We start from the raw sequence: 56,250 nt of genomic DNA, 5'->3' as shown, positions 1-56,250 counted from the left end.
ATACAATTTTGCAGTGTTTCTTCAATCTACAGAATATGTTTATAGTAGAAAATGGAATTTGTTTGCTTAAATTGTAGTTGAAACAGTCTGGTCTCTTTATGCCTGATATGACTTACCTTTCTACATAATCTGATGTCTCTCTATTAGTGGATTAAAAGAAAACCCCAGACCCTGTGTCTAGCTGTCTTTTTTGACAGCTAAAATGAAACATGATTCTAATAGATTTAATTCTAAATACACTTCAAAACCTCGTTCTTGGACAAGATGGTGCTATAGTAAACTCAGTTGTCAAACTCCCTCCCAATGCTGTGGACTGAGCTCCTGGCATACCAAGGAAGTAAAAGGCAGAGTATTCTATGGGAAGCTTCCTGTCTTTTCCTGCCTATCTCTAACCTGGGATTAGCTGCTGAATCAATTAGACACTTCAAAGTAAATAATGACAAAAAAACTGCCACATGAACTAAATGAGGTTCCTAGATTTAAAAAGTAGAATCAATATACTCATTTCTATATTAATTGATAAGATAGAGGTAAGAATTCTAGTGAACAGTGGGAACCACTGAGAGATAGACAGCACCAGGGTATGTGTATTGAGGCATAATTACTAAATTTTTATTTGGGATGTGTATATTCTAACTTTGGTTGCCCTCCTCCTTTGCACTGACTGGGGTTCATAAAGGTAAAAATACGGGGAGGGGATGGGATTTGCACAGGGATGAAATGATTTATTGCAAGATGCTTGCTTTTGTTTTGTTTGTTCTTTTTTAAAATTATTGTTGAAAGTATTACAAATGTTCCCTTTGTTGTTTTTAGTTTGTTTGTTTTTTGGTTTTTTTTCTCCCCATTGACTTCCTCTGCCCCACACCCACCCCTCCCAAGCCTTCACCACACTATTGTCTGTGTCCCTGGGCTATACATATATGCATATAAATTCCCCAGTTAATTTCTCCTACCCCTACCCCCTACCCTGCCTTCCCTCTGAAATCTGTTAGTCTGTTCCATGGTTCTATATATGTCTCTGGATCTATTTTGTTCATCAGTTTATTTTATTCATCAGCTTCTACATGAGTGAGATCATGTAATACTTATATTTCTAATCTGGAGAGTATTATGCAAAAATGCTTGCTTTTGAATGCTTTGCTTGAGCCAACAGGGATGAGAGCCCCCTGGGCAATCCCTGAGGCTAACTTGTGGGAATCAGGTTTCAAAGCTTCCCACGGAACTCTGAATGGTTTGTGGCTCTAAGTGGATTCTTTAGGCTCCTGGGGGCATCCATGACCCACCTTTGCTTCACCCTGCCCTCTCCCTTCAAATGGGGATATTTTTTCCCTTATATATTAAAGCCTTGACTTTTTCTAAGTTAAAAGATTGATATTTAACCTCTGCCCTCTCTTGAAAGCTCACTAAAATAATGGTAGAAGAGACAAAATGGCAGTGGTATAGACAGATGTGTCCCGTGCCTTGTCCCGGAGCAGATAAGGTGAGCAGCTGAAACGAGTAATATCCACCCCGAATTGGCAGAGGAGATTCAGCTGGGAGATGGTTTGCAGCCAGGGAAGGCAGAGGACTCCTGGAGAAAGACACCCCTGCCAGGGACCTGCTACCTTGGTTGTGGTCCCATGGTCAACAAGTCTCCAGCCACCCTGGTGCAGGCTCCTGTGAATTCTGAAGTATGCTCCCCTCTGACTGGCCCAATGCCTTAGCCCAGGGCACTGCAACCACGCAAGCAGCAGACACTTGAGCAGCCCACTCCTGTCCAAGGAGCAGCAGCCCCGTGAGCAGCCTGCCCCAGGCCTAAGAGCAGAAGCCTCAGGTAGCCTGCCCCTGTCCAAGGAGCAGCAGCTGTCAGCTGTGTGCGCGGCCTACTCCCCCTTCTGAGGAGCAGCAACCACGTGAGCAATCTGCCCCGTCTGAGGAGCAGCAGCCACACGAGCAGCCTGCCCACAATTGAGGAGCGGCAGCCCCACACAGCCCGCCCCCATCTGAGGAGCAGCAGCTGCGCAGCCCACACCCTCCTCCTGTCTGAGGAACAGTAGGTGTGCAAGAAACCTGCCCCCATCCAAGAAGCAGCAACTGCACAAGCAGCCTGCCCCCATACGAGGAGCAGCAGCAGTGTGAGCAGCCCATACCTATACGAGGAACAGCATCGCCACAAGCAGCCCGCTCCCATTCAAGGAGCAGTAGCCGCCTGAGCAGCCTGCCCCAGTTGGAGGAGCAGCAGCCATACGAGCAGACCGCCTGGAGCAGCAGCCATACGAGCAGACCGCCCACGTCCGAGGAGCGGCAGCCCTGCACAGTCCACACTGGTCCGAGGAGCAGCAGACACATGCAGCCTACACCTGTCCCACGAGCAGCAGCTGGGTGAGCAGCCTGCCCCCATCTGAGGAGCAGCAGACACACGTGCAACTTGTTCCTGCCTAAAGAGAAGCAGCCCATCCCCTGTCCGAGGAGCAGCAGCCACGAGAGCAGACCGCCCCCATATGAGGAGCAGCAGCCGCAAGTGCAGCTCACTCCGGCCTGAGGAGCAGCAGCCACCCAAGCAGCTCGTCCCTATCTGAGGAGCAGCAGCCACATGAGCAGACCACCCACATCTGAGGAGCAGCAGCCCTGCGCAGCCCACATTGGTCCAAGAAGCAGCAGCCACACGCCGTCTGTACCTGTCCGACGAGCAGCAGCTGTGATCTCACGGTCAATGAGTCTCCAGCTACTGAGGAGCAGCAGCCACACTTGCAGCTCACTCCCGCCCGAGGAGCAGCAGCTATGCAAGCAGCCCGTCCCCCATCTGAGGAGTAGCAGCTGCACGAGCAGCCCACACCTGTACCAGGAGCAGTAGCCCTGTAAGCAACCTGCCCCTGTCCAAATAGCGGCAGCCTCACGAGCAGCCCGCCCCATCTGAGGAACAGCAGCAGTGTGCAGCCAACCTTGATCCAAGGAGCAGAAGCCACGTGAACAGCCCGCTACTGTCCAAGGAGCAGCAGCGGTGCTCAGCCCACCCCCACCTGAAGAGCAGCAGGCTTGTGATCAGCCCCGCCCGCCCCCCACCCCCCATCCAAGGAACAGCAGCTGTGCGAGCAGCCTCCCCTACCAGCCAGAGGAAACACCACTGCTGCAAACAGCACCCACCAGAGGAGCCAGTGCCAACTGAGGAATTGAAATTTTTTTTTAAGTAGAGAATTTATACATTTTTGACTATCAAAACTTTTTGATTAAATGATGAGACAGATAGCACCTCCTTCAAGTAGTACCTTAAGCCAGTTCCACAATTCTACAACATACCATTGTTTGCAGTATACTAGTAAATTCAGTCTGCCCACATATAGGGTTTCCCAAAAATGTATACACACACTTTGAATAATTATAATATTAGTGTTTATTAAAAAACATTTCATTTTTAAAATTGAGCTATCAGCTATTAAAGTGTGTATACATTTTTTGGGACACCCTGTATACACAAATTTTAAAATTTTCAAAGTAGCTATTTTAAAAATTTGCAAAGTCTTTGTGACAAAAGTTGAAATCCAAGGACAAAAAATATAAAATTTTTGTTGTATAGGAGAAAGAAATAATGTGTTTATGTTTCTACTAATGGCTAGCTTTCTGAATCAAGTAAGTTTGGAAGATAATTTAAAAGCTCACCAGAAATCAGTATAAACTATATAGTATAGTTAATAGTATTGTATCAATGTTAATTTCTTAATTTTGATAATTGTACTATGACTGTATATTATATTTACCCTGTGGGAATCTGGGTAAAAGGTGGTAGACAAGAATTATCTGTATTATTTTTGCAACTCTTCTTTAAGTCTAAATTTTTTTTCACATTTTAATAAGTTTAAAAAACTCATAGGAAGAAGAGCACTCTGGTATGTCTATACTTGTACATCAAAGAAAGTTTTCACCTATGAAAAACTACCTGGGTTTCACTGTTTATTTCTACAGGTTAGTTCAGTTTCCATGTTCTTTCTACTTCACTGTCTAAGGTTATTTTCAAAGATGGTTTAAATGAGTTTTCCTGGGATACCACTGAATTTTGGTAGAGGTGTTCAAAATGCCTGCAGATGAAGTTTTTTGAAATTGGTAACATTTCACTATTATTTTCCTATTCTGACAAATTTTATTTCTCAAACAGGTAATATATCTGCAAGATTAAAGTCAAAAAAAGTATAAAAGTACTTACAGTGGAGAGTCATCCTATTACTATTGTCTAACTGACACCTAATTACTGTATTCTCTCCAGATTCCACCAATGGTATTAAATTCTTCAATATCCTTCTGTTTTGTTAAGGCACAAGAAAGGAAATGGTGTCTATTTTACAGAAAATAAGAGCATACTTTAGTTTTCAACATCACTCATTCTTTTTTTTTAAACTTAATATATTTTGGAGGCATCATTTCCATATCCTATCTAATAAAAGAGAAACATGTAAATTGACCATAACCCTGACACCCTTCCCATTGGCTAATCAGCATATCCTTATGCAAATTAACTGCCAACCAAGATGGCGGCCAGCAGCCAGGCACTGAAGCAAACAGGAGGCTTGCTTGCTCCAGTGATGGAGGAAGCCAAGGCTCCCCGCCTGCTGCTGCTGGCCTCTGAGCTTGCACTCTAAGAAACAATGTTGCAATTATAGAAGCTAAACAAACTCCAGAAACCTGCTTTCAGCCAGCGGGGCTTCAGCCAGCAGGACCGCAACAGTGTTTCAATTATAGAACCCAAACAAACCCAGTACCTGCTTTCAGCAGCTGAGGTCTCAGAGCTGCAGCCAAGCCTCAGATCTAAAGCCGGCTCTAAGCTCCAATGACAGCCATAGAAGTAAATAAATCCCAGAATAAAAGAAAAAAAGGAGAGGTTGGGAGCTTCAGTCGCCCACCAGCCTGAAAACGGCCCTCAGCACCTCACCCAGACTGGCCAGGCACCCCAGTGGGGACCCCCTCCCTGAAGGGGGTGTGACCAGCTGCAAACAACCATCATCCTCTCATCCAGACTGGCCAGGCACCAAGCAGACCCCCACCCTGAAGGGGATGTGACCAGCTGCAAACAGCCATCATCCCCTCATCCAGACTGGCCAGGCACCCCAGTGGGGACCCCCCACCCTGAAGCAACAAGGTGGCAGCTAATTTGCATACTGAAGGCGGGCGGCAGTGGGCAAGGCTGTCGCGGTCCCGGGACCTGGATCTGTGACTCTGCCAGGCAGGGGGCAGCACTTGAGGCTGTCCAAGGTCTGGGACCCGGATCCGTGACCTGGGGTCAGGGGGCAGTGCTTGAGGCTTTCCGTGGTCCCAGGACCCGGATTTGTGACCCTGCCAGGTGGGGGGGTAGCGCTTGAGGCTGTCCGCGGTCCCGGGACCTGGATCCGTGACCCTTCCTAACAAGGCAGCAGCTCGCACAGGGGCAGATCGGCCAGGGTTGGGCAGGGCAGGACACCTGGCTTCCACCCAGCCCCAGTCACTCTGGGCAGGTGAGCAGTGCAGAGAGCCTCTGGACAGGGGAGGCAGGCCGCGGAGGGCGGCCTGTACTCCCCATATGGCAGTGGTGACAGCTGTGAGCATGCCAAGCGGAGCCTGCAGGCTGAGCTGAAGTAGCACCTGCAGGCCATCAGCACCCAGGAGTGGCTTTGCAAGATCTGCCTCCTGGATCTTGCAGGTGCAGGATCGCAGGGACAGCCACCGTGGCGGGCCAGACTGACATCCTCCTGGCCACACCATGGGAGTTTGTGGATCTGCAAAGCCAGAGGCCTCTGATGTGCACATCCCCCCCTGGCGTGCGAACATCCCCCAGCACACTGTCACCCTCCCGTGCCTGCAACAGTTGCAAACCAAGGCGTGCACAAGTTCCCCCCGCCACTCCGCCACACTTCCATCAACACAGCATGCCTAACACCCCCACAGGATGTGCACACATCCCCTCTGATGTGCTCACGTCCTTTGGAGAGTATCTGGGTGTTCTGGGTACTGAGGGTGGACGCCTGTGAGATGACAGTGAGAGGGCGGAGTGGTGATGCCCTGTTCCCACGGAGGCCAGTGCAGCTATGAGATCACCTATGGGGGGTTAATGCAGGTGCTGAGGGAGGAGCAGGTGCAGATAGGCACACCTGGTAGGCACGGGCGGCCCTCACTGAGGTGCCTTCGGTCAGCGTTCAAGATCAAGAACCCAGAGGTGGAGAGGAATTCCATCCTCTCAGTGAAACAGTGGGATAGTCGGGGCGACTGTAGAGGAGGAATGTGCACTTTGGGTGCCAGCACCCATGAGCGAAGGCTGCCCTGACTGAGCCTCGCTTGCTTGGGGCCTAGCGCACTCCTGCCGGGCAGCGAGTGACAGGACGTACTTTTCCGAATTAATGAGAGAAAATGTTGATTCTCCTGCTGCCCACGAAGGTGGAAAGTGAAGTCTGGAGACATGTGGGGAGTGAGCGAGGTTCCCTGTCTGGGGGTTCCAAATCTGCTGTTGGTTTCTTTCACCGCTGACTGGAGATATACAGGGTGTCCCCCCAAAATGTATACACACTTTGAATACCTACTAATTCCAATGGTTTTAAGTATAAGAAAGAAACAACAATGGAGCTGTTATCTGTTAAAAGTGTGGGCACAAACAGGTAGTTGGACATTCCCTGAGGGGTCTCAGATTGGAGAGGGTGAAGGCCAGACTGAGGGGCCCCTTCCCCCCCCACACACACACCCCAGTGCATGAATTTCGTGCACCGGGCTACTAGTCTGTATAATAAGCTTCCTGATCCTTTCTTAGTGCTGCATTGTATTCCATTGCATGGATGTGCACAGTTCATTTCACTGACCCCTTCAATGGAGATTTAGATACTTTCCATCTTTTGCTACTACACACATCACTCTATGAACAGCTTTGCAATTTGGGAGAGTGTTGTTTTATTATACTCACTTTTTGATAAACAATAATACACCCTGTACAAAATGCAACAGAGCATGAGGGTCAATGGTGCAAAAGAAGTCTTCCTCATAGCCCCTTCCTTCCAGCTCCTCTCCCCAGAGGTAACCACTGCTACTTGATTCTTTGCTATGAGTACTATTTCAAGCCACTTTTATCCAATTTTTTAAAAACCCTTGGCTACTGGATTGGTCTTTCCTTCCTTGTTACCTCCCTCCTCCCCTGCCTTGTTCTACTCCTTTTCTCTTTCTCCTTCTCCTCCTTTTTCTTCTTTAAGATTTCTACTTTGACATTTCATTTAGCAGGGCCTTTAAACAAAATTCTTTTACTATCTGTCCTGTAAAGTGTATACCAACATTGTTAACAGACAAGGGTATTCCAAACCTGGGGGTCCATTGCCGTTTAGAAGTCTTCTGTGGATAGCCATTGTGCCCACCCATTCTAACAGGTGCTCACAAGAGTGTGCTCATATGAGCCACTCTTCACTTAGTTCCTAGGAGGGGAGGTGTGCTCCTCTTAGCCTTAACATGGTTTTCAACATTGAGGGGCTCACAAGAAAGGGCAGCTTTTACAGGAAAGAAGAGCAGTCCTGGGAAAATGCTACAGCATACAAGTCATGCCTGTTCACTCTTGGTCTCCCCTCCTAGTTGGTGAGTGCTGAGCTGGACAAGGTGAGGGAGCCAATCTTTGTTATTCTGGGGAGCAGCAAAGACCATTGGAGTGAAAGTAACAACCTGTAAATGTCCAAAGTTACCGAATTTGCAGTCAATTTGTAGAAATGAATAACATATGAAAAAGTAGGCCTAAGAGACTGGACAGTTGATAAACAGTAGTAGCAAAGGTGGCTGAAAATGACAAATGGATATTTGATACTGGCTACACAGAGGTAACAGTGGAAATTGTCATTCTTTCAGCAGTTGGAAACTGCATTATTTTACACTCCTGTTCAATCATGAAATACTCAGAAGCATCACAAGGATTCATATAAACTTGACACATTTGTGAAAAGTGAGAGTACACACCCAGAAGGGTGACAAAAATTTTGCTACCATGTCAGAATAGAATTTAAGCAAAGAACTTTTATCTGCTTCATGTTGACAACAGATTATATACCTTGAGACATACCGTGTTTCTTTTCTCAAACTACAAGTCATCTCTCCTTGATTATATGTAATTAAACAATGTTATTGGCCTAATGTAGCTTTAATATGTACATATGTACTTAGATAGTCATATTAGTTTGAATAACAATACTTAAAACTTTAAAACACTAGCTTTTGTCTGGCTGGCATGGCCCAGTGGTTGAGCACTGACCTATGAACCAGGAGGTCACAGTTTGATTCCCGGTCAGGGCACATGCCTGGGTTGTGGGCTCAATCCCCATTGAATGGCCTGCAGGAGGCAGCCAATCAATGATTCTCTCTCATCTTTCAAAATTTCTCTCTGCCTCTCCATACCTCTCTGAAATCAATAAAAAGAAAATTTAAAAAATAAAAAAACGGTAGCTTTAACCAACTTTATCAAGTCCAGAGGGGTCAAAAGTAGGTTTACAATTGTGAGTATATGAAATAGAGTTTATTTCTATATTACTATTTATTAATTATTGTTTTAATTTCCATACAAACAAGTGTAAATCTACTTTTTGCCCCACTCTGTATATCATAATTGTATGTTTCTATTTAATACATCTCAATTTGAGTTTTCTGAAGGTAAAAGTGTTCGTGCATAAAGATACATACATAAAAACATGCAAGATGTTGTGTAGGAACTATGCATTTTATTTTTTATTTTTCTCTGTATTGTAAGACATTTCTTTATGAGTTTCTGTATGACTCTACACATTTAAGAGCAGAGGCAATGTCTAACTTTGTTCTGGACTCTCTTTCAAAGCTGTTTGTACAAAGAACAGCCCCAGGAGATAAGAGACTGTGACTCCGTACAGAGCAAAGGGAAATTTTACTTATTGTCCTTTATAATAATGTCTCCTTCTAGCACAAGGGTCATGCTGTCTTAGTGCTCATCCTATATAATAACAGGGTAATATGCTAAGTAGACCAGACATCCTGCCAGATGTCCTTCCTGATGAAGCCAGGGCCAGAGGGAAGCCAACCCAGGTCCTAGATGCCTGTGGGCAGCCCTAGGGAAGCCAGCCCGAGTCCCAGGTGCCAGAGGGAAGCCGGTGCCTGTAGCCGGGGGAAGGAAGGCTTATTCTTGCATAAATTTTTGTGCATAGGGCCTCTAGTCTATACTAATAAAAGTGTAAAGCCATGGTGGCTGGGGTTGAGGCAGATGTGTTTAGGGGTGATCATGAAGGCAGGGGAGCAGTTAGGGGTGATAAGACTGGCAGGGGAGGGCAGTTAGGGGCAATCAGGCAGGCAGGCAGAGCGGTTAAGAGCAAGCGGTTGGATTGCTAGAGGGATATCTGGCAGTGAGACATCCCTGAGGGCTCCTGGATTGGAGAGTGTGCAGGCCAGGCTGAGTGAACCTCCTCCCATGTACAGATTTTGTGCACCGGGCCTCCAGTTATAATATATTAGTGTTCTTTAAACTCGGGGTTCCTCTCCTGTAATGCAATCCCCTGTGTGTACCATGCAGATATCATCTGACTTTCTTTCGGTCATCTTGTGGACGTTGGGACTTTCAGACTGTAAAATGCTGGGGTTGCTGAGAGTAAAATTATCTCTGACCCAGGAGTCTTGTGTCTTCTGTAAGTGTCCATGAAACTATGGAAGACTACTTTGTTAGAAATTAGACTAAAATATTTGACTTTTCATAGTTCTTGGCACAATTTAAAGATTTTTAAAAGTCCTTGCTTAAATATTGGTTTTTAACTAAGTATCTCAATAATCAATTAGTCCAAAATTCCAAAGACAATTTGGGATTTTAGAAAAATATACTAAGTGAGCTAAGGTTCAATATAATACTGTTTTAAAACTTTTACTAAAGAGAGATCACATGACATAAATTTGCATATAAAGGGTAAGTGGAGGAACTCTACAGTTTCTCATAAATTCTAATACTGCCTGAGGTTTTGGAGACCAGTTTCTAATGACACCAGTCATTCAAATAAAAACTCAATCTAGTTGTGTGTTCCTACTTACTAGTATGTTTTCATACTTTAAAATATAGTGCAAGTAATAATAATTTGTAAGGTAAGTGTTTTAAATTTTAGAACTTTAATTTAGCATTTTGTAAAATGCTAAATTTCTCACATGAAAAAAAATATTTTTATTGCATTTTTATTTCTCACATGTGAAAACCAGGAGATATATAACTATATTTCACATAAAGAATATATTAAATAATTTTATCAAGTATTTGAGTAGTATTAAATAAACTGCTTATATATTATATCTTTTTTAAATATACATTTTTATTGATTTCAAAGAGGAAGGGAGAGGAAGCGAGAGAGAGAAACATCAATGATAAAAGAGAATCATTCATTGGCTGCCTCCTGCTTGCCCCACACTGGGCATCAAACCTGCAACCCAGGCATGTGCCCCAACCTAGAATTGAATCTGTGACCGCCTGATTCATTGGTCGACGCTCAACCACTGAGCCACGCCAGTTGGGCTGCCTATATCTACTTTTAATTTTATAATTAAGAGGGATACCAGGTCATTAAAACAATAGACATACTGTTTAATAGTTTATTAATAATTTCGTTACCTTTATATCATAATGTATGTTTTCAGTTTTGTTTTGGATGGATATAGTTTTAACTGTCATCTAAACTATTTAAATTTCTTTTACCTGGAAGTCACCTATTCCTAGAAAAAAAAAAACTTTTATGTTTCAGTCTTCTGAAGACTAACTTTAAGCTAGTTGATACATTTCTATGAGCCCAGAGAGTGTAGTTTTGTCGCTGGGCCCTTACCGCCAGGCTGACAGCAGAGCACTGACCTTCCCTCCCAGCATGGAGGATTTTTCTTCAGCTCTAATGTCACACTTTTCTTGAGAAGCTTCATGATTCTTTCTCTTAGATTCATACGAAGTCTTAGTGGTCTTTTGAATCCACTTATAGGAGCCCTATTAAATTTGAGATACTTAGTTTGACTTTATTTTCTAATTTTCTTCATGGGTGAGTTATCTATATATTTAAAAGCCTAAGCGACCATTCAACCATTCAACGAGCAGCTATGATGCCCACTGACCACCAGGGGGAAGACGCTCAACACACAGGCATGGAAACATGGAACAGACTGATGAACCTCAGAGGGGAAGGAAGAGGCAGAAGGGCTGGAAGAGATTAACCAAAGATCTTATATGCATACTAGAGGCCTGGTGCACAGATTTGTGCACCAGTGGGGTCCCTCAGCCTGGCCTGTGGGGATTGAGCTGAAACCAGCAGTCGAACATCCCCTGAGGGGGTCCCAGTTTGCGAGAGGGCACAGGCCAGGCTGATGGACCCCACCAGTGTATGAATCCATGCACCGGGCCTCTAGTCCTATATAATTTGAAGGTCTCTCAAGGGATGCCCCTGTCATCTGTCATTCTACACCAGGCCCCCAAGAACAGAAAGCTTTTACTGCTAAAGACTTCAGAGGTACAAGAGTGCCTTTTAGGGTCCTACATCCTCCTGGGTATATGGAATTTCACATAGAAAAAAAAAAATCACAGCTAGTTTACAAAAGGAATTAGTAATTAGACAGTAGGTCAGACAGGGAAAAGAAAGATGGAAACATATTCATTAAGGAGAGAACTCATTTTCTCCCAGGGGCCTTGTTACCTGTGAACACCTTTGCCTCTGGGGGGCAGCATCTCCTTGCGAAGGAGGAGAGATCCTTGGGAAAGGAGTTTGCTTCTTTGCAGTCACTCATTCCATTTCTCATTTTACTAGCAATAAGGGAAAACTTGTTCTCACTAGGGTTGGACTCTCACAATGAAGCCTCCCAGCCTGAATAAGATTAAATATTTCAGCTGAATCACCTCTCAACTATAGAAACACATTGAGAAAGTAAAGACTGTTGGCTGTCCTCTGAGTCAACCACTCAAATATGGGTCTGCACCTACTTGTGGATCCACCTTTTATAATATCAGCCACAGTAATAGCAACAAAAAATGCCATATTCAAAAAGAAAAGAAAAGAAATGCCATATTCACTGAATTTTCTTACCCACTATGGTTTTCCAGCAACATATCATTGCTAATAGGTGTTAATATACATATTTATTGTAATTAAGAAAGATTTAAGGGAATCAAATCTGACATTAAAAATGGTCATGATATTTTTCCTTCATTGACTGGCTTATTTCACTTAGCATAATGCTCTCCAGTTCCATCCATGCCGTTGCAAATGGTAAGAGTTCCTTCCTTTTTAGAGCAGCATAGTATTCCATCATGTAGATGTACCACAGTTTTCTAATCCATTCATCTACTGATGGGCACTTAGGCTGTTTCCAGATCTTAGCTATGGTGAATTGTGCTGCTATGAACATAGGGGTGCATATATCCTTTCTGATTGGTATCATTCATGGATAATAGAGACCATTATAAACTTTTGAACAATAATAGATACAGAGGCAGAGCTGCCTCAAACAGATTGTCAAACTGCAGTGGGAAGGCTGGGGAGGGTTGGGGGGCAGGAGGTAGGGGGGTAAGAGATCAACCAAAGGACTTGTATGCATGCATATAAGCATAACCAATGGACATAAGACACTGGGGGATAGGGGAGGCTAGGGGACTGTCTAGGGCGGGGGGAAAAAATGGACACATATGTAATACCCTTTGTAATACTTTAAGCAATAAAAAAAAAGAAAAAAAAAGAAAAATGGTCGTGATATATGTTGTGTAAAAATAGAGGTTACATATTATAGTTACAGCAGGTTTCTTTTTTTGGAATACACATACCTATAGACATTTGAAAAAAGGAAAATATTTCTGGAAAGTTATAACCAAAATTTCAACAGTAGCTTCCTTTGGCTGGTGAAATTTCAATAGTTTTTATTTTCTGCTTTCTGTCCTTCTGTATTTTCTCAATTTTCCACATTATACACTTAAATGTATACTGGGTATACAATAGAACAATTAATAGAGAATTTCAACATTTAAGTGAATATTTAAATATGAAATGCCTCAATCTTAGTCCTACATTTGCCTGTCCTATGTTCTGGCTTTTATTGATTAACTAGAGGCCCGATGCATGAAAGTCAAGCAAGAGTAGGCCTTCACAGCCCCGGCTTCATCCGGAAGGTTGTCCAGAGGTCATCCGGACGGTTGCTCCACTGTCCAACCCTTGGGTCGATTTGTATATTAAGCTTTATTATTATATGTATTTATCTGGCACATATAACTAGCAGAAAGTTGTTTGGGGGTAGATAAGATGTCAGAACCAAGCATTAGTGGATGTTCAAACCACAGAGACTAGATACAGGAAAGAGGTATCTGCTCATTAATTTTCAGGGCAACTCTGAGCAGGTCACTGCCTGTATCTTTCTCCTTCTCTTGGTCCATCTCCTTCTCCTCTTGGTTTCCATCCCCTCATTATAGAATTCTAGACCCTTAGAGGAGGGTGAGCCACAGCTGTCCTCTTGTCCTGCCCTGCTACCCAGCAATCTGTCTCAGAATGCCTTTGACTCACAGCCTCTACTTTGGCACCTCCAGAGATGGGGAGCTCAGTTTGGTGAACCACAGAGACATTGCAGGTTTGGTTCCAGACTACAGTAATACACTAAGTGGCCAGATTATTATGACCACCTGACATTTGTAGGCAAATTAGCTATAATTTCACGCTGAAGTTGCTAGAGGGTCAGACCATTATAAATAGGGAAGCAGGTTGTTTACCACGACAGTAGAAGTGATTTTTTTTCTGAAGGTATGCATAAAGAACACGATTTAACAGCCTTTGAACGTGGGATATATTTGAACGTGAGTGGCCAGATTATTATGACCACCTGAGGTTTGTAGGCAAATTAGCCATTCACTGCATTGTATGGGATATGGAAGCCGACAGCCTTTCTGTTCGAACACCTTTGCTGTCTGCAGTCACCAAGATAAAACATCTCCAATTCACACAGGAACACAAGGATTGGACAGTTGAGCACTGGAAAAAAGTCATGTGGTCCAATGAATCACATTTCCAGTTGCATTATGTAGATGGAAGAGTGAGGATTTGGCGGAAATAGCATGAAAGCATGCACCTCACATGCATGAGTACAACCCTTCAAGCTGGTGGAGTCAGTGTTATGGTTTGGGGCATGTTTTCCTGGCATGATTTGGGCCCTTTAATTTGTGTGCAACAATATCTGAATAGCACAACATACCTAAATATCATTTCTGATCAAGTTCATCCTATCATGTTGCTGGCATATCCCGATGGAGATGGCTTCTTCCAGCAAGACAATATGCCATGCCATGGTGCTTGTATTGTGCAGGAGTGGTTTCAAGAACATGAGGGAGACTTTACCTTGCTTAGGTGGCCCCCACAATCACCAGATCTCAATCCAATTGAGTATTTGTGGGACGAAGTGAAAAGAGCCATCAGGCAGCTGGTTCCATAACCATCAAATCTCACAGAACTGGACAGTGCTACTCATCAGGCATAGTGTCAGATTCCTCACATCATGTATCAACATCTCGTGGAGTCAATACCAAGAAGAATCACAGCAGTATTGAAGGCAAAAGGTGGCCCAACCAAGTACTGATGGGGTGGTCATAATAATCTGGCCACTCATGTTCAAATATAGCCCACGTTCAAATGCTGTTAAATCGTGTTCTTTACCCATACCTTCAGGAAAAAAAATCACTTCTACTGTCGTGGTAAACAACCTGCTTCCCTATTTATAATGGTCTGGCCCTCTAGCAACTTCAGCATGAAATTATAGCTAATTTGCCTACAAACGTCAGGTGATCATAATAATCTGGCCACTCAGTGTAGAGTGAGGTTTGCAATCTTTTTGCTGGTGGAGCGTTTTGCCTTCAATTTACATAAAATGCAACACCAGTGAAGTACAATAAAACAAAGTACAATGAAACAAAGTGTGCCTGTACTTTTGCCTGAAAAGTGTTTTCCTATTTGTCTACCTAGGAAAATTCTTAATATATAAATCAGTTGTGCTGTTTTAAATCAGGCCCCTGTGGCATAGGCATCTGTGGTTACATGAGTGGACTCCAGTCAGAGACCTGGGTTCCATCCTTCCTCTCCTAATGATACTTGCTAAGTGCTCTTGGTCAGCTGATCTCACTTCTCTGAGCCTCAGTTTTCTTACCTGTAAAATGGGGTATCCTGATGTGATAATGTGTATGGGATCTTCATATGGGGTCCGGCACACAGCAAGTAAGCAGTACATGGTATCTGCTACTATTCGTCACGTCAGTGGTTTTGACCCTGACCTGCACATTAAAATCAACTGCAGAACCTTTAAAACATGACTTAATAGGTATGGAGTGATTTCCCAGCAAGGTATTTTTTAAAAGTTGTCCCAGTGATTGAGAACTGTAACACCAGCAGTTCTACAATATGCCTTAGAGCAGCAGCACCAGCATCTCCTGGGAAATTGTTAGAAGCTCAAATTCAAGCCCCTCACCCCAGCCATATGGAAGGAGAAATTCTGGGAGTGGCCCCAGCAATCCAGGTTTTAGCAAGCCTTGCAGGAGATTTTTTTTAAAATATATTTTATTGATTTTTTACAGAGAAGAAGGGAGACAGAGAGTCAGAAACATCGATGAGAGAGAAACATCGACCAGCTGCTTCCTGCACATCCCCCACTGGGGATGTGCCCGCAACCAAGGTACATGCCCTCAACTGGAATCGAACCCGGGACCCTTCAGTCCTCAGGCCGACACTCCATCCACCGAGCAAAACCGGTTTTGGCCTTGCAGGAGATTTTGATGCGTGCTCAAGTCTGTGAACCACTGCACTAGATTGTTAGCTAAGTGAAGGCATGAACTAGCCGTGTTTGTCTTGTTCAGTGCCCTATTCCTAGGACTTACCACTGTGCATATGCAAATTCAGTTTACTTCAATTCAATTCAATTTTCTGTGAAGGCACTGTGCCTTGGCCAGTCCTTGCCCTCTCAGCTTGCTTACTGCCTCCCAGACTTGACTCTTTCTGCTCTCACTGCATCATAAGCACACCTCTACCTCCAGTTGTAACCTTTATATACGTTTTCATGTGTCTGTGTCCTCCACTCAACTGAACAGCCTTTACTCATTTTCTTAGGAGTTGCTCTAATGCAGTTGCATTGTGGGACCTGGTTCTGTATTTGAAAGCAATGGACTGTGTTTCCTGTTGTAAAATGATGGGGGCGGGGAGTCTGGTGTGTCAGTCAAGGTTTGATCAGAAAGCAGAAAAACACTATGAGTCTTAGGGTATAAGGATTTATCTTAGGAATTAGACCTTACACCGTTGTGGGAGGAGCTAGGGAAGTAAGATCCAGGGTAAAGAAGTAGGAGGATCAAAGTTACTAATCAGCCTTCCCCAGGCATTGGTGCTGTAGGACAAGTCAGAGATTTTAAGGAAATCTGGACAAGCACATCCAGCTGCCAGAGGAACTGTGAGGGGAGTTAGTGAAGAAACCCACAGAAGGCAGTTGCCCTAGAGCGCCTCCTGTGGCTGTAGGTCAACATGGCCAGCGGTGCGGGAGAGAGCTACTCTCCAAAGAAGGAAGGATGAGGCCAGGCCTGAGTTCTTGCCTCTGAGTCCTCACTCACTGCATCTCACTCTGTGACTTTTTCGAGAGACCTCGCTCTGCTTCTTTCCATCTTCTTGTTCACACACAAATGTCTCCTTTGAACAAATCTAACCCAGAACCATACAGAAAAGGGGCTTCTTGGACACAATTCCTGTTTAGTTAAGTTGACCAAAGCTCCCAGTTGGTAAATATTACTTACGTAAAAAAGCTGGTACTTTTATTTTTTCCAAGAGCTACTATTTTATCTGTTTTTAATAATAGTGGTATTTCCACACACTCAGAAATGCCATATAGAGAAGATAGGAGACAGAAAAGCTGCCATAATAAAAATATTTTGCTAGTGTCAGGCTTCTAATTCATCAGTCAAATAGAAGTTAAGATTACTTTCAGAAAATAATTTCTCTCCTTTCTGTTCTTTTTGATGGGAGGAGTCCTGTAATTGTAGTTTTCTCACTTGTTTTTCACAAGCTTAGTCCATGAGTATCTAATGGTACTTCCCTGTTAATATGGCAGGTGCCACAGATATTGCAGTAAATGAAATAATTTGAGGTGGGTCCTAGTAGTGTTTTTACATGCATTTGCATAATGATTTCATATGCTTATTCAGTTGTTGAAATATCTTAAATTATGTGCATTTGGGGTCAGTCTGGTTTTTAGAGTTACTACGAAGCACAGATCCGCTTTCAGTCTCCTTGTTTGTGTTAATGGCATTACTATTCCATTAGGCACCTAGACTGGAAAACGTTTGTCATCTTTGACTTATTCCTATCCTTCACTTCTCATATTCAGTAAATAATTTGTTTATAAGTCTTTGAAAAAGTAACATAGTTATGTTCCAGTAATGCAACAATAGCTATCCTTTACTGAATGGTAGTCATGTGCTAAGCATTATGGCAGTTAAGGAATTACCTCTTTTGCCAAAACTGGTTTGGCTCAGTGGATAGAGTGTCAGCCTGCGGACTGAGAGGTCCCGGGTTCGATTCCGGTCAAGGACATGTACCTGGGTTGCGGGCACATTCCCGGTGGGGGATGTGCAAGAGGCAGCTGATCGATGTTTCTCTCTCATCGATGTTTCTAACTCTCTCTATCTCTCTCCCTTCCTCTCTGTGAAAAATCAATAAAATATGTATTTTTTTTAAAAAAAAGGAATTACCTCTTTTAAGTCTCACCAGACATCTATGATGTGAGCATATAATTAACCTAATATTTCAGATGAGGACACAGTGATGTTGATAACTTAAGTAAATTTCCAGCTTTTGGATGCAGGCTGCCTAATAGCCAATGCCAGTGCTTGACTCTGTCATAGTTTACCCTGAGCAGTACTCAGAACAGCATCAGACACAATAAGATATTTAATGAGGGTATCTGTATTGAGATAATGATCATCTCAGATTCAGAAATGTGTTTTTGTAATGCCGACATTGATAATAATACCTCATGGTAACTTGGTGTAATGAAGTCCAAAAGGTCTGACTATGAATGTCATGTAGTATTTGTGTGACCCTGAGCAGGGAACTGGGAGCTAGTTTCCTCATTGTAAATGAAAGGTGGTCATGGGGACCTCAGAGTTGTTGTGAGGACTAAGTCACACACCAAACAGAAACTGTTTAGCATGGTAAATGGCTCCAATAGACACTCAGTAAATACCTATTATAGAAGATTAAATATCTCTTATCACTTTTGATTCTATTAGATTTCTACTTTTTACCATTATTTGAACCAGAAAGGTAATTTTAAATTTTCTTTAAACTTTTTTGAGGTTGATATTTTTTGCTAGTGAGAAGTTGGTTGGCATCCTATTAACAAAGAATTTTTTTGTTTTCTTTTTTGGTAATTATCTTGATCCTAAAAAAAATAAATAAATAACAAAACAAGACAAATCACTCTTAATGTTGGGCTGGCAATTAGGAGACAGGAAAAAATAGGAGAGAGAAGAAGAAGGGAAGGTAGAGAGATTCCTTAGATTACTGGTGGAAACATCACCCACAAACCCTTGATTTAGGGCCATGATGAGGTCCTGGTGGTAGGGAAGGCCCACTTAAGGGATCCCCGCCTGTTCCAGAGTTGCACTATGAGTCTCCATGGCAGAGCGTGCTCTCTGATCAACTGGACTTTGCTGCAGGATGGGTGTGACTGAAAGCAGACTACTGTGAATGAACCAGGAGTGTGAACATTAAGATCAAACTTTATTTCACCCAGAAACAGAATGATAAAATGGCATTCTTCTCTATTGACACTATCCCATCTTCTTGTCCTTGCATTCACGGCTGCTGACAGATTGCTGGGGCTATTGTCCCAGGCATGGAGATTCTGCCCACTGGTCAAGAGACCTCACTCTCAGATGTTGGCTGTGCCCCTGCCTCCCGAGGTCGGCCCTTGTACACGCAAGGCCTTAGTTGCTTCTGTAATTATAGTAAAATTCTGTTAATATGGTGTTATCATTCAACAAGAGAAGAGTGAAGCAACCAGTTGTCAAGGTGAGACTTGTTCCTGACATCATTGGTTCTTTATTAAAAAGTACAGATAATATTTGATATGGAATAAAAACTCAGAGGCTTAAATGCATCCAATAACTTGAAGTAGCAGTGACACATGCACAAAGGACTATAGCTGTTTAAAGCCCTGTCCTGTTTCACTAGCCAGAACACAGCAAGGATTATGAAATCCATGCTTTCCTCACATTAGAAGCAATTGAAGACAATCATATTGTTCTTTTTTTTTGTAAAAATCAGCACTCTTCAATGTCGTAGCAAAAAGATGAATCGATGATAAATTGTGGCTGGAGAGCCATTTCCTCATAAAATTTCTGAATAAATTTTGCATCACATCTTAAGATATTCCTTTGTCAATGATAAAAAAATATTTTCTTCTATGTCACTACTTCTGCTTTCCATTGTTATCATTAAACTCAGAGCTGCTGATAACTAAGGGTTGCTCATTCTAGCCTCAGCAACAAATACACAAACAGAACACTCCTATTTCAAAGCCTTGTTGCAAAGAGTAGTTAATGAGTTAATCGAATTTACTGACTTTTGGGAAACACTCTGACTCAGAAAGAGAATTATCAGAATAGTTTTGTGAAGTGGGAGTAACTATTTGACATGACTAGCCTGTTTTGGAAACAGAAAATCAATTAGTTTACTTCCTTCTGTCCCCCCTTTGGCCAGTCTCTTTCTTGTTGTCCCTCTTTGACCTCTAGTAGATTTTATTATTACTTTTGCCCTATAAAGAAGTTCAACATACGGTCTCTTGACTTTCCTTATTTTCACATGTTTTCATGGAACAGATGAAACAGTTTATTCAGAATGGCAAGAATCTTTGTATGAAAGTCGATGACATCCATTCTAAGATACATATTTGTTATTAGAAAAGCAAGTTGCAGTAGGCCACAGGCACATTTGTTTGTCCATTTTCTGTGTTAGTTAAGAAAACTCGTGAGGAAGACTCAGAAAGGATGTAGAATCCTGCACACAGTTTTGTGTTGTCCATAGAAATTGAATGTGTCCCCATTGGGAGTCTCACTTCTCTCTAGGCTGTTTGGAAACTTCATGGTTTTTGGTGCATTATATCAGGGTATGTGGAAAATGGTGAAAGGGGACGGTGAAGTGTTAAAGAAACACCCATGGCTGCATACATTAATATAAAGCATCAGAGAGATCGAAATCATGAAATTCTTTTGTTTCCACAGTTGGATTCATTCCATTAACTGGCTTCCAGGGGCGTCCAGGACACTTGGGGGAAGTTGTTTCTGGGAAATCAGGTATCAGGTTAAATGAAAGGCTATTGGGCTCTATCTGGATTTCAGGGATCCAAGAATCATCATTCTCTGTGGGAGTTGGTGGTATATTAGTCATCATAGCTGCAGTGAGATCTAAGTCCTGAAATTCAGGAAAGGCAACTGCTACACCTGACGGGGCTAGGGAGGGGAGGGATTTTGGCCTTTCTGTCTTCTCTGGTGTCTGTGCAGATGTAGTACTATCTTCAGAAGAACTTGTCCTCCAACCATTGTGCTTTCCATTCTGTTTTCCTTTATTTTTATGTTTTTCATGGCCATGACCATGCTCATGTTTATGTCTATGGGCTAGGCCATGTTCCCTTTGATGTCCATGGCCATGACCATGTCTCTTTTGGTGCCCATCGCTTTGGTCATGCTCATGTTTATGGCCATGGCCATGCCCATGTTTTATTTGCTTTTCATGGCCCCAGCCATGATCATGAGCGGGTCTTTGTTCATTGTCTGAATCCTGCTCTTCATCTTGTACAGATGCCATGGAAGTGTGGGGTGGACTTACAGTTGTTCCTTCTTTTGTTTCCGCCACTTGTACTGATCGGAAAGGTGAAAAACCTGGAGGTCTTTTCAGCAATGAGGTCTAAACAGGAAATATTAAGATGAATGGATTACTGTGGAAACCACACTCTCAATGAAGAACGAAGGGACTGAGACCTGGCAATGCTATCTTGGTTTACAATGGAGCAAGTCTTTAGCCAGGTTTTAATTGCTATGGTAATATTGCAAAAAACATGAGAATGAATATCTTTTCCTATTTTAATTGATTTTATAATTTGTGGATATTTCTTAATAATACTCCTCTAAACTGGAGAGGTTTTTCTTCATCTGGAAAAATTGGGAGGTTGTACTACATAATACCACGGCACATTATTTATTAATTGATACTGGTCCTATTAGCACAATTACAGTTTTTATACCAAAGACCTTAAATGGCTTTTTGGACTGAATATATATGCAGCATATGCCCTAAATTATTTTGTTGGGCTGAAACACATTGGGACATGTTTACAAGCTTGAAAAGCAGCCTTTGTATAATGTCTGTGTTAGACTACATATATACCTATACAAGGCAAAAGTCTAAATCAGAAAAAAAAGACAAGAGGCAACTCACATTCAAGATCTGTATGATTTCTATCTACATTTCACTACTGGTGAGAACAGGATGCTGGAGGCAGTGTTCAGTGGTGCAAAGAACATGGTCTTTGAAGTCACATAAGCCAGAGCCTAGTTGTTAGCATCATGTGAACATGGATGACTTTGATTTGACCTACACTTGCATCCGTGCACCACTAGCTTCACTTTTCTCATCTCTAAAATAGGAATAACAGCAGCACCTGCCTCAGAGAGTTGTCAAGAGAAAAATATGTGTGAAGCCCTCAGTACAGTGCCTGGGACAGAGCAAGCACTTGATCATGTTATTATCCACTTCAGGACCTCATCATCTTTGTAATTTTTAGTGTCTCATCCTTAACAATGGGAAAAGTCTTACTTACCTCCCAAGGTTCTCTTTAGAACTGGAAAACATGATAAAAACCAATGCTTCTCACACTTGAATGTGGGTATGAAACCCTGGGGACCATGTTAAAATGCAGATTTGGATATATCTATACTTGCAGATTTGGATATATCTATACTTGTACATCACAGAAAGTTTTTTATGGCCGTCTGTATTTCTCCCAAGTCCCATGGATGGAGGCAGATGCCAGTGAAGCATCTGAGGCACATCTTAAAGCCCCAGAGCTAGTATTAGCTCTGCACAGCAGGGGCTGCCCTTCATTAAGAAAGCCTCATGAAGGATGGGACACTGACAATGGGTGCGAAGTGATTAGGGGACTGACTGTTGTTTTCCTTTCTAGACATAAAAAAGAGAGGTCAGCATAGAAATGTGAGAGTTCTCTCCATTCTAAAAAGATAGTCCCCCAATTCATTTAAATAGTGGTTCATTTTCAACCCCAAATAGGACTTTGCAGAATGAGCAAAATTTACCCAAGCTGGCTAATTAGAAACATACCTTTCCTACTGATTGACATTTGACAGTAGGGTAAATTTTACTCTCCCAAGGTACCACATAAACATCAGCAGTGCATCTTAGAATTTCCTATCCATGAAAACAAAAGCCAAAATAGAGAACAGTGTTATTCATGAAATACTTAAACAAGTATAAAATATCAAGTAGATATCCAGGGAATAAGTAGAGAGTTGAATGACTACTCACTCCAAGTTTATTGATCTCACAACTTTCAGTCAACTCTTTATTACTTTCCTTGGAACATGTGGTTTCCCTGGCCGTGAACTCAACAAAATATTTTGTTCCAGCCACCACCTGAAAAATTAATTAGCACAAAGTAGAACCTTCATTAATATTATATAATAGATGATATGTTTTCGCTCTAAGGGATCTTAGGAGAGAATATTAAAATTTTAATTAAACACTGCTCAAATGAGAGGTATACAAATAAAGTACAAATGTTTGACAACTAAACTCTTAGTTTCTATGAGTGTGTAAAATATTTGACTCTTGGTTGGTCTTGTTTTCTTTTCTATAAAAAGGAACAAGGCCACAATTTTTATTTTTATACTTTTCTGATTTTTATTATTCAATAACATTCAAGCACTCAAGTTGTAATAGAATTTAAGAAGAGTAGGAAGAAAAACAAACATTTTCTTTAAGTATGACTTATTGTCATGCCAAGTGTTGAATCAGAGAAATACCGAGTTAGTGTCACTACAGAAATTGTGGGTTAAATTATGTGATTAGGAAAATTCTTTGGAATTTGTAGTTTGCCTCTCTTAATTGTCATATATTAAGAAACCATTTTAATCTCTACCAATAGTTTTTTAAAATGGTTTTTTAGAGGGAGAGGAAGGAAGAGGGAAAGAGAGAAACATCGATCAGCTGCCTCCTGCAAGCCCCTTTCTCGGGATCAAGCCCGCAATCTGGGCATGTGCCCTTACTGGAAATTGAATGCACAACCTTTTGGTGCTCAGAACGATGTTCAACCAACTGAGCCACACCAACCAGTACTCTAGCAACAGTTTTAATCTTTATACAATGCTGTGTCCAAAATGCATATTCTGTGGCCCAATTTATTTATTTATACTGTATAATAAAGAGCTAATATACAAATTGTCATCAAGCCCTCATACCCTCGCGCCAGAGCTGCTCAGACACTCAACACTGAGGAGAGAGGAATGGTGACCATCCAGGCACCAATGAGCTCGTGAGAGAGGAATGGGGATCTGCCAGGCATAAGTGAGGTCGCGAGAGAAGAATGGGGACTTGCCAGGCACAGATGAGCTCGTGGGAGAGGAATGTGGACCAGCCAGGCTGTGGCCCAGAAGAGGGACTAGCCGCCTGCCCCATGGTCCCAGGTGTCAGCAACTGCTCCTGTGCCTGTGGCCTAGGAGAGGGACAAGCCTCCCGCCCTACAGTCCCAGGCACCTGCGGCTGCAGCCCAGGAGAAGCCGCCCACCAATGGTCCCCTGTGGCTGCGGCCGGCCCATGTGAAGCCAACCCGGGTCCTGGGTGCCTGCGGCTGGCCAGAGGAAGGGAAGCCTGGGTCCCAGGTGCCTGCAACTGGCCAGAGGAGGGAATCCTGGGTCCCAGGTGTAGGGTGGGGCAGAGGTGGTTAGGGGTGATCAGGCAGGCTGGCAGGGGTGGTTAAAGGCGATCAGGCAGGCAGAGGTGGCTAGGGGTGATCAGGCAGGCAGGCAGAGGGGTTGAGCACAATCAGGCAGGCAGGCAGGTGAGTGGGTAGGAGCCAGCAGTCCAGGATTGTGATAGGCAGTCAGACATCCCCAAAGGGGTCCCAGATTGGAGAGGGTGCAGGCTGGGCCGAGGTACATCCTCTCCCCCCACCGTGCACGATTTTCGAGCACTAGGCCTCTAGTTTTTATATAAAAGAGTCACACTTTATTTATTTTAAAAAAAACTCATGCTTTTTAAAATGCACTTACTTCAATAAAATTGCACGTATAGCTTTTTAAAGGTCATTTTAAAAATGCCATATCTTACATCTGTTACACAAAAAAAATATACTTGGTAAAAATGACTTTAAATTGTATGTTAAAAAGTTAGTTGATATGGTGAATTTCTAGTCCAAGTTATTCAGTACTTAATTCTAGTATCTAAATATGTGTGTGTGTGTATGTGTGTGTGTGTGTGTGTGTAAAGAATACATGAATATATCAATTGACCTGGAGAGATGACTACTATTTTTTAAAAATATATTTTATTGATTTTTTTTACAGAGAGGAAGGTGAGAGGGATAGAGAGTTAGAAACATCGATGAGAGAGAAACATCGATCAGCTGCATCCTGCACACGCCCCCCCACTGGGGATGTGCCCGCAACCAATGTACATGTACTTGACCAGAATCAAACCTGGGACCCTTCAGTCCACAGGCCAACGCTCTATCCACTGAGCCAAACCAGTTCAGGCATGACTATTATTTTTAAAAATGAAGTTCCAGCCCTGGTTGGTGTGGCTCAGTTCGTTGAGTGTCATCCCAGGCACCAAAGGGTCCTGAGTGTGATTCTCAGTCAGGGCACACGCCTAAGTTGCGGGTTTAATCCCAGGTCGGGTGGGAGGGTATGAAGGAGACAGCAGATTGATGGTTCTGTCTCCTCCCTTCTTCTGTCTCTAAAATCAATAAAAGTGTATTAAGAAATAAAATAAATGAAGTTACAGGTGATAGAATAATCTCGTTTGAAAAAGCAAACCACAACAGTCTTCCCTATCTCTGTGTTTTTTAAAAGCATGGAAAACGTGTGGTGGGAGGAAGAGAGCAGAACAGAGTCATAGGAAGAGCTAAGCTCCCCTCTACTTTTTCTGGCATTGATCTGCTGGGTAAACATGGTTATATTTTTTAAGAAAAATTTGATACTTAACTTTTAAGACTCCAGGTGTAGATGTAAATGGGGATGAAGTTTCTAAGAGGGTTATAGGGTCTATATTTTGGTGATCATAAGTTTTCTTGCTCATTTCAGAATATATCTTAATACAATTTTCTGTAACAATAATGTTGATCAATGTACTGTTGCCTAAGAAACTTGACAATATGTGAAACAAACCACAACTGATGTCTCCACTCTATTCAAGATCAAGAAGAAGGAATTAAATAGATGTAAATCCTCCATTTGAGGGCCTCAGGATGGCATCTATATTGCCGTTATTATCACGTGTCATTCTTTTCAAAAGTCTTTCCTGCTCAAACCCATCCTGCTCAACCTTTGTTTTTAAAGTAGAGATAACCACATAGCAAAATAAATTTTGAATATGTTAACAATTTAAATTAAAGAAATAAACTCAAAAGATATAAATATGTATCCATTAGGTCTCAGGACGAAGAAGGCCTTTCTTTGGTGAAAAACAGAGGAAGAAAACCTAAATGGAGAAAAAATGTCTAAATTTTTCAGACAGAAAGGGCAACTGATTCTCAAACATCACAGCAAGCAAATAAAAAAATAAAATCTGGGGAAAATATGGTATAAGATTAATATTCTTATGTATATAAAGCCCAACATGAAAAAAATGAACAAAAGACATGAACAAGTATTTCAGAAAAGAAGTTAAAATGGTCATTAAGCCAGAAACAAATGACCATCTTCACTAATAACCAAAGACGACAAAAAAAACAACAACAATGCAACAGCATTTTTAATCTTCCATACGTTGGCAAAGATAAAAAACAGTGGTGATACCTGGTATTGGCCACGTGTGGGAAGCATGCAGCCTCAGTCACTGTTGGTAGGAATAGAACTCAAAGCAAGATGATCAAGGTCCTATAGCCAGGTGGTCTGAATGTAAATTGGCATAATTGCAAATAGTTTGGCAATTTGCATCAGAAGTCTTAGACATATACATATGCCTTGACATTTCTAGTACTTTGTTAAAGGAAAACTTCCTGAATGTGCACACACAGATCTTTGAAGTATATTCATCTGAGCAAAGGCAGGGAGGAATATGGATAACAGTGGGGACAGTGGCGGCAGAGGCAGGGCAAAATAAATGGCCTATGACAAAAATCACATCATTTACATGTGCAAATGGAAAATTTAAGAAATATTTGGCATCTAAAACCAGCTTGAAATGGACATGCATCCAAATAGGAATAATATGGAAAGCCAAGGCCAAGACCAAATCTGTAAAATAAATCTTTGGCAAAAGTTGGTCATTTGGCAAATTCATCACATGGTAAATGGATTTCGAGTAACTTTGCTGCTTCCAGCAGGGCTTCCTTGAATAATCATGTCAGAACAGCCAAATTGTTCTCTTTAAATGTAAAAACCAGTAAAGATTCATCTTTTGTAAGTAAGTTTGAGATTCTCACCATATTTCAAATTGACTTAGCAAGTGAAGGAATGTCAGTTCCCTTCAATTAACAGCATTACCTGTTGTTGTTCTCCTGGCATTCTTAGCATAAACAAATACACATCGTGCTAGAATGTTAATTCATTAATTTACAGATAACTGTAAGCACTATGGAGACAAGATAGTCATGTATAAAATGAGTGATTCTTTCCTGACGGCAAACCTCTGATATGCAATATATGGTGGAGTAGAGGGTATTCCTGCAACAAGAATAAGGGAGATTCACAAGAAAGCAGAAATATGAAGTGAGAAGAAAAGCTGACATACACAAGAATAGCATTTCGGGGGTGTGAATGGGTAAGAGAGCAACCAAGGGACTTGAATACATGCCTATAAGCATAACCCATGGACACAGACCCTAGCAGGGTGAGGGCATGTGCTGCGGGGTGGGGACAGGCAGGGAGAGGTCAATGGTGGGAATGGATACATATGTAATACTTTAGACAATAAAGAATTTAAATTTAAATAAAGAATAGCATGTATTGGTGTACCATGTGAGTACACCACTAACATGGGTCAATTGCCCGTGAAATGAGGGAGAAAGGTTGTGGTGTCAGGGGCAGGAATAACTGCCTGAGTAGGAGAGAGAGCACAGTGTCAGTTTTGACTTACTTTAATAACATTTGGTTAGGTTTCCCCTGCAGTAGTGAAACTAATACAGGATTTAGAAGATGAAAATAAACAGCCCATTGTGCCCTCACCTAAACCACCACTGTGAATAGTTGGAGGCATTTGTTTCCTTTCAGGATTGTTTTCTGTGCTTTTTATAACACACCTGATAACAGAATGTATAGTCAATTTTATGGCCTCTTTTTTCCCCACTGCATATTTTAGCACAAGGCATTTCCCACATCAAGAACTCCTCACAAAAATGCTTTAAAATTGCTCCTTGATACTCTATTTTAAGGATATGCCAGACATTATTTGATCATTTCTATATTATTGATTATTTTGACAGTTTGCCATATTTTCTTTTATAGTTAAAGCTACAATGAGTATCATTGTCTATAAAGACTCTATTTTAAATTTCTAGAAATTGAATTACTGAGCCAAAAGTATGAATTGTTATAATTGTAGTACCGCTCCTCCCCCCGCCCCCCAATCAGATTATGTTGGTTTGCTGAAACATTTTGGTTCTATTTTGATTACTTTTGTTGGTTCTATTTTGTTTACATTTAGGAAGGCCAGTTTTGAGGTTTATAATAGGAATCTGCCCATGAACAGATTACTCAGATGCTGTTAGAGATGGAATAAATTTGGGCTCTTCTCACCCAGCCATTCATTTTACAGATGGGGCACAAGACTGAGTGAGTCTAAATGACAGCCCAGGGTTACCCAGGGCATGAGGGCGGAGGCTCTGGTAGAACTGGGTCTCCTGACCCCACACTAGGGTGCTCCTTATCTATTGACAGGGCATGGAAGGAAAGATGAAGCCTTAGGTGTGCATTTGTGGGCTGGAAGGACACGTAGGCAGGGGGGGAGTGACATGGAGGGGAGACTGTGAAGAGAGTCTGGGTGATGATAGACACATGTTTCTGATCCCAAGGCACTAAGTGATGCTCCAACAAGAAATGATGCTAGAAAGGCAGAGAATAAGAGTAGCTTTCTCTTGACTTACATTTTATTAATTATATGATAGTTGCTAGAATTTATATAACACTTTAAAGTTAGAGAAGATAATATATTGACATATATTATATCTCTTTGTTTGTTCCATTTATTTATGAATTCACTGGTTGCTTCTTGTATGTGCTCTGACCGAGGATCAAACCTGCAACCTCAGCATATCGGGACAATGCTCTAACTAACTGAGCTACCGGCCAAGGCTTGACATAAATTATCTTATTTGAATCTCACCCCAATCCTTTACAGACATAAAATGTTCTAAATGACTTTTCCAAGATCACATAGCAAGCATGTAGTGAGGTTGAGACTTGACATTCAATTCCTTTTACCAGGTATACTATTTCCCCACCCAAGATCAGTGGCAATATTAGTAAGCAGTTTGCACATAGACTATAATATCACTATTTTTGTAGCTCAATTTACAGACCTGTGATGTTGCTTTGTGCACAATGTCAATCTTGAAATAGAAAGTTGCATTACTCTCTGCATTAAGTTTTGTCATGGAATGTGTCAGAGCCTCCTTCAGCCTTGGGCTGTCGACAGGAATCTCTTTGGGGCAGCCACGGCAATGTCTGGTAGGTGGTGGTACAAAATCCTCCCCTGAAAGAAGAATCAGACTTTTAGTCAGTGTGTGTACTGAAGGAGCTGTCTAGCTTGGTACCTCTCCTGCGCATTGGCCAGCACTCATTTATAGGGGGTCATGTGCAGCCTAAAGGCCAGTAGTGAGTGGGTAGAGGTTGTCTGTGTGACCTTCACCTTACTGCCTGCCCTCTTTTCCTCTCCTCAGAGTCAAGAGCATTTAGGGAAACCTTCCATCAGAAGGTGTTAGTTAGTACACCTTCAATATCAATGTGATGCACTGTTCCTAAGTTTTTGCATTTTTGAAAGAAAGTGTAAAAAAACAACACTTAATTTAAAGGAATGATTCTCTAGTGGGAAAATTTTAAGTCCTGATTCTGGTGAGCAGGGAGCTTCAGTGATGCTTCTCACTGTGGAATGTATGCAAATATCTTACTTCCAAGTATGAAAAAAGCCAACTCTTGGTATAAGAAACACTGGTGTGACCATAAACTTGCACTATCTCACTTTCCCCCCAGTATAACATGCAGGAGGAAAAAGGTATTTAATTGAAAGAACTTATTCTGAGTAATTAAATAGGAGATACAGCTTCCCCAATTTATAACACCTGATGTAGTGACATCTTATACACAAGGAAGACCAGCTGACATTGCATCTGGAGATCAGCTTTGCCCAAAGAATATTAACCTTTCCTTCTGTCACCATATTCCCTCTGGCCACTTGCAGAGCAGTCCTAATGGCATCAACTACAGCACAGCTGTGCAGAAATGGGGTACAGTTGTAAGGGTTACTGATTAAATCATGGGACCTAAAGCACAATTCCTATAAAAACACCTAGACAGTTGTCTGGGATGAACATGTACTACTAGAGGACAAGCATGTATTATCTCATACCTGGTAAAACCTCACACTTCTGTGTGAAGGAAGCAATTCTTAGCTGAGGATCCATGTATGCAAAATCTGTACATTCACCGGAATCCTAGTTTTAAAGACATAAATAAGTTAAAAATCTTTTTAAGAACTTTTAAAGTAAACAATTAATAATATTAAATATAGGATGTTGACTTTGCATAGAAAAAAAAACAAAAGCAAACTTAATCCCATTGCAAAAGAGAATAAGAAACAATTAGGTATTAGCATCAACAATGATAAAAGTATTTTCACAAACACATGCAAAAAGATGACCAGAATACCTAGCGTAGAAATAATAATTATATAGCCCAGGCCGCATGGCTCAGTGATTGAGCATCAACCTATGAACCAGGAGGTCAAAGTTTGATTCCTGGTCAGGGCATATGCCCAGGTTTCAGGCTTGATCCCTAGTGTGGGTTCTGCAGGAGACATCTGATCAATGGTTATCTCACTCATTGATGTTTCTATCTCTCTTGCCCTTTCCTTTCCTTTCTTAAATCAATAAAAATATTTTTTACAAATAACATATTTGAATGGGTAAAATTTCTCTTAGAAAGACAAAGAATTCCAGACCAGCCCGTGTGGCTCAGTGGTTGAGTGTCAACCCAGGAACCAAGAGGTCACATTTAGATTCCTGGTCAGGGCACATGCCTGGGTTTCCGGCTGGATCCCCAGATTTGGGTGTGTAGGAGGCAGCTGATCAATGATGTTCCTCTCTCATTGATATTTCTAACTCTCTATCACTCTCCCATCCTCTCTTTCTATAAATCAACAAAAACATTTTAAAAAAGAGAAAGGCAAAGACTTCCGTATTAAGTTAAAAACAAAATTAATGTATTACATTTTCAAGAATAATGTCTTGTACTATAAAAGATAAAGGTAGATTACACATAATGGATGATCAAAACTATATGAAGCAAATATAAACAGAAAAAGGATCTAGAGTATTAATATTGGACAAAGAAAAATTCAGGGTAACAAAAAATCTCATGATGGTAGTAAAGAAGATAATTTTATTTTTATAAAGATACTAGAGGCCCGGTGCACAAAAATTTGTGCACTGGCAGGGGGGGGTGTCCCTCAGCCCTACTTGTGCCCTCTCACAGTCTGGGACCCCTCAGGAGATAACGACCTGCTGGCTTAGGCCCGCTCCTGGGTGTCAGAGGGCAGGCCCAATCCCTAGTTGCAGCCCCTGGTCGGGTTCAGAGCAGGGCTGATTGGGGAGTTGGGGCACCGCCCCATGTCATGCACAGAGCAGGGCGGATCAGGAGGTTGCGATGCCACCCTCAGTCACGCTCAGGGTAGGGCCAATTGGGGGCTTGGGGTGCCGCCCCCTGTCACACTCAAGGCAGAGTCGATGAGGAGGTTGCGGCGCCCCTTGACAATGGGGCAGTGAGGCCTCGCTGCTCGCTGATCCCGGTGCTGGGAGGCCTCGCTGCTCTGCTGATCCCAGTGCTGGGAGGCATATTATCCATTTACTATATAGGATAGAGGCCTGGTGCACAGGGGGTGAGGGGGGGCAGCTGGTTTGCCCTGAAGGGTGTCCTGGATCAGGGTGGGGGTCCCGCTTGGGTGCCTGGTCAGCTTGGATGAGGGGATGATGGCTGTTTGCAGCTGGTTACAGCCCCTTCAGGGTGGGGGTCCCCACTAGGGTGCCTGGCCAGCCTGGATGAGGTGATGATGGCTGTTTGCAGCTGGTCACACACCCTTCAGGGTGGGGGTTCCCACTGGGGTGCCTCGCCAGTCTGGGTGAGGGGCTGAGGGCTGTTTTCAGGCTGGTGGGTGACTGAAGCTCCCAACCTCTCCTTTTTTTCTTTTCTGTTTTTTTATTCTGGGATTTATTTACCTTCTATGGCTGTCACTGGAGCTGAGAGCCGGCTTTAGCTCTGAGGCTTGGCTCCAGCTCTAGACCTTGGCTGCTGAAAGCAGGGATCTAGGCTTTGTTTAGCTTCTATAATTGAAACACTGTTGCAACTCCAGCTTGGCCAGCTGGCTGAATGCATGGGGATTGTTTAGCTTCTATAATTGCAACATAGTTGCTTAGAGTGCAAGCTCAGAGCCCAGCAGTGGCAGGCGGGGAACCTTGGCTTTCTCCTCCACTGGAGCAAGCAAGTCTCCTGTTCGCTTCAAGCTGCCTGGCTGCCGGCCGTCATTTGGTTGGCAATTAATTTGCATATCGTCCTGATTAGCCAATGGGAAGCGTGTGAGAGGTACGGTTAATTACCATGTTTGTCTATTATTAGATAGGATAGTCTAGAAGCATGAAGTTAAAATACATAAAGCAGAAATTACATATATATGTGCAGAAATAGATTAAAATAATGGTGGTGGAGAAATTTTATATACAACTATAAATTTAAGATAGACCAGACCTACTTTGGGAGGAAAAACCAAGATGGCGGCATAGGTAAACACCAGAGATTGCTGCTTAGCATAACCACTTCAAGAATACAACTAAAAGATGGAACAGACATCATCCAGAACCACAGGAAGGCTGGCTGAGTGGAAATCCTACAACTAGAAAGAAAGAGAAAAGCATACCGAGACTTAGAAGAGGTATGGTGCGGAAATAAAGTACAGAGGTACGGAGGCGCACGCGGAGAGGGCTGGCGGCTGAGGACATGGTTGTCTTTTTCAATCGGAAGGGAGTCTCATGCTCTGAGCTCCAGTTCCGGGCAAGTCTCTGGGGACCCAGCCTCATACGGGAGAAACTGGACTGTCTGGCATCGGTTGGAACTCGAGGGCAGCTTTCTCTCAGAGGTGCTTGCAGCGATTGCCAGGACACTGAGAAGCGGGGCCTCTGAGGGCAGCCATAGCTGCTTGCTCCACCCTGTTGATCCCCTGGGACCCCCACCCTGCTAAAGCTGTGCACCTGCTTTTGCATATGAAAGGCCTGGCCCTTTGTAATCTGAAAATTACCTAAGAAACTGCAGCTGGCCCAAGGCTCCATGGCAACTCGCATTGCTTCACAGCAGAGCTTCTGCTGGGTAGACTCAGGCAGAGGCTAGATTAGCACCTCCTTAGAGATCCAGGAGCCAGTGTGCCCGGTGGTCAGAGTGGGACCATCCAGATTGCAGCTCCTCGGATCCATAAAGGACACACTCAGGGGGCAGACTCAGTGAGCACCAAAGCCCCACTGAAGCAAGTCTTGCCCTGGAGGGGTGTCTCCAGCACAGAATTCTCCCACTGCAGACACAGCTGATTCTCACAGCCAATTGGCCTGGAGGTCAATTCTTCCCAGTGATACCTACAACAATCAAGGCCTAACTACAACAATACTGTGCACAAAGCCCACAAGGGGGTGCACCAAGAGTGTCCACCTCAGGTAATTGGGGAGGCTGAGCCACTGGGCCCTATAGGACACCTAGCACAGAAAGCCACTCTATCAACACAGGGAAGCATAAAAAAATGCGGAGACAAAGAAATAGGTCACAAATGACAGAAATGGAGGAAAGCAAACTACTGGATATAGACTTCAAAACCATATTTTTAAGGTTTTTCAAGAACTTTCAAGAAACCACAAGAAATTTAGTAAGACCCTCAAAAAGTCTGGTGAGACTGCCAATAAATGTAGTGAGACCCTCAAGAAATCTAGTGAGACCCTCGAGGTTATGAAAAAGGACCAACTAGAAATTAAGCATACACTGACTGAAATAAAGGATATTATGCAGAGTTCCAACAGCAGACTAGAGGATTGCAAGAATCCAGTCAAAGATTTGAAATACGAAGAAGCAAAAAAACACCCAACCAGAAAAGCAAAATGAAAAAACAATCCAAAAATACGAAGATAGCATAAGGAGCCTCTGGGACAGCTTCAAGTGTACCAACATCCAAGTTATTTGGGTGCCAGAAGAAGAGAGAGAGCAAGATATTGAAAACCTATTTGAAGAAATCATGACAGAAAACTTCCCCTACCTGGTGAAAGAAATAGACTTACAAGACCAGGAAGTGCAGAGAACCCCAAACAAAAGGAATCCAAGGAGGACCACACCAAGACACATCATAATTAAAATGCCAAGAGCAAAAGACAAAGAAAGACTCTTAAAAGCAGCAAGAGAAAAACAGTCAGTTACCTACAAGGGAGTACCCATATGAATGTCAGCTGATTTCTCAACAGATATTTTGCAGGCCAGAAGGGAGTGGCAAGAAATATTCAAAGTGATGAATGCCAAGAACCTACAACCAAGATTACTTTATCCAGCAAAGCTATTATTCAGAATTGAAGGTCAGATAAAGAGCTTCACAGATAAGGAAAAACTAAAGGAGTTCATCACCACCAAACCAGTATTATATGAAATGCTGAAAGGTATCCTTTAAGAAGAGGAAGAAGAAGAAAAAGGTAAAGATACAAATTATGAACAACAAATACACATCTATCAACAAGTGAATCTAAAAATCAAGTGAATAAATAATCTGATGAACAGAATAAACTGGTGAATATAATAGAATCAGGGACATAGAAAGGGAGTGGACTGACTATTCTTGGGGGGGAAAGGGGTGTGGGGGATGCGGGAAGAAACTGGACAAAATTGTGCACCTATGGATGAGGACAGTGCGGGGGCGGTTGAAGGCGGAGGGGGAACCGGATGGAGTGGAGCTATGGGGGGAAAAAAGAGGAAGAACTGTAATAATCTGAACAATAAAGATTTAATTTTTAAAAAAAGGGAAAAAAAAGATAGACCAAAGGGATAAAAAAGTAAATAAAATCATAGAAAATGAATAAAATAATAAAAATGTATTTAGATGGTATTTTCATATAATCCATATGACATAAATAATATTTTTATAAGTATGATATATATGTTTTAATTGCTTTTATATTAGATTACAAAAAGGCTCAATAAATTTTCAAATCAAAATAATACAGGCCATCTCCTTTGACCTAAGCACCAAAAGAAAACAATTTTAAAAATACATTTAAACAAACAAAAAAGTAACTACTTGGAAACCTAAACATATTTACCTAAATAGTCAGGGTCTTCTTTGAATAAGGAAAAATATAAAAAACAAAATAAGAAAACTGAGAATTTTACAGAATTGACAGAGAAGCATTTGGAATTAAACTCATGGCTTTATATGCTTTCATAATTTAAAAAGAGAGAGGCAAGAAACAAATGAAACAACCTCAAACTGAGCTGTTTACATCAGGAAGTTAGAAAAAGGAAAAAAATAATAAATAGCCTTAAGCAAAACAAAAAAGGAGGAAACAAAAAAGCAACACTGATGAACTAGAAAACAGAAAGCACTAGCATTAGTTAAATAATCCAAAAATAAATCCAAATGCTCATTCTTGGGATAAGGAAAAAATCAAATGCAAAAAAAAAAAAAAAGGCATCATAGCAAAGGAACAAAGAAGCTAAAAATATAAGAGAATAATTATGAACAAGTGTGTGCCACTTTAAATCCCAAAGAAATGGATACTTTTCTGGAAAACTATAAATAACCATTGCTGACTTAAACACAAGAACATATTTGAATGAACCAATAACTGAAGAGCAGAGAATGCTATCATTACTCTCAACTTCCATTCCATTTCTCACCTCCAAACTACATAGATGTTTTATAGATGAATAATTTTTAAAATTAAAGGAACATTTAGTTCCTTCCTATGTAAACTGTTTCTGAATATAGAAAATACAGGCAAACTACCCAAGTCAAAAAATAGTGGCTAACCACCTAACTGAAAAATAGAAGGCAGTAGGAAAAGAGGAAAACCAAATATGACATATGTTTTTCTTACAATCTTATTCTAAGGTTGGTTTTGAAGTTATAAACACTAGAATAATAAATCACAAATTTAAACCTACTATTAAAAGATGGCAGTACAAATATATTAGTAGAGAATAGGTTTTTCATAAGAAACTATTATGGAATTAAGGTTGTCACAAATTTATGTATAAAGGAAGAATGTTGAGGTATCTGGTTATCCTCTTGAAAAAAGCCTCAATTTAGAGACCTCAAAAGATACATTAAAATTAATTCCAGATAGTTTCAAAAGCTATATTTAAAAATACTGACTAGACAAACTAGGGAAAAAATATGAATACTGAGCAAATGGTGGAAGAACTCAAAAGAAACATGTTATTAGATTTGGTCATCAATAAACAAAATCTATTGGTAAGTCAGAATACCATAATGAAAACTAAAAAATGAACAACTGAGAAAATATGACAAAATACTGATACCTTTAATACAGAAACAGTTTTTTTTCAAATAATTAAGATTTATCCCAAAGAGAAATGGACAAAGGATATGGAAAACAATTCATAAATTCAATCCATAAATTTCTAACAAATTTCTATTTATGAAAATAAGAACATACCAAATACAGAAATAGCTTTATTCTCAAGAATGTTTGGTGAGTTATTAATGATAATAAAAATGGAAACAACTCAAATGTCTAACTATTTGAAAATCATTTAAAAAAAACAATCTATCATATCTTTACTAGGATATTATACATTTATTTAAAAGAAAGTTTATCAAGAGTTTTAATGAGGTAGGAAAATTCTTATGTGAAAAAAATGCAGCATGTAAGCCTGGACAGCATGGCTCAGTGTTGAGCGTTGACCTATGAACCAGGAGGTCACTGTTTGATTCCTGGTCAGGGCACATGCCTGGATTGTGGGCTCAATCCCCATTGTAGAGCATGTAATATTTCTATTTCTCTCTCCCTCTCCCTTTCTTTCTGAAATCAATAAAAATATTTTTTAAATGCAGCATGTAAAATAATGACAATTATTAACCAAAAAAATCACCAAATTGTCTATATCTCCTCCACTCTTCCACCCCCCAAAAAAAGATAAGAGGGAAATACACTAAGATATCTTTGTGTATTTGGGTATGTGGTTTAATATTATTATTGTTTTCTATGTTTCTGCATTGCCTTCTGCATTGGAAATGTTTATTTCCAATAAGGGGATATATATAATGTCATAGTTGTTAAAGATACAAGGAATACCACACTTATAATACCTTAATTTTTGTTGAGGAGATGGATACTGGAAGTAGCTCTGAGGTTCTCAATTCTATTAGCATATTTGATTCACCTAGAAGCTTTTAGGTTATCCTGACTCTAAAGACCCACCCAGACCTAATCAGAATGCCTGGGGAATGGCCTAGGAGTAGTTATTTTTAAAGCTGGCAATGTGATTCTAATATGCAGTATGGCCCAAGAACTATTTATGAAACTCTTTAATCGGTGCTTCCCCAACCTTAAAGTGCAAAGGACTCACCTGAGAATCTTGTTAACATGCAGATTCAATAGGTGTCGGGGGAACTCAAGATTTGGCTTTTCTAGCAAGCTCCCTGGTGATGCTGCTGCTGCTGCTTCAGGGACCAACTTGGAATAGCAAGGCCTTCAGTCTTACCAGTGGTAGGCAAAGAGTTCATGTATATTTTGTGTCCGTTAATTATTGTAACAACGCTGTGAGACCGGTGCTGTTATTCCTCACCATTTCACAGATGAGGAAGTGGAAGCTCAGGAAGTTATACCAGAAATCTGATTGGATTTGTGACTCCAATCAGCCCTGCATCTGTGTGAGTTGTGAAGCGGGAACTAAATTAAGGCTTACAAACAGATGCAGGGAGATTAAAGCCAGATAACACTTAAACCTATATAAAGAAACTAAGATGGCGGCATAGATAAACACCGGGAAATTGTCGCCTCACACAACAATTGAAGAATGCTGCAAGGGTCAGAGCAAACATCGTCCAGAACAACAGGAAGGCTGGCTGACTGTAATTTCTACAACTAGAAGAAAAGTGGGGCACGCTGAGAGCCAGCGGAGCTGCAGAGGTGAAGTGCAGAGGTATGGCGGCGGCTGCGCGCGCGGAAAGGGGGTGGCGCCTGAGGACGCGGCTGTCTTTTTGAATCACAAGCTCCCGACTGCTCTGAACTCCGGTTCCAGCGGGTCTCTGGGGTCCCAGGGCTCATACGGGGAGAGGCTGGTCTGTCAGGCGGCAGCGGGCGAACTTGAGGGCGGCTTTCCCTCAGAGGCGCTTGCAGCCGTTACCGGGACACTGAGACTCGCGACTCCGGGCGTGGAGAATCACCATAGCTGCTTTCACCACCCTTTGACTCCCTGAGACCCCGCCCCACCCAGGCTGCGGCAGAGGCTTTTGCATGTGAATGTACCTAACTACAGCCCAGCCAGGCAGACCCAGAACTTCCAAGAGAAGGCCCAAGGCCCCGCAGCGGCTTGCATTGCTTCACAGCTGAGCCTCTTCGTGGCTCCTGCTGTGTGGCCTCAGGCAGGGGCTGAATTAGCACCTCCTTAGATCCAGGAGCCATTCTACCCAGTGGTCAGAGAGGGACCATTCTCCCACTTCAGACACAGCTGATTCCCACAGCCAATTGGCCTGGAGGTCAATTCCTCCCAGTGATCCTACAACAACCAAGGCACCAAGAGTGCACCAAGAGTGTCTACCCCAGGTAACTGGGGAGGCTGAGCCACTGGGCCATACAGGACACCTGGCGCGCAGGGCCACTCTATCAACACAGGGAAGCAGCCAAAATGCGGAGACAAAGAAAAAGGTCACAAATGGCAGAAACGGAGGAAAGCAAACGACTGGATATAGAGTTCAAGGCCACGTTTATAAGGTTTTTCAAGAATTTTATGGAAACCGCCGATAAATTTAATGAATCCCTCAAGGAGTATAGTGAGACCATGGAGGACATGAAAAAGGACCAACTAGAAATTAAGCATACACTGACTGAAATAAAGAATAATTTACAGAGATCCAACAGCAGACAAGAGGATCCCAAGAATCAAGTCAAAGATTTGAAATACAAAGAAACAAAAAATACCCAACCGAAAAAGAAAAAAGAAAAGAGATTCAAAAAATATGAAGATAGTGTAAGGAACCTCTGGGACAACTTCAAGCGTACCAACATCAGAATTATAGGGGTACCAGAAGGAGAGAGAGGGCAAGATATTGAAAACCTTTTTGAAGAAATAATGACAGAAAACTTCCCCCACCTGGTGAAAGAAATGGACTTACAAGTCCAGGAAGCGCAGAGAACCCCAAACAAAAGGAATCCAAAGAGGACCACACCAAGACACATCATAATTAAAATGCCAAGAGCAAAAGATAAAGAGAGAATCTTAAAAGCAGCAAGAGAAAGACAGTCAGTTACCTACAAGGGAGTACCCATTCGACTGTCAGCTGATTTCTCAACAGAAACCATGCAGGCCAGAAGAGAGTGGCAAGAAATATTCAAAGAGATGAATAGCAAGAACCTGCAACCAAGATTACTTTATCCAGCAAAGCTATCATTCAGAATGGAAGGTCAGATAAAGAGCTTCACGGATAAGAAAAAGCTAAAGGAGTTCATCACCACCAAACCAGCATTATATGAAATGCTGTAAGGTATTCTTTAAGAAGAGGAAGAAGAAAAAGGAACTCTTACCATTTGCCACAGCATGGATGGAACTGGAGAGCAGATAAATACCACAGGATCTCACTCATTTGTGGAATATAATGAACAATATAAACTGGTGAACAAGGACTGACCCAGAGACGGAGAGGCATTGATTGGACTGTCGGGCCTTGGAGGGAAGGTAGGGGAGGGTGGGGGCAAGGGGGAAAGATCAACCAAAGGACTTATATGCAAGCATATAGGCCTAACCAATGGACACAGACAACGGGGGGGTGAGGGGATGAGCGGGGGGGGGGAGGGGGGGGTAGAGGGTACACATATGTAATATCTTAATCAATAAAAAATATTTAAAAAAAAAACAATAAAAAAAAAAACAAACCTATATAATCTCAAATGGCTAACTAAAGAACATAAAAAACAAAAGGTGTTAATAGATACTTTAAAGGCCAGATGACTAAAAATAACAAAGTTAAATAGTAGCTAGAGCATACATTTTTAGAGTCTCTCTCTGCCGGGAGCCGGTCCATCCTTGCTGTTTCAAGGGACCTGGCATATATGGCATACGGTTCTTAATATGTTTGCTCACCTTCTTGGCGCTGTGTTTTAACCAAGGTCACCTCTCCGAGAAAGGTTGAATCCCCAGGTAGGGATTTTCCCCTGAAGTTAGGGAGGGAATAAAACCCCTCAACTAAGTGCCAGGCAGGTAATTAATCCCTTTAACTACGAACAATCATGCTTAAACTACATAATCTTTTCTCCCTGGAATGGAGATAAGAAACGCCCTAACCTTTGTAATAGAGATTGATAGGATTGAATCAACTGGTATAAATACAGTTGTAACAAGACAGAAACACACAGAACTCAGAATACAGAACTAAGGACACAGGGCTTGGAAGACAGGACCAAGAGAGACAGAGCCTAGGCACAGAACCTACACAGAACGTTCTCTAGAGACAGAAGAACTTCGCTGGCGAGAGCATGCCAGAGGATCCTGGACAGGGACTGGCCTCAGAGCCTGGAGGCGGAGCCTGGCGAGAGAGCATGGCAGGAATCCTGGACTGAACCTGACTGCGGAGATTGGCAGGAGAGCCTGACTAGAACCTGGTGACTGAACCTGACTGGAGAACCTGAGCAGAACCTCTCTGGAGATCCAGACCAGAACTTGGCTGGAGATCCTGGCTGGAGATCCTGGCTAGGCTACTGATCAACTGAACGTTGTCTCCGTGTCATTCCTTCTTCGCCGACTCCGTCTACACCTTTGGGGACCCCTGGACCCGCTGGGGTTGGACCCCGGCATCTCTCTCTCTCTCTCTCTCTCTCTCTCTCTCTCTCTCTTCCTTTTTACTATTTTTTTTATTATTGTAAAAAAATATGTAACATAAAGTTTGCCATTTCAACCATTTTTAAGTATATAACTCAGTGATATTAATTACATTATTTAACCATCACTGCTATTTATTTCCAATAGTTTTCATCATTCCAAACACAAATTCTGTACCCATTAAGCAATAAATTTCCATTCTCCCTCCCCCTAGCCCATGATAAACTCGAATCTACTTTTGTTCCTATGCATGTGTTAGATATTTCATATATGTGGAATCATACAATATTTGTCTTTTTATGTCTGGCTTCTTTCACTTAGCATAATGTTTTCAAGGTTCATCTAAGTTGTAGATTGTGGCAGATTTCATTTCTCTCTATTGCTAAAGAACATTCCATTGTTTTATATATACCTCACATTTTGTTTTTCCACTCATCTATTGATGGACACTTGGGTTGTTCCCACTTTTTGTCTATTGTGAATAATGTTGCAACGAATCCTGGCTTGTAAGTATCTGTTTGACTCCCTGTTTTTTAATTCTTTTGGGTACATACCTAGGAGTGCCATTGCTGTGTCATATGGTAAGTCTATGTGTAACTTTTTGAGGAACTACCAAAGTGTTTTCCACAGTGGCTGCACCATTTACATTCTCATCAGCAATGGACAAAGGTTTCAGTTTTTCCACGTCTTCCCCAATACTAGTTATTTTCCAATTTTTAAAAAATTATAGCCATCTTTTAGGTGTGAAATGGCATCTCATTGTGATACTCTCTTGTAACATGTTTTACACACACACACACACACACACACACACCATCATAGCTAATTATGTTGAGCATCTTTTCATGTGTTTAATGACTATTTGCATATCTTCATTAGAGAAATGTTTATTTTAAAGTCCTTTGCCCATTTGAAAATTAGGTTGATTGTCTTTTTTTTGTTGTTTTATAGGAGTTATTTATATATTGCATACTTAATTTTTATTAGATATATGATGTAAATAATTTCTCCCATTTTCTGGGTTGTCTTTTCACTCTCTTAATAGTATCCTTTTAACTTTTCTCCCAATTATTAAATAAATACCTGCTTGATTAGAAACATTGGCAAGTACTAAAGAGTTCCAAAAAGTATAAAATCAAAAAAGGCACCCATAGTTCCAACTGAAAGTTTATTCTGTTTTATATTTTTGCATATTTTTTTTCATCACTTAAAATCCTATACTAATAAAAGAGAAAAATGGTAATTGGCGTACAACCGATACCTTTTTCATTGGCTAATCAGCGAGATATGCAAATTAACTGTCAGCCAAGATGGCGGCTGGCAGCCAGGCAGCTGAGAACAGGAGGCTTGGTTGCCCCAGCGATGGAGAAAGTCAAGGATCCCTGCAGCTGCGGGGCTCTGAGCTCCTGAAGCAACAACTCCAAAAGATACAATGTTTCAATTATAGAAGCTAAAAGATGGCGGTTAATTTGCATACTCTGGCTCCAAGCAGAGCGAAGCCAAACAGCCCTGAAGCAGCAGGGCAGAGAGGCCTCAGGGCCTGGGATCAGCGGAGCCGAGAGGCCTCCCGGCCCCAGTGATCAGCGGAGCCAAGAGGCCTCCCAGCCCGGGTGATCAGCGGAGTCGAGAGGCCTCCCAGCCCCGGTGATCAGCGGAGTCGAGAGGCCTCCCAGCCCCGGTGATCAGCGGATCCGAGAGGCCTCCCAGCCCCGGTGATCAGAGGAGCCGAGAGGCCTCCCGGCCCCGGTGATCAGCGGAGCCGAGAGGCCTCCCAGCCCCGGTGATCAGCGGAGCCGAGAGGCCTCCCGGCCCCGGTGATCAGCGGAGTCGGAGGCCCCACGATCAGCGGAGCCAAGAGGCCTCCCGCCCCGGTGATCAGCGGAGCCGAGAGGCCTCCCAGCCCCGGTGATCAGCGGAGTCCAGAGGCCTCCCGGCCCGGTGATCAGCCGAGACGCCTCCCAGCCCCGGTGATCAGCGGAGTCCAGAGGCCTCCCAGCCCTGGTGATCAGCGGAGTCCAGAGGCCTCCCGGCCAGGTGATCAGCGGAGTCCATAGGCCTCCCAGCCCCGGTGATCAGCGGAGTCCAGAGGCCTCCCGGCCCGGTGATCAGCCGAGAGGCCTCCCAGCCCCGGTGATCAGCCGAGAGGCCTCCCAGCCCCGGTGATCAGCGGAGTCCAGAGGCCTCCCAGCCCGGTGATCAGCGGAGTCCATAGGCCTCCCAGCCCCGGTGATCAGCGGAGTCCAGAGGCCTCCCAGCCCCGGTGATCAGCGGAGTCCATAGGCCTCCCAGCCCCGGTGATCAGCCGAGAGGCCTCCCAGCCCCGGTGATCAGCGGAGTCCAGAGGCCTCCCAGCCCCGGTGATCAGCGGAGTCCATAGGCCTCCCAGCCCCGGTGATCAGCCGAGAGGCCTCCCAGCCCCGGTGATCAGCAGAGTCCAGAGGCCTCCCAGCCCGGTGATCAGCGGAGTCCATAGGCCTCCCAGCCCCGGTAATCAGCCGAGAGGCCTCCCAGCCCCGGTGATCAGCGGAGTCCATAGGCCTCCCAGCCCCGGTGATCAGCCGAGAGGCCTCCCAGCCCCGGTGATCAGCGGAGTCGAGAGGCCTCCCAGCCCCGGTGATCAGGGGAGCCAAGAGGTGTCCTGGCCCTGGGATCAGCGGAGCAGCGAGGCTTCCCAGCACCGGGATCAGTGTGACAGGGTGCGGAGCCCCAACCCTCTGATCGGCCCTGCTCTGTGCATGACACGAGTGGCGCTGCAACCTCCCTATGGACCCTGCCTTGAGTGTGACAGGGGGTGGTGCCCCAACCCCCCAATCAGCCCTACCCTGAGCATGACTTAGGGTGGCATGGCAACCTCCCAATCCGCCCTGCTCTGTGCATGACAGGAGGCGGGGCCCCAACTCCCCAATGGGCCCTGCTCTGAGCCCGACCAGGGGTTACACCTAGGATTAGGCCTGCCCTCTGCCACCCGGGAGCAGGCCTAAACCAGCAGGTCCTTATCTCCTGATGGGTCCCAGACCGTGAGAGGGCACAGGCCAGGCTGAGGGACCTCCTCTCCCAACCCCGATTGCACAAATTTTTGTGCACCGGGCCTCTAGTTTTTTTAAGAGTTCCAATGGTCAGCAAACTGCGGCTCGCGAGCCACATGAGGCTCTTTGGCCTCTTGAGTGTGGCTCTTCCACAAAATATCGACTTCTGTGCATGGGCCAAGAAGTTTCAATGGCACAGCACGTGCGTGCCCACACGTGGTATTTTGTGGTATGTTAGGAAAACTAACATATGACAGGGAGCAAGATCTCAAATGCTCCCCTCCATCACTTATTTTGTTGTTGTTAATCCTCACCTGGAGATATTTTTCCATTGACTTTAGAGAGAGTGGAAAAGAAAGGGAAAGACAGAGAGAAACATCGATGTGAGAGAAACACATCAATAGGTTTCCTCCTGCACGTGCCCTGAACCAGGGCCTGGTCTGGGCTGGAAGGAGCTTGCAACCGAGTAATGTGCCCTTGACCAGAATTGAACCAGGGTCCCTTTGGTCCGCAGTTCGACGCTCTACCCACTGAACCAAACCACCCAGGGCTACCCTCCATCACTTTTGATATTTACATTTACTTTATATATTTAAGTAAATGTGTATCTAAAATTTTATATATTTTTTAACTTACCATATTATAACCATTTTACTAAGTCACTAAAAAATCTGTAAACATACTTTTAATGGCTGCACATATTTTACTGTGTGGATATACTGTAAGTTATTTAAACATTCCCTAATGTTGAAAACATTTCCAATGTTTTTCTATTAATAATAATGCTGAAATTAATATCTTACTGTCTGGCTTCCTCATTTTCTTCCCACGTAATAGAATTGTAGAAGTAGAACAACAGACTAAAGGGCGTGAAGCAATCCCTTGCTTAAAGTAGTTTTCTGCTAAAATGCAAATATCCCTGGGATGGTCACTGTGCCTTAGGCATCTGCACATGCACTAACTACTGCCACCTTGTGATCTTCTCTTGTAACATAATTTTGGTTCTGATAAAGTGGTGGAGGCTCAGGAAGTGTAACAAAAATAAAGGAGAGGTGAGGGGAGGGGGGGGGGGAAGCAAAGGCAAATTAGAAGGTAAGGAGTGTCCTGGGCAGGGCTCAAGAGCACCCGGGAAGGACCTTAAGCAGGTGGGAAGAAAGGGAGAGAGGAAAGTGTGAAGACATGAACAGACAAACTTGACATGGCATCATTTTATCTCAAGCCCGGTTATATCTGTAAATGCTTATTGCCAGATGTACAGATCTTTTGACCAGGTAGGTAAGGCAGCTTGACTAGTGACATGGAGAACGTGGCTGTGAATTCATGCATGCCATCTAAAATCTTAGTGGCCAAGTCTTCCGATGTAGCTGAGTATTCCCACACCTGTAAATACTGGACACCAAATGCTAATAACTTTATAATCATTTTTTGCCTACTTACACCATTGGGAAGGGCCTTGCAGTCTTGGGTTAAGAATTTAAAATTCTCCTTGGAACAATTAGTTTGCTGAATTAAGTAAGTAACTTCATAGTTCCATCCAGACACCACCTGAAACAATGTTGAATTGAATAAAGGGCAGTTCAAACATTATTCACTGTGTTATGAGGAACTTAGAATACTGCCTGGCATATTGCAAGTACTCAAAAATATAAACTCTTAGTACTAGGCAACAGTCATGACTGAATAAATATTGAGGACTTTATGACTCTCACACTCCTCAAAACACACACACACACACACACACACACACACACACACACTCTTACACATCTGAAAATAAAAAGCTATATTTAAGTGGAGTTACTGTATTTTCTTAAGAAAAACCTAGAAATATTTCCTCTGCCAGGCAACAGAAAAATAATGTCCCTTTGAATTTTGTGAAATATGAATAATACTCTTCTAGATGGTTAAAAACACTTTGGAACTAGAATGGCCTTTACTGGTAAGTTCTCAGGTTCCCAGACAGTCAGGTAGTAAGTTTTGTGCTGCTTTATCTTGGGCTAGTCTCACCCCGATAGCTGGCTATGAACATAGTTGAAGAGAACATGCATCTTGCATGAAGGGAAGTTGGACAGTCTATTAAAAGCAGGGAAGGTTACTGACTAAAGTAAGTCCCTCATAATTAGACACTGAAATACAAGGAACCCAGTCAACTGTCAGTAAAGACTTAATGAACTGGGTCAATGAAAAGGCCAGATTTCCAAGTATTTACTTTCTTTTAATGATATGAAAGCTATAATTTAGAGAGTGCTCAGAAAGCCGTGCCAACTGTTTGGGTACCATTTCATATTTTGGAGCCATGTTTGACTCATGATAGCTAAGTGATAATGTAATTTTCTTAAAACCTTAAGGCTAGAATGATCTTTTTATCTCACCATCTCTAAGAAAAACATGTATTTCTGACTACCCATTCATTAAAATCAGCCTCAGAGCTAGGGGTCTTATTAGCCACACTTTTGCCCTGTATATATTGCAGTATCTGAATCACTTCGCCTCAAGAGAAAGCTCTTTACCTCCTATGCCAGTTAGATGAGGATATAAAAGAGCTCCCTTACCACCACTCATGGAATCATAGGTTTTCTATTGACCAATGGTTTATTTTAGGTAATGAAACCCTAAACATAAATATCCAACAAATTTTAACAATACTGTGAGAAATGGAAACTAAAGCACAAACCTGTCTCTGTGCCTTTTTTACTTCCTTAAGAGCAAAGAGGTGGGGATGATTAGTGTGGTTGTTAAAATGCTGAATGGCATGTCTCAGAACAGGGTCCAAATCAGGGCTGGCAGTCGATATGGGGTGCACGCAGCCATAGCATTCATACTTGGAGGTCACCACAGGGCCCTCAGCTTGACAAAGAAAGAGTAGGCAAAAGGGCAGCGTTAATGAGCAAAACCCGCATTCAGATACATTGTCCTAAATAAATAAGATAATTTCAAAGACCCTGGTAAACAAACTTTCTAGTACATTCTAGTATGTATTAGAAAAAGAGAACACAGGACTGCTTTTTTGTCAGAAAGAAAAAAAACCTACCATTGACTTAGGAACATCTTATGTGCATACTATTGTGCATAATTATTTTAAATTTATTTAAAAATCATTGTAAATTATAGAAATAATACATTAATGTTTCCTCTTATAAAAAATTAAAACAGTACAGATATAGTAGTATTTATTTTTCAGTATTAATTAAAGCTCCTTGAAGCCTCTTTCAGCGTATAATATGTTTTGTATCAATTCATTTCAACAAACATGTACATTTTTTTAAATATATTTTTATTAATTCAGAGAGGAAGGGAGAGGGAGAAAAAGATTGAAACATCACTTATGAGAGAGAATCATTGATCAGCTCCCTCCTGCATGTCCCCTACTGAGGATCAAGCCCACAACCAGGCATATGCCCTTGACTGGAATCAAACCTGGGACCCTTCAGTCCTGCAGGCCAACGCTTTATCCACTGAGCCAAACCAGCTAGGGCAAATATATACATATTTTGCTCCTTCTGTAATATGTCAGGTGCTGAGCTAGAATGTGTGGTTACATTAACTTGTTAGTAATGGTTACTGTGGTGTTGGAGAGCATAAGAGACTTGGTTGGAAAGTTGTAAGGAGGACATTCTGATAAAAGGGAAGTGTGTGGAAGGCCACCTGCCCTGTTAATCAGAATTCCAACTTAGGAGAGACATAGGGGAGTGTCGAAGGTGGTGCCCCTAATTATTTCTTGACCATTCCAAACAAGTCTGATTACATATAGACCCCAGGTGTTCACTGGAATCCTTATGCTTAATCCCTGGATGACCTTGCCTAGAGGAAAACGTAAACACCTGTGTCCTCCCAAGATTCCTCACCCTACTGATTGTATCTAAAGATAAAAACTGCAATAAAAGGCTAACAAGGCAGGCAATCCAGGCTGCTTGGACCCTTGAGCCAGGCAACCCCCTTAGCCCTCTCTCTCACAGTCAAACTGTGTCTGAGTAATCTGTTCATCCATCGTTCAGGGGCTGCTGGTCAGCACTGGCAGTGGTGAAGGTGTTGGGCAAAGTGGAGTGGGAGAGACAGAACTGCAGATGGATATTTCAAAATAATTCGGCAAGAGCTTGGGAAGGCAGGAGCCCAGAGTGAGCTCAAGAAAGACTTTCATGAGGAGAAGAGGCCTAGCTAAGAGGGGTGTAAAGGGGTCAAGGTCAACTGGGCAACATAAAGTGTGAGCCTGCGAAGGAGGAACAAAGGGAGGAATGGCTCTCAAGAAAGCAGGATGAGTCAGGGGCAGCGTGTGGGATGCGGTGTATACTTTTTACGGGGCTTAAAGCAGGAGGCAGGGACTGGCGATTGAGGTCTGGACAATTAATAGAGAGTCCTCTGCTGTGGAGCCCGGGCCACTCTATGGAGGTCAGGGATTATGAACTGTATTCCAAGGGTCATGGGCTCCTTGGTGAACATGCTGAGAACTAGGGCGCCCTCTCCAGGAAAATGCCGGTACTCACAACGTTCTCCATGTAATTTCAGAGTGTGCATAGACCCACTGAAGTGAATTAAGAGTGATGGGCTGTAACGATGGGGTGCACCGACGGGGTTTTAAATAAAATGATGTAAAATATTAAAACAGGAGCGAGCTTGTATTAAGTTACCAAGTAATGTTTATAACAGATAGCCTTAACCCGCTGGTCAGTAGAGGCACACGCTGTAGAGGGGAAACCATGAAGGCACCCTGGGCCCCTTTGCCTTGGGCTCTCACAGTCTGAGTGTGCAGGACCCAAAGAGAATCAGGAGGCCAACAGTGTTCTACAACAGTGTCCCTCAGTTGCGAGTAGGTCAACACAACTCCCCTTGCAGCTGTTTCTTGACACTCACTCCATAAGCATGTGTGTCAGAAAAAAGATTTACTGGGTGAATACTCAGAAAAAGATTTACTGAGAGCTTTCCTCACTGCTCTCCCCTTGCAGAAAGTATGTTGCATCAGGGCAGTGGACAAAGTTAAGAAACTGGAGGGGACTTACATGGGAAAGGAGAGAGACTTACTGATGGCAGGACAAAAGATTGATGAACACAGAAGGCGTAGGGTGAAGGGAGTAGAGACCAGAGGCTGGTATGCTGACCTCAAGGGCAGCTCTGACTGGGGTAAGAGGAGAGATGGCACAGACTTTTGAGGGTGAGAGGAGTAGGGAAAGATGCAAATTCAGTTTTTCCAGGCAATGGAATGATTTTTCATCCTGCTCCAACATTTCTAGGGAGATTTTTAAAAAATTTAAAAAAGATTTTAATTTTGAATTCTGAAACATATTTTGCCAAAAATGTTTCAGATAAAGGATTGTAGACCTAGTAGTAATTGTGGATCTACACAGTGTGGCAAAGAGTTTTTTCTGTCAAAGAGTTTTTTAAGTGCTGTGTTCTGGATCATGTGAAAATTTGCTTAGGGACTAAAGTTCTTAAACTAAATAATAAAAAGCTACTCCATTTTTTTTTTTAAATTGTGATTTATTTTCTGTTTTGGACTGTTTTTCTTTCAATGCCACTTGTTAAAAGAGCTGAAACTCAAGAAATATAGTTTTTTAGGGTTCCTTATGGATGACTAAGGCCAAGATAGAACAATTGCTCCTAAACTGATGTTCATGAGTGTGGCTGAAGATGCTTTTCTGGAGCCTTAAATACTAAAACCCTATCTTGCAAAAGGCCAGTTCTGGGTTGGCTTTTGTGACTGACAGTCCCTGGATGTGCCCATTCTTCTGCACCCAGCCACTCTGCCACCAGAGGGAAGGAGCTAACAGTGGTTATATCTCTGCAGAAGTTGCTCCATTCTTATAAGGTCTACTATACCAACTCTGCTAATTGCTAGCTATGGGATACTGGGCAAGATACTTAACTGTGGTGGGCCTGGGTTTCCTCATTTATAAAATGAGAATATTAACACTTGCCTCAGAGAATTGTTGTGAGGATGAAATAAATCAACATATGTAAAAAATTAGCACTGTGGCTAGCAATAAGTGCTCAATAAATGTCAGCTATGATTACTTTTATTCTGATGATCATCAATACAGTTTTATTCTTTAACTTCAAGCCTACCATCTAGTTTCAGTCTACAACAACCCTCTGAAGTGAGAATTACTGTGATCCCCTTTTAAGGAAAAGGGAAACCAAAAAGTGAAGATCGTTTGAAAGATTATAGGCCAGATCTGACCTCAAAGCCTGTGCTTTTCTGGCTCTGGGACACCCCCACAATTGAAGCATGTGGCATGTTTTCTAGTCCTTTCCCAGGGCCTTTGCACACACCTAATTCAGTGCTGCCTTCTGGGGGAGGCCAGGGGATGATTGGCAGGAGCCTGGCCCCACCTCAGGACTCTGCCACCACAGACACCCCCCCCCCCCACCACCACCACCACCAACAAAGCTGCTAATGGCATTGCACAGCCACCCACTGCCCTCTGGGAAGGAGCTTTATCCAGGTTATGCTCCTGGTCCCACACGGAAATGGTTCATTTCCCCCCAGGGCAGTGCCACCCTATATATCAGCTACCTGGAATAATGTTGCAGGTCTGGGTAGCCACGGAGAATTTATTATTCGGTCTCTTCCCTATGGTTGCCATGCATTCTCCTGTGGCCTAGAGAGAGAGAGAGAGAGAGAGAGAGAGAGAGAGAGAGAGAGAGAGAAGAAAGAAAGAAAGAAAGAAAGAAAGAAAGAAAGAAAGAAAGAAAGAAAGAAAGAAAGAAAGAAAGAAAGAAAGAAAGAAAGGAAGGAAGAGAGAGAAAGAAACCATTTATCTTAATCTTTCAGATGAAGAAGTGCACCTAGTGCTCTTGCTAGGTATGGCTTTTCCCTTCTTTAAAACTTAAGATTTTTTTCTAACAGTTTTGAGACACAAGAATGAGTGTTTTTATAGACTAATCATTATTATTTACAAGTTATTGATATTCATGAAATGTCTGGAGGAGAGGCAATATAGATAATGAGGTGTTAAATAATGTTATGTTTGGAGCACTGGAGATATTTCTTTTTCACCAAGGTGAACATAGTGCCCTAAAACTAGCCTGCCCAACTCTCCTCTTACAGTTCAACTTCAAGGTTCAACTGCACAGAGGATGCGGTGTTTTTGATACCATTGTAATAACCAGGTATTAACTGAAAAGGAGCAAAGGGAAGGCCAAATAGACACGTTCCCAGTAACGTCTGGGGGACCTAGGGAAGGTATTTATCTGTCAATCACCCCTGGGAACATAGTCAGTGTGGCTACTGCAAGCACGGGAAGATATTAAACTCCTAAACAAAGGAGTTCTCTCTCTCTTGCCTCTCTTGCACACTGTGGTTGGTTGCAGGCGACACACTTCCCTGCATACACCCACATGGCCCACAGTCTATGTCCCCCCCACACACACACACCCACACACACAATGGACTAATGGATGGGAACTAGCCTGATGCTGTGCCGGACCCAGCTCCATCATGGAATGGAAACTTGGGACATTCGTTTGGCTGTACCTATTTTAGGACTGGTTTAAGAGAAATGGGACTTTAGAAATGCAGATATGTTATTCCACACAAATAAAGATCTCTCATCTTCCTGTGTGAGTCTTAGAAAGTTCTTTTTCTCAAGATATCATGAGGTCCTGACCCCCAACATCCAGCGAGGAAAGGGATCCCCCACTTCCCACCAGTGGACACCCTATTTCCTCCAATAACATTTTGACACATTAAAGAGGTGAGTCCATGGACTGTGGAAAGAGTGGCTTCCTTCCTGGCAGACACTGGCTGTTAGCTCCCTCAGGTAAGGCCAAACAACAGCTGTGGTGTGGCAAACAGATGGTAGGCATTTGGATAAGATGCATTCCAATTTAAGTCAATTTTACCTCCCTTTTACAAGGGAGCTCATGGGTTAAAAGTGGTCAGCTAATTAGAGGCAGAGTAGAATTCCAACTCAGGTCTGCACAAATAAAGCACCCAATTGATCATAGGAGTCCCCTCTTCATGGGAGGGCTTTTTCCACTCTCATTGCTGGCATCTCATGCCCTTTCTGTCTGTGCAAGAACATAGACATCAACCATTTCACTTTTGTACACATTTGAGCCCCTCACAAACAGGCTCCACAGTACTCATCACCCCCAGCACTAACAGAATAATTTGGTCTCGATTGAGAAAACTGGAGGCTCTGGACCATCACACTTACAGCTTGCTCAGCTTCTTTATAGTCACAGTCCTGCCAGGTTTTGTCACCTTGAACAGGACAGTCGCCTTCCTTGATTTCATACTTGACAGAATAAAATGTATTCTCGTCTGCCTGGAAAAAAAAAAACACAATCAAACATACATAGGGCTCATTCATCTGACAACAGCAGACCATTGGAGAGGGATCTGGTACAGTTATGAATGTTTGATATTGATTTAATTCAACAAGAGCAAAACATTTACTAAAAGTAATGAAAGTTATAAATACTTGGAAGAATGTTCATAATATATTTATAAACATGTATTTTCAAGTAACAAAGTAGTATATCTAGTATTAGCCTATTTTTGTAGAAAGCAATTTACATGTACATATATGATTTTAAAAGCTTGAAAGTTATGCAGCAAAGCTGTTAACATATTGCGTCTCAGTGGTGGGTGTATGGTTATCTTTTACTCTCTTCTTTAACTAAACATTCCTAAATTGTCTGAGTATTTTCTTGAAAACAAATATATAGTACTTTTACAATAAGAAAATAAACCAACAAACAAGAGTACTTTCTTCTTTCATTTTTTTGAAAAAAATGTTAACAGGTATCTCTGGATGATGGGATTAGTTATGGGTAATTTTAGTATTTTTATTTGGTTTTGTTTGTTTTCTATTTTTTTCTAACATGTCATAAAATAATAAATAAAACTTTTAAAGCTTAAGATTCTGAGCTAGATGAGCTTTTAGATGCAAAATCCTGGCATGGTGGAGCAGCAAGAGACCTGAGAGGTGCTGCTGCCCAGCCCCTCACTTTGCAGGTGAGAGAAAGGAGGCCCAAGTAGAGAGGGCAGAGCTCAGGCAGCCTCCCACCTTGGAAAGGCAAGGCCAACCCAGACCCGGGTCTCCTGAGTCCAGGGGCCGGGCTCTCGCAGAGCCTGCACTCAGAGTATTTGCATCTGAGAGACGATGGAGTCAAACACGATAGTTCCGAGGTTCGTTTTGGGTCTCAGATTTAGATAAAGCAGTAGGTGATAGTGATTCTTTGGACATTGTAGAAAAAAAAATACCGAACAACAACACATTTGCCACAGATGTCCGCCAATGACCACAACACCAATAAAACATTGCCGAAGGCACCAGGACTTGCATGACTACAATAGCTGGTAAAACAGAGTGGCTCAATGTTACTTTCATAAATAAATAAATAAATAAATAAATAAATAACCCACTGGGCTGTTTTGTTTAATCTCATCATATCAAATGGATGGATTTTTTTCTTCCACCGAAGTAAACTATCACATAGACATAGTGAAATTCATTTGAACAAATTATTGAAAGTTTGTATTTTTTTATCTTTGCTTTTTTTTCTTTAAAAATAATTTGTTTTCTTTTGCATGACACAAGACTTCTAGTTTCAAAACAGGGTACATCAAAAACAAAAATATCCCCCCCGTGTCCCATCTTTATTTTCACCAATGCAAGAAATCCTTCTAGAATATCAGTACGTTATTAAATAGGTATCGAGCCATTGAATCTACAAGTTAATACATATTTTGTAACAGCAGAATAACTAAGAATTTACCCCAGAGAAAGATGTTAATTTTCCAAATATAAAAGGGTCTAAGATGATCATATGAGATCAAACAAAAATCTCTTATGCCAGGTTTTTTAGGCTAAAGATTGATAACACATGGCAGCTGAAGAAAGCTGAAACTATAAATAGATCCAAATTAAGAATTTCTACATTTCTTTAGAAAACAGAACCAGAATTCCTTTTTTAAAAATGACCCTGTGGAATGCCTTTGCTCCCATATTTACCTAATATTGTAACAGTAAAACAGACACAAGAATGTTGATGACAGCTCAACCATGCTGGATGCAGGACGTTTACATGTGCACTTTTGTTTAAAAGTCCCACAGGTTTATTGACTAAGGCTGAACAGCAAGTCATATGACCCTATTTGGTACTTTTTCTACAGTGTCCAAGATCATTATATGGATACAGCCAAAGACTGGGCCCAACTTTCATGAAAATGACCACAAAGAAGAAAATCAGGGTAGTTATTTAGTCCCCCTAGTTAACTGTTTGAACTGGAACAACAAAAGGTGGAAAACACGGACTGCAATGAATTAAAGGAGTTGGAAAAAGTTGGTGCAGAGAGTCATGGTGTATGAGTAAGGTCACTGGGCTTGGGATGTCAAGGACTAAAAAAAAAAAAGCATCCATGGGACCACGTACTTATAATGCCCTGTGGTGTCACTCCCCCAATGACGTTATGATAACTATATGCGATAATAAATAGATCAGTTATGCAACAAGGCAGAGTGTCAAATATGCACTCGTCCTGTGGAATGAACCACCACAGAGATACTTGATACCATACACATTCTTTAAGTGCTCTTGTGTTGTGTCTGATTTGCTTATTTTTTAAAGCCACCCAGGCAAACTCTTCCCAGGGATGTCCTTGGAGAGAAGAGTGGTCCACTGAGCCTGGTTTGTTTAATATTTCCTTTATCAAGAGATGATAATTGACTTAAAAGAGAAATAAAGCTAAAGGTTGTATGATTTTGATTTTTTTCCCTTTTCAGTTGCTTCATTCTGAATGTTTTCATATAAACAACAACAACAAAAAATCACAACTAAACCCTCCCTCCCGCCCCCCCCCCAACCTAATAGTTTTGATGCATCCAGTAGTATTTCTTGGAATCACACATCCTGTCAGGATTTATCTTCAACCTGAGTGTATCGATCAGTGATAAAAGAATATTCAAAACCAACTAGAATATTGCTGTTACCCTTGATGCATTCAGCTATCGGGACTTCATGGTAGATATTTTATCTAATATAGTATAACTATATTAACTTCTTTTCTGACTCCGCTTGACATACCTCACTGTCCCTCACTTACCCTAGTTTTATTGAAGTATAATTTATTGAGGTATATTTATTGAGATATAAATAAATCATATATATTTAAGATATACAAAAAGATGATTTGCTATATGTATACATTGTGAAATGATTACCACAAATAAGTTAATTAGCACATTGTCACCTCACATAATTACCTCTTTTGTGTGTGTGGTGAGAACCCTTAAAATCTAGGCCTTTAGCAGATTTCAAGTATACAATACAGTAGTATTAATTTTATTCACCATTCTGAACATTAGACCCCCCAGAACCTATTCATCTTATTTTCTTAAAGTATGTTTTTATTGATTTCAAAGAGGAAGGGAAAAGGAGTGAGAGATAGAAACATCAATGATGAGAGAGAATCACTGATTGGCTGCACACCCCACACTGGGGATCAAGCCTGCAACCCCGGGCATGTGCCCTGACCAGAAATTGAACCATTACCTCCTGGTTCATAGGTTGACACTCAATCATTGAGCAAAGCGACCAGGCTCATCTTATAACTGAAAATTTGTACCCTTGACAAACATCTCCCCATTTCTCCCATCCCAAAGTCCCTGGCAACCACCATTCTACTTCTGCTTCTGTTAAGTTTGACTTTTTTAGTTACTATTTATATGTGAGATTATACAGTATGTGTTAGACATACGCCCTTAAACACCTCCTCCCCTTTGAGGTCTGGAGGTCTTTATATTTTAGTTTAAGGATGGTCACCCAGTAAATCCTCTTGCTGTGGCCTGACTGAGCTTCTGGATTTGCCCACTCTACATAGTCCCTTTCAAATGACTCCATCTACCTTTCTTTAATTTCAGCCTAGAATACCTGTCCTCTGATTACCAGGAGACTAACCTTGGAGGCTTGAGGACTAGTCATACCCTGCCCAAGTCCCAGCCCAGAGAGTGGGGTTGGTCATTTCTAAGAGCTGTAAACTGTACCTTTAATTATCAGGGATTTTTTAGTGATGTGTGTGTGTGTGTGTGTGTGTGTGTGTGTGTGTGTGTGTGTGTGTGTCCTGGGCTTAAGTGATAGCACAAATCCCAAATGACCTCAAGGTTAAACACAACTCACTCACAGTCTTGGTGACTTCGGTTATTCGGTACAATACAAACTGGTTGCCACTTTTGTTTCCATCATTGTATTTCTTCAGAGCTGCATCCACAGCCTTAAATACATCCTCATCATTGCAGTCAACTTGTGGTTGGTCCTCTTGGGCGAAACTTGTTAGCAGCCTGGAACAAAGGAAAAGGATGGCAAGTAACTTCATGATTTGTCAGTCTCCCTCTGGGAGTTTCACCAAGAATTGGAAGCTAACTTGGAGGCTGATATTAACTCTCTTCAGCCTCTTATCTCTTCTCTCTCTCCTCTCTCTGCCTTAGCACTTCGGGGTTCTGCTTGTCTTCCTGCTGCCCTCCACTATTTGCCCTATTACAAAAGAACAAATGCCTCTGCAGGATTATCCAAGCAGATCTCAGGCTGGAACATTACAACACTGGGTCATTGACTTGTTTGTTAGCAGTTGGGAGGCATGTGTGAGCACATTTCCAGGTAATTGCACAAGTTTGTATAGCAAATCAGAGTACAATCCAATAAAGGAGGAGAGAAAAAAAAAACATTAACCACCTGTTATTCCCTTTCCCAAATGACTTTCCCAAAGCTATT

At 42.3% G+C, this 56,250-nt stretch overlaps 1 protein-coding gene across 2 annotated transcripts; it reads right to left on the bottom strand.

The window, feature by feature from the left end:
- Window positions 1-18,699: 18,699 nt before the first annotated feature.
- On the bottom strand, window positions 18,700-56,033 carry LOC132230216 (kininogen-1-like). Of its 2 annotated transcripts, XM_059687325.1 has the most exons (11): window positions 55,664-56,033; window positions 51,693-51,803; window positions 50,048-50,132; window positions 46,214-46,386; window positions 44,977-45,084; window positions 29,793-29,877; window positions 28,747-28,919; window positions 22,536-22,643; window positions 22,332-22,418; window positions 20,823-20,900; window positions 18,700-18,932 (listed from the first exon to the last, which is right to left on the bottom strand). In XM_059687325.1, exons 1-11 carry the CDS (start codon window positions 55,853-55,855, stop codon window positions 18,852-18,854), a joined length of 1,281 nt encoding a protein of 426 aa, XP_059543308.1. In that variant the 5' UTR covers window positions 55,856-56,033; the 3' UTR covers window positions 18,700-18,851. The 2 variants fall into 2 exon arrangements, with proteins under 2 accessions (XP_059543308.1, XP_059543309.1); XM_059687326.1 differs by lacking the exon at window positions 20,823-20,900 and having other exon boundaries at window positions 55,664-56,030.
- Between the last annotated feature and the right edge of the window lie 217 nt (window positions 56,034-56,250).

Source organism: Myotis daubentonii, chromosome 3 (genome assembly GCF_963259705.1).
Source record: "Myotis daubentonii chromosome 3, mMyoDau2.1, whole genome shotgun sequence".
Classification (NCBI taxonomy): Eukaryota; Metazoa; Chordata; class Mammalia; order Chiroptera; family Vespertilionidae; genus Myotis; species Myotis daubentonii.
The sequence above is the reverse complement of the archived record's forward strand: the minus strand, read 5'-3'. Positions and strand labels throughout refer to the sequence as shown.

Excerpts from the sequence above, each read along its gene's own strand:
- LOC132230216 (XM_059687325.1), bottom strand. The coding sequence starts at position 55,855 with ATGAAGTTACTTGCCATCCTTTTCCTTTGTTCCAGGCTGCTAACAAGT. Across the intron at positions 22,419-22,535 it reads GTGAGATCAATAAACTTGGA|GAAATTCTAAGATGCACTGC; the intron begins GTGAGTAGTCAT and ends TTTCATGGATAG. Across the intron at positions 18,933-20,822 it reads AAACAAAAGAAGGAACAACT|AAGCAACTAAGGCCTTGCGT; the intron begins GTAAGTCCACCC and ends CTATAATTACAG.